This window comes from Papaver somniferum, chromosome 10 (assembly GCF_003573695.1).
Source record: "Papaver somniferum cultivar HN1 chromosome 10, ASM357369v1, whole genome shotgun sequence".
NCBI classification, from domain to species: domain Eukaryota; kingdom Viridiplantae; phylum Streptophyta; class Magnoliopsida; order Ranunculales; family Papaveraceae; genus Papaver; species Papaver somniferum.
The window spans coordinates 25,756,293-25,828,381 of NC_039367.1; the positions used below are offsets into that span (position 1 = coordinate 25,756,293).

Genomic DNA, 72,089 nt, shown 5'->3' on the forward strand with positions numbered 1-72,089 from the left:
GCGTTTCAAACTTGCTAGTGAAGGTTGTTTTCCCTTGCGCTTCTTCGATCCGATTTTACCTACAATCTCTTGTACGGGCACGATTCAAAAATTGATGTTGTTTTTTTAGTGGTAAATAAAGTTCGTTCAACTCGGACTTGTGTAGACTCAATTTCAGACTTAATAATAGAAAACAATAAAAATAAAGAAAATATATACACAAGGTTTGTCACAATGTCGAGAGATTACTGAGACTCAGGATTCCACCAAACCTCATACCATGTGGTTCAAAAATCAATTCTTAGACAATTATAGCTCTTGTTTATTGACTCTAATTCTTTGCCAGGGTAGATTTTAAAAAGATTAACTGTAAATCACTAGCATGATGCATCAAAAGCACTTAGACCAAGCATACATCATCATACGACTTCACAACTAATTAAGAAAAATCATAAAACGATTAAATTAATGCAAAAAGTCATAAAAAGAATTAAATATAATTACCACACGTATGAAATATGGCTTCCTCCGTCATCCCAGTGTTGGGGTTTAGCTCCTCATATTAATCATGATCTCAAAATATGTGTTTGTTGCTCAAAAGATGATTAAAAGAGTGAAAAGTAATAACACAGACTGTTTGCAACAGTGTATTGGTGTTGCAAAACAGCTGTTACAATGGAACTGTTACAGAAAAACTGTTGCTTTGTCGCTGATTTAAGACTGCCCTGAATAGCTTAATGTTCTTCAACTGTTAAACAACGACACTTTTCTGCGACTGTCTGCCGAGGGTCAATGTTCTTCAGCTGTTCTTCTTCTTCAACAGCAGCAGCAGCAGAAACAGAGTTTGGTAAAGCTCTGATTTCTTCTTCTCTGGCTCTCCTTAGGTTCCAAAACTCTCGACACCTCTTCTATATGACCCAATACATCTATTTATATCAAAAATACCGATTAAATCTCTCCCAAATCTTCCAAAATCTCTTTCCTTCTCTTCACGGCCAAGTTGCGATAATTTCTTGTTTTAGGATTTCTACGCGTTTCTGAGCTTTCCTTTTTATTCTAAACTCTTCCTTAGATAGATACAAATCTTTGGGAAGGTTTACAGCATTTTAATCACTCTAAAATTCCCTAAACAGGTCACACACGTGACTTTCCATATTTTCTTGTTGTGAGAAAAATCCGTCGTTTGAGCCCAATCTAATCGATTTAAACACCCATATCAGATTCCTAGACCCATAAGGAGTCTATCCTATGAAAATCAGAGGTTTAATCGACCTCAAACTCCTCCAAATCACGATTGCCAAAACTGCTCTTTAACTACACTTTTTTCCCGCCAAAACCTGATTTTTGAATGTTGAAGATGGTTGCCCCTTATCCAGAGTAGGGGTGCGATTAGCAATGCCTGGAAATGGGATGCCCCTTAGTAATTAGGTTACCCCTTATCCAAAGTGAGGGTCCGAATAGCAAATGTCCTCCCATGAACGCAAAAAACACTTTTCGAGCCAATTTCCAATCTTATTTTCCAAAAACACCTACAAAGACAAAAAAGCCAAATAAATACAAAATCGAGCACTAACAATATATACAATTGAGTTATATCAGACACAAAAATGTGTCTATCAAATACCCCCAAACCTATTATTTGCTAGTCCTCGAGCAAAAATAAAATAGAAATAAAATCCTAACTCACTGTCGCAGGCATCGTCGATTGCATTTAGCGTATGCAATAAGCCTTTAAACCCCTAGGTGTCCCTAGTGGCGGAGTGTTGTCTCCGGGGCTTACCAGAGGTATACCCACAAAACCTTTTTACTCCAGACCCTAGCTATCTACACAGAACCTTGGAAGGCACTAAAGAATCTCCTTGGTTGGCATACTTATTGACTACAGGAGGAAGTACCCTGATGTGAAATTCCAATTGTTGTACACGAGTTTGCACTCAAGCATACTAAAATTCATATGAAGTGACAGAGCTCTACTCAGATAGTCGCACTATGGACATCAATATCCGGAGTCAAAACTAATCACATGGATAGATCAAGAAGATGGATATAGAAAAACATAGATGGTTTTGATGTTTACTAGGTGAACGGTGTTTCTCATATCTGTCTGAAGGCCTCCGCCAAAATGAACCTATCCTAATGGACTGAGATACTAGTCTGACTAATATCAACACACTGGCATATACAAGGGAACCAGTGATTGATAATCCTAACTCTAGGTCAACACAACTGGCATATACAAGGGTTCCAGTGGTCGACTTTATTGAATTTATTCCAGTTGGTCTGATGGTCTGGTCTTTTTTTTCTCTTTTTTTTTCAACTTTTTTTTTTTGTATCTCAATCACTCTAATTCACCCTACATTGGTAACAACTGAATCGTGAGCCCCACCCAATCACTTAGAGAGAACATAGTTTAAAAACAAAACAAAATAAAAACAGAAGTGAAAAGGACTCAACGAGATATGGTGAAACTATCATGTTATTTCTAACACCTGAGCTCTGTGCTTTTATGAATAGACTCTTTAGATGTTGCCATCTAGTCAGATTGGTTCCTCAACTCCTACAACCAAAATGCTTCCATCCACTTAGATTGGTTAGTGCCATCCTTAATAGCATAAATTTCTAGGCTCTGGAGTTTAATTGTGCAACTAAAAAGTTTCTCCTATACCCCAAACTTAAATCTAACATTGTCCTCAATGTTCTAAAGATCAAATTAAAAGCATGAACAAGGAGAAACTGTTACCATTTGAAGCAAAAGAGATAAGGAAAGATATTACCGTGTTGCATGAGAATGGGTTACCTCCCAAGAAGTGCTAAGTTTAATGTCTTCAGCCAGACTAAGAAAGGATTAGTCACCTTATAAAATCAAAAGTAATAGCCGAAATATTGTGGGTCATCAAAACCAAATAGAGCTATCACAAGTAAAAGGAATCTGCAACATGCCAAGAAAATGAACAAATAAAGCACACCCTTGTCTAGTTTCCTGTTTAAGACAGCTACATCTAGTTGTGGTTCAGGTTCAGGATCTATAACTGGGTCCAAATAAAATATTTTCATGGGTTGCATTTCCTCATAGGTTAGATCCAAATGTTCAGGTTCTAGAGTCTGGAAAAACTCAAATAAAAACTTAGAAGCACATAATAATAACCTGAATAATTGAGGATCCTCTAAGTCAATCAGATTTGACTTACACAGCTGACCACAATGAGAGTGGTGATCTTCCTTAAACAAGTATGTCGACTCTAATCTCCTAAAGTAATTAGGTTTAGTCTCAAAACTTAATATTCGACATTTGAAAATCAAACATTCCCACATTTGGAAAAAAAAGTCAATCTGGGTATCATAGCCTGGGTAAACCACATCAACCAGAGGATGGGTTTCTAATAACTGAAATTTCTTGTGGACATCACTAGGTTCAGGAAAACGTGTATGAAGATAATCTTGTAAAATGGTTGAGGCACATATGTCAAGTCCCAAGTGAGGGATCTCTGTAAGAGCTAAAGGTAAGGCACAAGGAGAATGATAATCACCCCCAAACTTAGAGTTTTTGGTGTCTCTAGATAGACTAGCTACAATTTCCCTAATTTCTAGATCATCAGAATCCTGAAAATGGTCAATTTCTTCGTGTAGATTATACTCAGGTGATGCATCCTCACTCATATTTAAAAGTTGTACGAGTTCATCTTCTTCGTCTAAGACTAATGTTTCTAAGTCCTGGGACTCTAAAACAGTATTCTCAGAATAAACTCGTTCCTCTAAACCATTATCGACTTCGTAAACAGGAAATACTACATCGTCTAAAACGGGGGTATCTCTAATCAAATCCTCGTCCTTTTGAATAGGTGAATAATTATTAAAATTATTTGGATTCGAATTAGAAATAATATTATTATTAAGCTCAGTTGGAGTAGCAAATTCCTGATCACTATGCCTATTTATTTCAAATTCTTCATCAACACTATCCTCATCATAATCATTATAATAACATGAAAATGGTTGAACCTCATCTAAACAAGTAGTGTAACCAATTTTATCCTCGTCATCCTGTTTGCAAATAACTATCCTCATTTTCAAGGGTATTATTGGAGACACTATATTGAAAATTAAGATTATTTCGAGCAATTCTTTCGTTCGTCTCAGCTATCAGCTTGAGGGATTCCTCTAAAGAAAGTTTTCTTTCGTCATAAACTAAGTTATTCATCTCAGCTATCCTACGTGTCGACTCTTCTAATTTCCTGAGAGACTCTTCTAAAGGAGAAATATAAGAGTTTTGCTCATATGACCGGTGCGTATGTGGATAGTAATTGGGATCACCATGGTATGGACCATAATCTTCAAAAGGCTGATGTTCCCAACCACTAGTCACACTATGGTCAAAGTAGTAACGTCCATTTTGAAACTCAGTCGGATATTCGTTGTATTGGCTATTGTAATACCAGTTCGACATTCTACTGCAGGGGTGTGAGTTGTCACACAAAATAAAACCCATTGACAGGGGATTCGTGGGTGGATAGAGTCTTACCTCCCGTACCAGACGGGTGATGAACCGTTGAAGTCGACTCAGGCCACCGACTCCTATGTCAGTGTACGAACCCGAGGGGCCGAGACAGTATCATAACTGTCGTCCTTCCCTGCAAACAGTTTATATTTAATTTTTAACCCTTCCTTAGGCTTTCAAAATAATAATAATGTCCAGTCCAAAAATAAAGTCAAAAATAAAAATGTCCAAAAAGGAAAAGAAAAATTACAAAAATAAAATCCTATTTACAGTTTCTAAAAATAAACAAAATAACTATATACAAAATCTTATTCTTCACTCCTTTCAGATTCCTCTTTTCTTTCCTTCTTTAGCGATGCTTTCCTTTTATAGCAATTTTTCTTTCCTTGTAGTTTCGCTCCAAATCTGAAAAGAATCGAAAAATACCAAAATGCGTAAAAAAGAACAAAAAAATAATATAAATAAATATAAACCCAAAACAAATCTAAATACAAATCCGCGTCGGCGGCGCCAAAAATTGATGTTGTTTTTTTAGTGGTAAATAAAGTTCGTTCAACTCGGACTTGTGTAGACTCAATTTCAGACTTAATAATAGAAAACAATAAAAATAAAGAAAATATATACACAAGGTTTGTCACAATGTCGAGAGATTACTGAGACTCAGGATTCCACTAAGCCTCATACCATGTGGTTCAAAAATCAATTCTTAGACAATTATAGCTCTTGTTTATTGACTCTAATTCTTTGCCATGGTAGATTTTAAAAAGATTAACTATAAATCACTAGCATGATGCATCAAAAGCACTTAGACCAAGCATACATCATCATACGACTTCACAACTAATTAAGAAAAATCATAAAACGATTAAATTAATGCAAAAAGTCATAAAAAGAATTAAATATAATTACCACACGTATGAAATATGGCTTCCTCCGTCATCCCAGTGTTGGGGTTTAGCTCCTCATATTAATCATGATCTCAAAATATGTGTTTGTTGCTCAAAAGATGATTAAAAGAGTGAAAAGTAATAACACAGACTGTTTGCAACAGTGTATTGGTGTTGCAAAACAGCTGTTACAATGGAACTGTTACAGAAAAACTGTTGCTTTGTCGCTGATTTAAGACTGCCATGAACAGCTTAATGTTCTTCAGCTGTTAAACAGCGACGCTTTTCTGCGAGTGTCCGCCGAGGGTCAATGTTCTTCAGCTGTTCTTCTTCTTCAACAGCAGCAGCATCAGAAACATAGTTTTGTAAAGCTCTGATTTCTTCTTCTCTGGCTCTCCTTAGGTTTTTAAACTCTCGACACCTCTTCTATATGACCCAAGACATCTATTTATATCAAAAATACCGATTAAATCTCTCCCAAATCTTCCAAAATCTCTTTCCTTCTCTTCACGGCCAAGTTGCGATAATTTCTTGTTTTAGGATTTCTACGCGTTTCTGAGCTTTCCTTTTTATTCTAAACTCTTCCTTAGATAGATACAAATCTTCGGGAAGGTTTACAGCGTTTTAATCACTCTAAAATTCCCTAAAACAGGTCACACACGTGACTTTCCATATTTTCTTGTTGTGAGAAAAATCCGTCGTTTGAGCCCAATCTAATCGATTTAAACACCCATATCAGATTCCTAGACCCATAAGGAGTCTATCCTATGAAAATCAGAGGTTTAATCGACCTCAAACTCCTCCAAATCACGATTGCCAAAACTTCTCTTTAACTACACTTTTTTCCCGCCAAAACCTGATTTTTGAATGTTGAAGATGGTTGCCCCTTATCCAGAGTAGGGGTGCGATTAGCAGATGCCTGGAAATGGGATGCTCCTTAGTAATTAGGTTACCCCTTCTCCAAAGTGAGGGTCCAAATAGAAAATGTCCTCCCATGAACCCAAAAAACACTTTTCGAGCCAATTTTTCCACACATGTTTATTTCTCCAAAAACACCTACAAAGACAAAAAAATCCATAATAAATACAAAATCGCGTACTAACAATATATACAATTGAGATTATATCATACACAAAAATGTGTCTATCATATGGCGAATTGCATTTGAACCCCAGTTGGGCAAGTCATAGAGAATAGATCTTCGAGTAAACGTTGAATATTGGTCATTAACCTCATCTTCCGCATTGGCATCACCTTTTATTTCCGCTTCACGATCAACTTTCCTTTTGCGTTTCAAAATTTCTAGTGAAGGTTGTTTTCCTTTGCGCTTCTTCGATCCGATTTTACCTACAATATCTTGTATTTGTTGCCCTGTTAGTGTCCATCGAGTTGTACCGTGCTCTACCTCTCCATCGAAGTTTGTCTTGTCATAGCAATACTTATGTTTCACTGGTAGCCATCTTCGGTGTTCCCTATAGCAGATCTTCTTAGTAAATGGAAGATAATCAGCAACAGTGCCTTCTCCACAAGTAGGACACGCAAAATATCCATGAGTTACACAACCAGATAAAGTACCCAACGCTGGAAAATCGTGAATTGCTCACAACAAGAATTCACTATTGCTGAAGGAGTCAAATGCTATAACACCATCCCATAACTGCTTCAACTCATCGACCAATATTTCTAAATAAACATCAAAGTTTTTACCGGGAGCTTTAGGGCATGATATCAGCAATGTAAACAAGGATAATTCCCGCTTCATACACAACGAATGAGCTAAATTATACATACACAGAATCACAGGCCAACAACTATGTGCAAGACCGAAACACCCATTCGGATTCAAACCGTCAGTTGATATCCCAAGTGCAACATTCCTTGGTTCCTTGGAAAACTCAGGTGAAAAACTATCTGCACACCGCCAAGCTAAAGAATCGACGGGATGACGCATGACATTTATATCTGACTTTGCTCTAGAATGCCAATTCATTGCATCCGCGATCCATGGTTCAGTATAAAACCTTTTCAGCCTTGTAATCAACGAAAAATGTCTTACCGTCTTATGAGCAATAGTTGTAAGCTTCTTCTCATCATTAAAAACCTTCTTATACCTATATTCTTGACAAACATGACACTTAACCAACAATGCACAATCTTTCCAATATAAAATACATTCATTTACGCAGGCATCATATGTTATATAATCCATTCCTAGTTCTTGGATCATCTTTTTCACTTCTGGGTACTTAGATGGAAACGTATTTTCTTTAGGAAGCAACTCATTCATCAACTCTAAGATTGTTGTCATACCATTATCAAAAAACCCATACCGTGTATTTATGTGATTCAATTTGATAGAAGCATATAGTGTTTTCATTCCTTTAGGACATGAAGGATATAACGGTTCTTTTGCACGCTCGTAGACAGAATTCTTTTTTTTTTTCCTTTTCCTAGTTCCAGCATCATTATGAATCCCACTATCTATTCCAAAATTATCATCTACCCCTATAGCAGCATCGACATCCTCAACAACATCTCATAAATCATCACACACACCTATAGCAGGATCAACAGTTACATCTCCTACATTTTCTACATTCTCAGCTAAATTGGCATTATTAGTGTTATCCTCGAGTGATTGTGCTTCTACCTCTAAGTTTTCCCCATGAAAACGCCATGTCGTATACGTAGATTAAATACCATACTTAAGCAAATGAAATGAAATTTTTCTAACTGGCTCAAATCCTTTACCATTCTTACATCTAACACAGGGGCATGAATATAAGGTATTTCCACCACCATTTTGATTAACAAATTCTATAAATGACCTAACACCTTCTATGTACAGAGCAGATTTACGGGAACAATTCGTCCAGCCCTTATCAACCATAGATGACATATCTTAAAGATTGACAGTATCTATGTTAAATTAAAACATATGTACTCAACATCAATACAATCAAGAAGCATTTTCGATCAATGAAATGAATACAACCAAGCAATAGAGCTAGGTCATGAAGTTATCGTGATTTCTTTTCACTCAGAACATCAAAGCTACATGTTAAAATTCGAGTGTATAAACTCCGCCAGTTTCCATTCCATGAAGTTGATATTCCCACTTGAAGTATAACCTGTAGCTATGAATTGAATCACAATAACCTTCTAACCAATTCTATTCTGACAAATCCACTTCATTCATTTCTTGTTCTCATCAACTGATATATTACTCTTCCTAAGTTCAGTTCATACAAAGTACTTTAATTACAAGATCATACAAATTACTTAAAAGACTTCCTCAGTTCAATTCGTACAAACCTACATAACTTCCTAAGTTCATAATTTAAACAAACTAGTCCAGATGATATATTACTCTTCCTAAATCAGTTCATACAAAGTACTTTAATTACAAGATCATACATATTACTTAAAAAACTTCCTCAGTTCAGTTCATACAAACCTGCATAACTTGCTAATTTCATAATTTAAACAAACTATTCCTGGTGGTAGGGTTTCCGAAGCCCTTAGTTTAAGGACATAAACATCCACTCAACGAAGAGCGAATGAGCTACAAGTAGCTTTTCAGAATCACCACTAGGACTATTTATAATGTTCAGCAAATACCCAAATCTCGGACATGCTATTATCATCTAAAATTAAAACAACTTCACAAAAACAATATTAAAAGTACAATCAAAAAAACTGCACTACTAGTTCATAGAAACATATACCTTGTTAGTTCTTTCAAATTCAATTCTGACCACTTCTTTTATGTTCAAACTCTGATGAGCAAACTGTAATCATATAACAATAACAAACCATAAAATCAGTTAAATTCTGAAACCCTAAACTGAAAATAGATCAAAACCCCTAAAACAGCTAAACATAAATCAACAAATTAAACTTAGACCTTTTATGTTCTTCAGTTCTTCAGAGTTCTTTCTTCAAATTAGACCAGCTCCTCAACCTTGACAAACCCTAAAATGGAAAAGATAAAAATAGTGTTAGATTCACATATGAAACCTTTAAATCGAAAAGAAAGAAGAAATCTGAAATCGGAAACAATAGATTCATAGATGAAACCCTAAAATCGATCCACCAAATTGAAAAACTAAAATCGAAATCCTTAACATCGAAAAAGGATTCAGAGATGAACCCTAGAAACGATAGACTAAAAAAAACAGATTCACAGATGTAACCTGAAATCAAATACCCTAAACTCGTGAAACCCTAGAATCGATTAACTGAAATCGAAAAACTAATACTGATAAACACTTACCAGATCGAATACGAGCAACAAAAACTCTAAGATAAAAGTTAAGATCGAAACTGCTGTGAAATTTCAGTTGATATCAAGGGAAAAAAAGCATCTTGCGGGAGCAAAAAAAAGAGATGGTGAGGAAAAATGAAAATGGCTTGAGCTACCCTGAATTTTCTAAGTATAGGTAGATAAGGTTCAAGAGGTGGAAAAATAAAGCACTTATACTGACCAAACTTTGACTTGGGCATAAAAAAACGTCAAAGTGTTTCCGACCACACGCGTGCTTCGCATGCATGAACTACTCGTCGTTGCTAGTCGCAACCGAATAAGCGCTGTCACTAAATTATCAACAGAATATCTCCGTTGCGAAAAAATAACAACGGAGATTAGCAACAGAAATTTCGCAACGGCGACAGTGTTGTTGCTACTCTGGGTTGCTATATCCTAAAAATGGTGTAGTGGATGGGTACAAATTTTCTCTTGAATATTTAAGTGCATGTGCGTGAGATATAAGTGAGTATAACGTATAAAAGCCTATATGGAATTTACTGGGAAAAGTCCCAAAAAAAAATCTCCCATCATTCAAATAGAGATTAACCTTTGGTTTTAAATAAATTGACATCCATATCATAGGAGTTGTTTTTTAAATGGTTAGTTTTTCTTAAAATCTTCGTGTTATATATCTTTTTTATTTTTTTTGAAGCATTATATATCTCTTGTTGGTTTAGAACATAAATGAATTTTATTCTCATGACAAAGTTAGTGCATTTTCTCTGGTAAGGGCATGTTGCATACAACTGAAGATGCCAACTCCTCATGGGTCTGAAAAAGCGTACAACACAATATAGGCTTTATAAGAAATTACAGCTTTTGGAGAGTTGGAGATGGTACTAAGATCAGAGTTTGGTTGGATAAATGGGTGAAAGCGCTTGACCATCCTCCTCAGCAACACAGTCAGGCCGCTACAGCTGAAGATTACATCTGGGTCAGCGAGCTATTAACAGTCAAACCTTGTTCGATGTTGATACAACTAATCTCATACTTCATATAATACTTCCTAGGAGTGCACCAGACAGGTTAATATGGACTCTCACGAAGCATGAGAATTTTACTGTCAAATCTGCTTATAATAAACACCATGCTTAGTTTGGGATCAATGCAGGTTTCAACATAAGTTCAGGGTACAAGGATGAAATGGAAAGATTTTTTGGGAATCAACACTTGGCCACGGGTCAAGCACTTCTTTTGTAAATGCCTAACAGACATCCTGCCTACTAAATAAGCCTGTTAATGGATATCCGATATACGTTTCTGAATATCCGGATTTTGTTAGGTTAATTTTCGACATAATTGTTACCAGATAACTTACCAGATAATTATGCGTTATCGTAACGACACCGGTTGAGGCAGTTTCCGTTAACCTAATATCCGATATCCGATAACCTGTATACTACACAAGTAAAATCCTATACCTATACCCTTCGCAGAAAAACTCATTCACTTTCAGTCGACACAAAAGAGAAAAAAAGAGAGAAAAACTCAACTCCCCTGCTTTCAATCATCAATTCAGTGCAAACTGCAAAATCATTTTCTTCTTTATTCCAATCATGTGTGATTAAACTAGGTTTTTTCTTCTTCTATTTATTTTGAGTTAATTTTCGATCGTAAAACTCAATTTTCTATTTAGGGTTTCTGAAATTAGGTTTTTCAAAACAGATTCGTGAAATTAATCATGTCCCAAAGCGAAAGAGCATCCAATCATGTTGGTTCCTCAATCAATCCCTCAAATTCAATGGAATATCAATTACAAGAACATGCAAGTGGTCAAGTTTCATGAATTAACTCAACACATGTTGTTGTTACACCTGCGATTCGTCCCAGAGAAGAAGAAGAAATAGAGGAAGATATTGTTTTAGCCGAGGAAAAGAAAAAACTATGTTCAACAAGGTCTGGTGTATGGCTTGAATTTGAAAGTGTACTTGGAAAGAAGAAAGGACCAAATGGGAAGGAGATTGGGATAATTATAGCTGGATGAAAGCATTGTAAGAAGAGAATTAAAACACCAAGTAGCCAAGGAACCAGCCGCTTGAGGTCTCATCTAGCTACCTGCAGAGAAAGCCAGAGAATAAGCCTGGACAAGGAAAGATTACTGCAATCAAAACATGTAATGAACAACCTAAGTTATCTAATTGAAAATATGATGCAGATGCTACTAGGATACCCGTTGCCAAGATGATTGCTAAGCATGGTTATCCAATCACTATAGTTGAGCATCCATATTTTAGAAAGTTTGTTAAGTATTTGAATCCCGCTGCTAAGCTTTACACTAGGAATACAATTAGGGGATGATATCATAAAACTAACAGCTGAGTTCAAACTGCAATTACAAGAACAATTTGACACAATAACATCTAAATGTAGTTTAACAACATATATGTGGACATGTAAGCATACAAAAGATAGTTATTGTTGTGTGACAATGCATTACATAGATGATGACTGGAAACTGATTAAGAAAACAATAACATACATTTTAATGCCACCACTACATATTGGAGAAGTTCTAGCATCTGTAGTGAAATCAGTAGCTCTGGATTGGAACATAGATAATAAACTTTTTGCCGTAACTGCTGACAATGCTAGATCCAATGATGTTATGATGGTAAGTCTGAAGTCATGGCTTGATAGCAAATATTGTCTAATTCTTAATGGGGATTTGTTCCAAATGAGGTGTAGCAATCATGTATTACATTTGATTGTATTATGTGGAATGAGAATAGCTGCTCCATTTATAAATGCAATTAGAGAGTGTGTGAAATATGTCCAGTCAAGTCATACTAGAAAAGAGAGATTTTAATGTGTTATTGCCCAAGTTAAGCTTCTTAGAAGGTCTGTTGGTTTAGATGTGGATACCAGATGGAACTCCACCTTTAAGATGCTTAAGGATGCAATTGTTTGAGACAATCTTTTGTTAGGCTAGCTGATTTGGATAATGACTTCAAAATCCTACCAAATTCTCTGGAGTGGAAACAAGAAATAAATAAATATATATATATATATATATGTGAATGTTTGGAATTATTTGATGTGATTTCGACCAAATTTGCTGGGATTAAGTATCCCACGATAAATTTGTATTATAGTGGGATGCAAGAAGTTAATAAATGCATTAAGGGATGGGAATAAAGTGAGCATGAGTATATCGGAAATATGGGATTGAAAATGAGGTCAAAATTTGATAGCTATTGGAAAGAAAGTAACATGTTGATGGGCATTGGAGTTGTTTTAGATCCTAGGTATAAGGCTAGATGGGTGGAGGTTGTTTTGAAGAGAGTACATGGTGTGCCCAACTATCAAACTCACTATAACAAATTTTAAAGTTGACTCAATGCTCTTTTCTGTTCTTATGAAACCAACACTATAGCTCCAGATTATTTTGATAATGGAATGAATTCAGCTGGATTTGAGAATTCTGCAGCAACAACAACAACAAATGAATTTGGTTATGATGATTTTATGATGGAAACAATGTATTTGAGGTCCAGAAATCAGAGATAGAGTGATACTTAGGGGAACCAACCCCAAATGGTCCACCAGATTGCAAAAGGTAACAAACCCCATATTTTCTTAACCATCATTCTACTCTTCTTATTTGGGCATTCCCAAAGAGTAGCCCTAACAGAATCTGCAAAAGCCCAGTTTATACCAAAACTAGTGAAAAAATAGTTCCACAACCTAGCAGTCTCTTTGAAGTGCAAGGATAGATGCATATTAGTTTCTTGTTCTGTATTACAGAATAAGCAAATACTAGAATTGGTTCAGCAGCCTTTTCTAAAAAGTCAAGAGTGGGAGCACCATTAAAACATAAAGTATAAACTAAAAAAGAAACTTTTAGTGGGACTTTGTTGTTCCATAATTGCTTATAAGGGAAAGAAAGAAATTCATCTACATCTAAAGAAGTGTAACAAACTCACCTCCCGCGGCATCCCAGATTCTGACATCATCAGCATCTGAATCACCCAATATGGAAGAAGGATCACCAAGCAGCTGAATCAGTCTAACAACATCACCCAATTCTTGCTCTTTTAACCTATTTGATTGAAGCAGATCAGACTGGAATAACCTCTTTGATTGAAGCATCTCTTTTCCTTGACAGTTTATATAGCCTCTTAAAAGAAATCTGTAAAGGTTGATCCCCAATCCATTTATATTTCCAAAACAGTACCCAATTGCCACTGTGAATATGAAGTTTAGAGTTCTGAATCATATGATCTTTATCCTTAAGGATCCCTAGCCATAAGCTATGACCAACATATTTAACAGGAGAGTTAGGAAGAAAAGCTTCATAATTACCTTCAAACTTTTCATGGACTATTTTCCTCCACAATGCCTTCTTCTCTTCCCCATACCTCCATATCCACTTACAGTGTAGAGATTTGTTAACCAGCTTAAGCTTTTTAATACCAATACCTCCTCTCTTCTTAGGAATAACCGCTTTTGTCCAGGAAACCCAACTTCTATTCCTTCCATTACTATTTGAACCCCAAAGAAAAACTCTCATGATATTCTTCATAACAGAAACTGGCATCTGAAACATTGATAAATGATATATTGGCAAGCTGGCCAATGCACTATTAATCATTATCAGTCTCTGTCCTTTGGATAAATATCTTCTTTTCCAGGTAGACCACCTAGCTTGGATTTACTGCCTAAGGGAATTCCTAGATAGTTAATTGGAACTGAGTAAGTCCACACCCAAAATCTTCAGCACATGAATCACCATTATGATTGCTTCCAATACCCACAATTGTACCCTTTCTAAAATTTACTTTTAAACCAGCTATGAGTTCAAAAGCAAATAAAACATTTTTTAAATTGTTTACCTGTTCAACAGAGTCATCCAAGAAGATAATAATATCATCAACAAACTGTAAATGATTTACTACAGTCCCAATTGGAGCTACTTTGAATCCAGAGATCAAGCCATTTGCAGCAGCCTTATTTAACAGGAGAGAAAGAACTTCTGCAATAATAATGAAAAGAAATGGTGAGATTGGATCACCTTATCGAATACCTTTCTGATACTTTAAAATATTGGTTGCCTCCCCATTGATTAAGATAGAAAACCTTGCATAAGAGATACACCACTTAATCCAGCTTCTCCAAACATGCCCGAAACAAACTTTTCTAAAGCCAATTCGAGACAGCCCCAATTTATATTGTCAAATGCTTTCTCAAAGTCTACCTTACAAACAATTCCAGGTTTGTCTTTTTTTCTCCTTGAATCAATGAGCTCAGCAGCAATCAAGATACCATCATTAATCTGCCTATCATGAACAAAAGCACCTGATAATCAGAAATAATAGAAGGAAGAACAAGTTTGAAACTCTCATCTAGTAATTTTTAAATAATCTTATAAACACCCCCTATTAAGATAATTGGCCTGAAATTATGAAAAACAACTCTACTGCATTTAGGTATCAACTTCAGGTTAGTGCAATTAAGTCTCCAATCAAGAGAGTAAGAACTTTCAAATTCTTTGACCACAAGCATGAGATCGGTTTTGATAATTTCCCAAGTACATTTAAAGAATTCCATAGTGAACCTATCAGGGCCTGGGGCCTTATTTCTACCAAACTGCCAAATAACATTCTTTACCTCTTCCTCAGTAAAAGGTTTCTCAAGAGAGATGCTTTCTTCAATAGAGATACTAGGCATTGTAAGGTCATCAAATACGGGTCTAGAAGGATGCATTTCAGTAAACAAATTAGTATAAAAATCAGTAGCCTCTTTAGCAATCTTATTCTTGTCATAAGAAAGATCACCATCAATATTAAGGCAATTGATACTACTAACCTTGTACTTGTAAGAAGCTAATTGATGAAGATATTTAATATTCTTTTCACCATCTCTAAACCATTGATCTTTAGCTCTTTGACCCCATTTCCTAGCCATGTCAAGAGTAAGGGAGGTGTGCTTCAGTTTAGCATTTTCTCAAGAGACAACATCATCAGTTGATAGTTGATTATTTTCTTCAGCAACATCCAAAGCCTCAATAGATTCTTCCAAAGAGTTAATCTGAGTCTGCAAATTCCCTAAGGACTTTTTCCACGACTTTATAAAGAACTTTAGAGCTTGAAGTTTTTTAGCAAAGACAAAGCTAGGTTTGCCAAAAAAAATGTTAAATTAGCCCACCAAACCTTGATCCTAGCATTGAAGATTAATTTTTGGTTAAAAAAAGTGTTATATCCTAGGTGTCATGTCTTTTTAAGACCTTCATCCCTAACGTTGGATATGCTCTAATAACCTAAACATTTTTCTGAATTCACATGATCGGATATAAAAAAATAACTTGTCCTGCCATTGGATGACCTAATGGACTATCCATAGCAAGCCCCTTAAATTAAAGGGGTAACGTCAAGACCTTTTAGATTATTGGATAATATATCTTGCCGTGGTCACCCTTTTTAGTCCATATCTTGTAGACCCTCACAAAGATGTTCTCCTAAAGACCCAAGTAATTGTTGCATGGATAAGTGGCCAAGGTAAACGTTTAGAGTTTGAAAAAACTTTAAGGGTGTCTTCACCAAGCAAGACACCCAAAACCATCCATCATTGTCAATAATTAAAAAAAAATTAGTTGATGTTTTCAAAAGAAAAAGTAATCAAACATTGATCAAGAGTACATACTTCATGCCTTCGAGACCTAGTTAAAGACTCGAAATCGTACACGATGTCTATCCCATTTAATCAACTTCCACAAACTCCACCGATGGAAACCCCATAATATAAGTCCAGACTTACAACACATTTGTTTTTTCATCTATATAGGTAGAGTGTTCTATATAGAGGTTTACCTCTATATCTATATAAATATCACTATATAATCTCTCTTAAAATCATGTTTGTTTGACCACTATCTAACAACTCTATATTGTGTACCCAATTTTATATATTTCTCATTTTATCCTTATAATATTCAAAAAATCCATGAATATCCATTACAACCAAAGATGTTCAAAAATTCCAAAAGGAAAAAAATGTATTAGAAAATACAACCAAAGATGTTCACTTTTTCTGAAACGGAGCGAAAGTATAACTTTTTTCTGAAACGGGGTAAAAATATCACTTTTTCTGAAACGGATCAAAAATATCACTTTATCTGAAACGGGCGAAAGTATCACTTTATCTGAAACGGGCGAAAGTATCACTTTATCTGAAACGGGCGAAAGTATCACTTTTTCTGAAACGGAAAAAAAATCACCTTTTCTGAAACAGGGCAAAAATCACTTTTTCTGAAACGGGGCAAAAACATAACTTTTTCTGAAACAGAACGAAAATATCACTTTTTCTGAAACGGGGCAAAAATTTCACTTTTTCTGAAACATGGAAAAAATCACTTTTTCTGAAACGGAACAAAAATATCACTTTTTCTGAAACGGCGCGAAAGTATCACTTTTTCTGAAGCATGCAAAAGTATCACTTTTTCTGAAACGGGGCGAAAATATCACTTTTTCTGAAACGGCGTGAAAGTATCACTTTTTCTGAAACGGGGGAAGTATCACTTTTTCTGAAACGGGGCTAAAGTGTCACTTTTTCTGCAACGGAGCAAAATATCACTTTTTTCTGAAACAGCGCGAAAATATCCCTTTTTCTGAAACGGGCGAAAGTATCACTTTTCTTGAAACATGTAAAATTTTAGATTTTTAAATTAAGGAATTATTTTTGGACATTATAAGTTTGTTCGAGGATGTATTAGTCATTTGAAGGTTTAATAGAGGTAGAGGCTCAAAGATAACACCTCATTGGTGCTATTTGATTTCCTCTATATAGATAGAGATTTGCCTCTATCTTTATAGAGGTAGTGGAAAAACAAACACCAAATAAATGGGACCCACCACTATATAGAGGCTAATAGAGGTTAGCGTCTACATAGAGGAAAAAACAAACATGATGTTAGTAAGATGGATTAATTTTTGACATTTTATTTCTTATACACCAAAGTGATTTAAGGTGGTCGTTTTTTATGTCTAAACAATGCAAACACGATCAATCAGAAGCACTAAGAACCTGTTTGGTATAGTTTTCAAAAACAGTTTTATGTTTTTAAAAGCAGAGAAAATAGAAAATAGGAGAAAACATGTTTGGTATAGACATTTTTAGAAAATGTTTTCTACTTGTTTTCTGTTTTTGAAAACAAAAAAATGAAAACAATAAATTATTGTTTTCTGTGTTTTCTTTTTTTTCTTTTTTGTTCCTTTTTCTTCTTTTCAGAACAAAGTAAGAGATCGAGGAAATGACTGTAAGTGAGTCATGGCCAGTATCACTATCTCTTAGACGAGTCATTACATTTGATCTGATTTAGATGATTTTTCTTGTTTTTCAAAAACAGTTTTTATCCTACCAAACAATTTTTAGAAAATGAAAACAAGGAAAAAATGGTATATTTTTAAAACAGTAGAAAACTATTTTTGAAAACTGTTTTTAAAAATTGTAAAAAACAGGCTCTAACAGTTTTAGTAATCACGTTAATTTATTTTCTATCTATATTTATCAAAAATATTTTAATTACTTACGTATCTTCATTTTTAAACACACTATTTTAAGATTATCAGTAAACTAAAACAAAAGAATAGAAAATTTGTTAATTGTGATATATATCCCATGTATTTTTAGATCATAATAACAAATTAAAACAAAAGGGAAAAAATATTTAAGAGCATCTCCAACGTGGGTGTTAAAAATCTTACGTGGAAATTTTATTAAGATCCTTATTTAGGAGGATTGGCACATATAATAAATATAGGATCCATAACTAAGAGCTTCTCCAATGGTGATTGGTGATTGTGGATCTTTCATATGTGGCATCACTTTTAAGACATCCTCTAGGTATAAAATCCTAAATATCATGGGAAAATAAATTTTGTCTCAAACCCATAAAATGTTGTATCATCCTTTTACTCATTTGTAGGTATATAATTGGTTAAATTTATTTCTTTTCTTGTTTTTAATGATTTTTATTAACAAAAATGTGACTAGGATGGGAAGACATCTTCTAAGTGAATGTCTAAAACTAGAGGTTGATCTAGAGGATGTCTAACTTTTTTTTGCCACATCATCCTCACATCAATGGGTTGAAGATGATTTTTTGCAAAAAAATTGTGTATCCTATGTGGATGAAGACTTTTTTCTTCACACACATTCCATTGGAGAAGCTCTAATAAACTATCTCCAATAATATGGAGGTTTAACCCTTATAAAATCTTATGTGATGATCTTAACCGTTTAATTGTATTTGAATTAATTATTAAAAATGAAAAATATGACGTGGAGGTTATTGTGAAGGTCTAAATAAGATTTTCTTCAAAACCTTCAAAATTAGTATTTCATCCTTCCTATCTGTAGGGCCTACTGTTGGAGATGGAATTAGTTGAAATGAAGGTCTAAATATCCTACATGTCATCATTAAAAAATAAATCTTTCATTCTTTAGCTAATGGAGATGCTCTAATAAGGGGAGGATCCATTCACAAATTTATTCTCGTACAACTTAACATTTTCAACGATAATTTTTATAAACCCCAAACGATAATGGATATAAGAAAATATTACTAATATATTCTTCTTAGAAAGCTTTATTCTCGTACCAAAAATTAATGCGTTCTAGGGATTCAAATCTCACCATTTACTGCTTTAATAACTAGAAGTGGAAAATCGTTTATTTTCATTGATTGATTTTCAAATTGGTAGACGACAGTGTTATACGTTTCTAATTGTGTTGACTTTTAATATGAATGTGGGGTTCTCTAATATGAGTATATTAGTAAACACTAGCTTCGAATTCGTTATTATTTTGTATTTATAAAAAACATTCGCGTTGAAAATGTGTGATAACCTTGAGTGGATATCCCATTAAATGAATATATATTGGTTTCTTTTTAAAATGCTTTTCTCTCTCCTTCTCCATCTCTCTCACAGACAATTTCATGTGAACAAAAACTCTCTCTCCGACAACCTCTAACTGCGCATATCCGCTTCTCTTGGAGCTGATCTGAACGTTACCCGACTTTCTTTTATTTTTCAGCAAGTTATTTCATAGATTAGCTAGGTTTTTTCCATGTTTTTAGGTTTAGCTTTGGGTTTGTTCCCCCTTGCCGGCGACAATTTATCATCGTCTTTATGACGACCGTTTATATGCTTTTATAACAACTTTTATCGACTTTCATGGTCGTTCTTGGTTAGGTTTCATGGTGTTCAAGATCATCGGCGGAGAGCTCCGACGGCTTCAAGTCTCAAAGCAAATCACTCCTACCTTGGAGTATCTCTTTCTAAGGAAGAAATAAATCATCAAAAATGGTGGACTTATAATTCGAAACCATTTTTCCTTTGTTTCAATCGGTTCTTACATACATATTTCTAGTATTTTTCTGGTGTTCTTCCTCTTCTCTTACTAGAATACTTGGTTGTGTACTAGTTTTGTATGATGTTACTTTATTAATCTTGTATCTTGATGTACTGAGACTTTTTATAACCTTAACTTTGAATTATCAATGAAATCAAGAAAAGCTATTTTTATCCGGAAAAAAAAAACGAAAAAAGAAAGAAAGAAGAATATATAGGTTTATTTGACCAAGCAATAAACTTGGCTCTTTACGTACACAATCTTTCTGCTCAAAAACCAATAGACTAGGCACGTTATTGTTTTTGCATTTATAATACAAAATAAAAGGGGTTTTGAGCCTTCGATTGTTGGATAATATTTTGAAAGATAAATGTTGTATCCGACCATCCCAATCTTATCTCATAAACGAATATAAGGTTTCTAACCTCTTTTATCGTGAATGTAAATTGATTAGCAATTAATTAATGAATCTCTTTATAACTCAAGATATTAAAAAAGAATATTGAGTGCTAAAATATGAGGGGTAGAATACCTAACCATACATCATACATCTGATGAAAAAGAACGTGCGATTGGAGGATAGAGGAAAAGGATAAAAACGGGATCCTAATATCAAATCAGGGTCACCCCATATCTAAGTATTTTACCTAATACCTAATCTACCCTTCACTAATCAGGATTAGTGGTTAATTATACTTAGAAAAAATCTCAAGTATTTATTAAAAGATTAGTGTATGTTTTTATTTGTATTTGGTGAGTGAGGTGAGAGTAGAAGGAGGGAAATTTTTTTGAGAGGGAAATCATTTTGGTGAAAATGGAGGATGATTTTGAAGAGAGAATTGCTGCTAAAAGGTTGAAAATTTGATTTTTTTTTCTTTGAATCCACCATTTTTGCAGCTGAAAAAGCTCGGTGCCGGCATGGACGTGGAATGAATACCATGCCGGAAGAAGCCATATCGGCATGGTATTCATACCACGTCCATGTCGGCACCGAGCTTATCCCTCATTTTGAAATTCAAGCCCGCTATTCAGGGGGTCTGGGGGGGGGGGGGGGGGGGGGCGTAGCTCTTCCCCGTTGTGTTCGACCTACTCTGTTTTGAATTTTTTTCTGGTTTTAATCAGTCTTCCGGCACAATTAGTTAATTCTCGAGCATGCCACTACTGCTACAGGCATAGTATTTTGCTTTAATTTCTCTGCCGGCACATGATGTAAAGTATCCAGAAAACTTAATTTTTTTTTCACTTGACTACCGGCATTGATAGATTTCTATCGAGCATGCCGGCACTTAGTTACGGCATTGAATGTTAGTTACCAAGCATGCCGGCACCGTTTTCCGGCATGGTCTTCACCAATTCCGGCATGGTCTTCTTCACTTCCGGCGATGTAAAATAAAAATAAATTCCGACATAGTTTTCTTCACTACCGGCATGGTCTTCATTTATACCGTCATGATCTTCATCACTTCCGGATGTAAAAAAAAGATTGTTTTTTTTTAGGAGCCGACAGAGAAGGAGAAGAGAATTTGAAAAGGAGTGGGGAAAATTTCGAATATGAAAGGGAGTGGGGAATATTTAGGTTTCAAAGTCCCTAACGCTAAAAGAGATTAATAAGAGGTGAAGCTGGAAATGGGGGATATGATTTTGTTTTTTGATTTTAAGTTTTTTGATTTTTATTTTGAGGGAAGGGTATTTTAGTATTTTTGTACCCCAAAAACATCCCTTAGCAGACACTATTGGTTGGGGGAAGTAATTTATATCCCCCAATCGCGCGTTCACGAAAAATATCACAATAATCTTTTATAGTATTAATTGGAATAATAATTTGGTGACAAGGTGAATCTGATGGGAAATGAGACATATATATACATTATTACTTGAATGATTCGGTTGTTGGCTTTTCGAATTTCATATGACTAGTTTTATTATGTATGCGTCAACAGTATTTTGGCTTGAAACTAAATAATACCTATCCTGGAACTACACAATTAAAAGATCAAGAAAAATGATCTTACATCAGTCGTGTTTCATGTTAAAACTGAGCCGTTACGACACTGGTTGTTTCTAATCTTCTTAGATCAAAGGCTATGGTTAGTCTCCATTTGGAGACTAACTCGCCCATTTGGAGACCCATTCGTCCATATTAACGAGTATAGCCACTATGGAAAAATATAAAAGAAGGACTAGACGGGGGACCGTCCCCGGTTTAATAGTTTTTTTGAAACTTTACGGGGGACAGTCCCCGTTTAATAGTTTTTTTCAAACTTTACGGGGGACAGTCCCCCGTCTAAAATAAAAAAAAATCCAAACGGGAGACGTCCCTCGTCTGTGTAGGAAGTCGATATCAGGAGAAAATTCTCCTGGATGTCTTCATTCTTCTTCAACATTTTCATGGTTTTCCATCTTCTCCTTCACTATAATCTTCAGAAACGATAAGCAATCCGATTTCTTGCAAAAATAAATGTATCACATTGATTAACTAGTAGAGGTAAATCCTATTCTAACAAAAAAAAATCGTTTTTTGATATTAATTTCATCATCTTATTTAGGTTTTGGTTAAAAGTTACCCTAATTTGATTTTTTTTCTAAATTCTTGAAGGTGTTGAGCTAATTGGGATAATTGAGCGAATTAAAGGTATGATTCTTAGCTTAATCTTAAAGTTGAGCGAATTAATTTTGTTTACCTCTTGTTTCATTGTTTTAATTTAATTGATTTATAACTTAATTTTGATAAATGGTTAATGACACTTGTTTTAGAGTTCATATAGAGAACAATGGATTATACTATTTTGTCTTCTAAAGGTGAAGAAAATCATATATGCAACACTCTTGACATTGTAGATGGTGAACCTTCAATTAGATTTAGAGGTGGATGGAGCAATATGCATAATTTGTATGAAATTGTATGTAAAAATGAAAAATGTAAGTTGTTTGTAGACCAATGTGGATTGGGTCGATTACTTGAGATAAATATTTCGAAATATGATCAACAACTCACACACGCAATTGTTGAGCGGTTTTGGAAATCTACAACTACTTTTCATTTTCCTACATTTGAAATAGGGATCACACCCAATGACTTCTCTTGGTTGACGGGTTTAGAAGTAGGAAAAGGAGTAAAGCTAGATTATGTAAATTGGAGTGATAAGGAAAATAGAGAAACTTGCTTGGAGTATGTTGAAAACCTTTTGCCCAATTTAGCTCAACTTATTTTCGATAAAGCCGAGAAAAAGAAAGCCGCAGAAAAGAAGAAAGCACTAGAAAAGGGGAAAGGGAAAGCCAAAGCAACCGAGCAAGAAAGTGATAATGAAGAAGATATTCATGAGAATTTGGAGCCGAATGATAGTGAAGAAGAAATTGGTGAGAATGGGGAAAACATAATTCGTGGTCTTGATGTGTCCTCCTATTTGAGCAAGAGGAGTGGTGGTATCAAATGTGTAGATATGTGTGATTGGTTGAAGACATTTAAAGGAAAGAGTGTAGTGGCTATCAAACCATATTGGGATGAAATTGTTCGGGTTTTTATTTTATGGATGATTGGTCAAGTGCTTATGCCAAACAGTGTATCCACCACAAAGGTATGATGGTTATGTAACTTTGAGGAGTTGGATTTAGAAAACATAAATAGGTTTGATTGGGGATCTCCGATGTTGGCTTGTCTTTATAAATCTTTGGGCGAGGCTAGTAGCAAATTGAAGACTTTCAACGGGATGTGGATGATTTTAGAGGTATGTACATATGGCTCATTTTATATCTTAAACCCATTTAATGTTGATATTTGTGGAAAAATATTATATATTAATTTCCTCCATTTTTTTGTTTGTTTATAGCATTGGTTTTACTATTATTTCCACACTTTGTTTCCCAAAATTGATGGGAATGCACCGGTTTGGGATGATTTGTGGCCAAAAATTAAGGTGTTTAACAAGGAGAATTTAGCGGAGGTTCAAAGGGATATGGGAAGACATTCAATTACTACTGCTCGTAAGCAAATGGAGAATAGGTCAATACAAGGAACAACATGGCAGCCATGGCGAGGAAATGAGCATACTAATATGAAGTCCTAAGATATTCGCATATGTTGTCAAAGAAACGATGTGTTTTCTTGGATATTGAAGATGATCAAGGCTATAGGTACTTGGGTGAGAGATGTTCGTTTCAAGTAACCGGTGTATTAGGTATTCCGCCCCGCACACCTCCTGAACATGAAATGGTACGAATGGATCAAAGAGCATGTGAGAAGTGCAAAGGTTTGAGGACTTGTAGGGAAACCAATAGGATTGAAACTGTTGAGGAGTATGAAAGCTGGTGGTCTCAAGTTTCTGTTGGTCCATACTTTTCAAGGGTTAAGCCAACATTGGTTCGAGGCCGGAATCGTGACGACATTTCTTCATCATCTCAAGCGCAGTTTCGTGTTCCATATCCTCCTACTATGCAAACAAGTTCATATGTGTATCAAAATGAGCGAGCTCAAAATGAGAATGAGAATGTAGAGCTTGAGTATCTTCGAAGTCGGGTTGTAATCCTTGAAAATGAGAATGTAGGGATTCGAAGTTAGAATGTAGGGCTTCGAAGTGAGAATCAAATTTTACGAAGCTCCTTCAATTCACAAGAGTGTTATGCTCCAATTGTTGGGGGGTTATCTAGTCAAGTTTATCCGGATGTTGTTAATGAAACTCAAGATCCTCCTCAACCATCTAATCCATCTAATACTACTTGGAATGGACAATGGTTTACGGACTTAATGAGTTAGAGGAATTGGATACTTGCTTGATTAAAATTGAATGTCATTTTGTAGTTTTTCTTTTTAAAAGTGTATGTTATTTTGACACTTGGTTGTTAATGTTATTTTGGATTTACAAGTTATTTTGAATTGACATGTTATTTTGGTTAAGTGACATGTTGTTATACTTATTTACGTGTGAAGTTGGTTATTTTGCAAAAAATTTGTGGTCCTAATTTGTTTTAAATTTTTTACAGGTATAATGAGTGACACGGACTCGGATGAAGATTACTTTTCTAAACGCCGTAGAAGGAGACAAGCTAATGCGGCAATGGTGGTGAGGACATTAATGTGGCAACAATCAATCACTCTCATGGCTCAACGACCCGAACATATTGAAGTAAAAAGAAGACGTTATTCCATTAGGAATAGGGTTCTTCATGATGCTATTATGATGCATGATTATTTTACCGGTGGTAAACTCACTTATTCGGAAAAGAATTTTCATGACCGTCTACGTATGAAAAGAGAATTGTTTCTTAAAATTAAAGATGATTTGTGTGAAATGGACCCGGAGTGGCCTCAAGGAATAGATGCACTTGGAATCTCAGGTCATTCTCCACATATGAAAACGCTAGCTTGTCTTAGGTTACATGCTACGGGGCAATCGGCCGACTCGATAGATGATTATGTGAGAATGGGTAAACCAACTCTATATAAGTACTTGAAGAGATTCGTTAGAAACATAGTTAGGCGTTATGGCGGGGAGTACTTGCGCAACCCAAACCAAGATGATATTAATCGCATTTTAGCCGAGGATGAAGCAAGGGGTTTTCCGGGTATGCCTGGGAGTGTGGATTGCATGCATTGGCCTTGGAAGAATTGTCCTTCGTCTTGGGCGGGATATTATGCATCTTATAAAGGTGAACCGACGATAGTTTTGGAGGGGGTTGCTACTTATGATTTATGGTTCTGGCATGCATATTTTGAGAGTCCCGGATTAAATAATGATCTTAATGTACTTAACACATCTCCATTGTTCAATGGTATCTTCGATGAAAATGCTCCAAAAGTTGATTTTCAAGTAGGTGGTGGAAGATTTGATATGGTTACTACTTGGCCGATGGGATATATCCTAAGTTATCCACTATTGTGCAAGCTTATAAGAAACCAACAAACCCGAGACAAAGATGTTTTACCAAGATGCAAGAAGGGGCTCGGAAAGATGTTGAGCGTGCATTTGGTGTTCTACGAGCAAAATGGCATATAGTGAGAGGTCCGGTTGAATATTGGGATGAAGAAGACTTAAAATTCATAATGTTGGCTTGTGTGATATTGCATAACATGATAATTGAACATGAGAGGCGAGATGGGGCATGGAGAAACTTTGGGGATGAAGACTATAGGGTATACCGTGATATTTTACCTCGCGGAGCCGTTAACTATCATGAGTTAAAACATGAACCCTTGTATAATGATCTTCGACTAAGATTGACAAATCATGTTTAGGATATGTTTAGTAAGAACATGGCACCGGAATAAGCGGAGGAAGCACAATACATGGATGAACCGTAAAGAACAAGGTTCTCCATGCCCCAACTTTAGTGAAACCAATGAGAGAATGTTAAGTTATTTGAGCGTCACTCGTTTGTTTTGTATTAAAATCGACTCCCGTCTCTTCCTCCTCGACACCATCGACATGTTGGACACCATCGACACCCTCGACACCATCATCATCAACAACTTGGACCACGGGTGGTGGAGGTAGCGGGGATACTTCAACATACTTGGTGTAATCGTAACCGGGTTCATTCTTGTATAACTCGTATCACTCATCAAGGATGAAGGGTCTCCCATGTAGCTTGTGAAAGTCACACCGACCATGTATCATCTACAATGTAAACTTATCATATGTAGGGCTGAACATGGTTTAGGTTTTCCGCTGGAACCGGACCAAACCAGACCAATTAGGAAGAAACCAAACCGAACCATTTACTAATGGATTGGTTACGGTGTAGAAAGTGGAAAACCGATAGTGTTGGTTTAGGCTTGGTTTGACCTCTAAAACCGAACCAAAAACCATTGGAAAACTGATTAATTTTTAAACTTAGTTTCTACCGTCGATTTACAAGTATTAGATTCTACCCATTGATTTAGAGGATAAATAGAAACCCTAAATCTAATATTTCATTATGATACTCTCCCTCTTTCTCTTTCTCCTTCTCTCAGCCGCCTCCCTTCTCCACCCCCAACTACAGCTGCTGCTACTCGACTTTTTTCTTCCCGTCTTCCTTCTTTTTTATTTGTCAATAACTAAATTAAGATATATTATATATCTTCTTTTGATCTCTAGAATTAGAGTAAGCTTTAACTATTCTTGATATTTTATTTTATTTTATTTTTTTTGTCTGTATATTTGTGTAAACCAATACTATCGGCAACTACGATTTTTTTTATCTGTAAATTTGTGTATTTTTTTTTTTGGTTTGACATAATTATTGGTTAACCAAAAACCACTGGGAAAAATCGAAACCAACTAGAACCATTTGGAAACCGAACCAATGGTTAATGGATTGGTTTGGTTTAGAATTTTAGAAACCAATAGTACTGGTTTCGGTTTTGGTTTGGCTAGAAACCGAACCAAAACCGACCATGAACAGCCCTAATCATATGAGTATTCATTTTTACAAACATAACGAGCAATATGCACGAAACAAAAATACTTACCGTGTTCTCGGCTCCGTAAACATTTATTCGTCCTCCTCGAAATAATTTTCCAAGAACGGCGACAAATAGCTTAATGTCTTTCTTTATAACATGTATTCGGTTTTCTAAACTAGTTTTGTCTCTATCATTTGGGTTACCTTTCATTTTCTCGATAAATAATGGAATAATACGATCCCAATATTTGGTTTTTCCTTGATGCACACCAACACTACCATCACCCGTTATTGCTATATGTGCTTCACAAAGAGCTACATCTTCCTCCGTAGTAAATTTAATTTGTTGTTTCCTACGAGTTTTTTGGGTTGAAGGGGTCGGTGTTGATGAAGAAGACATGGATAAAGAGAAGAAGAGAACTTCAAAACTAAAATGGAGTAGAATGAAATTGAGTTGGAGTTGAAGTGGAATGAAGAGAAAAGAGTCTTATGGGTTGGTTTTATAGGCAGAAATGTAGCCGTTGGGGGAACAAAATTCAAATACCAAACGGGAGACAGTCTCCCGTTTTTATCTTAAAAACTCATGAAACGGGGAACAGTCACCAGTAAAGAAAAAAAATGTAAACGGAAGACTGTCCCTCGTAAAGAAGAAAATAAAAACCTTACGGGAGATTGTCTCCCGTTTGTTGTTATTTTTTCTTACGGGGGATAGTCCCCCGTCTAGTGTGAAACTCTCAATCACTCGTTCACCTGAACGAGTGTGTGGAAGAGTTTGGGATAAAAGTGGGTTGAAACCTATCCATAGGAGAGCCTAATTTGTTCAAATTAGTAGTGCACTCTTTTATTTGAAAGGATGACACTATCCATAGCTCTTGCTCTTACAAAGGAACCAAAATATACGCTTCATTACCGACCTCGCCCGGAACCCAAATCCAGTTGTACAAGGATTCTGAAGTGAATAAAGCCTATCAAAGAGTTAGATTAGAAGTAGAGAACCAAAAACGGACATTCTGCTTTGCATTTTTGTCGATAAGAAACAAAAGGTACGCGTCATTAACACGTTGGAAGGAAGGTAGGGTTAACCACGTGAATCCAGGTTATTTCCATTGGACTATGCTTCATGTGATGGTTCTCCGCAGTATTGTAAATCATAAAATAAAATTAAAATTATACTATTATTTTTCTTTGTGTATTAAGAAAATCAAATTAATTAGTCTTCACTGGCAACACTACTTCCCTTTAAAAATGGAGCAGTATGTTTACTCCAGTATGGAAACAATGGAAGAATCTATTATGGGTCGCAATATCTGTTGTTTTTTGTCCATTTTTTCCACCAAAATGTATGCAGTCCGTTATCTTGTTTTTTTGTGAAGTAAAATAATTTTGCTTTTAATTTTCGCTTCTACTTTTGATTTCTATTTCTAAAAAATCAGAAATTTTTCTGATTTTTGTATCGAAACACGTTACTCTCTCCGTTTCTGGAAAAATGTTACTTTCACTTTTTCAATTTGACATATTTTTATGCTGAAATGAAAAGAGTCAAAGTACATTTTTTTCAAGAAACGGAAATATTATCAGGTTCACCGAGATTTTATTATTAGATGGCAAAATGAAATAGTCTTACTCCCACATGGCACGCATAAATTAACTAGTAATCCACTTTGGAGCAGAGACTACCCATTCCCCATAAGATTTAGGACATTTGCTCTCATGATTACTAGTATTAAATCATTTTTTGATATCTTCTTAAAACTGCTCAAGTAAAGTCAAATAGTGTTATTCGAGAGATCTCACAACCATTCAAAATTTTCCTATGAAATACAGTAGAAATTCTATAAATTAATGTTATCGGGATTACCAAAATTTATTAATTAAGCGAGATATTAATTAACCGATAAATTATTAATTTATCATCAAATCCAGAAAAAATAAATGTATTAGATGCTAATGAATCTTGCAATTAGAGCACGGACTACCGATGTTCGTACAATTACTCTTGTAAACTGTTTTGGTCATTGTAAACTTCGATCAACAGATAACACAAGTTTGGACAATTTCGATGAACAATTAGACAGTGAACTATCACTCAAGACTTGCGAAATTTGATTGAGAAGTTGGGTTATCACAACTCAATGAATGTTGAAGATGACCTAAATTATCCGGAAGAAAATGAAGTATCACACTTGTTGACTGATGAAATAATTGAGAGTGCTATGGGAACTGGTAAAGATATGGAAGAAGACGATGAAAGTTCTACACTAGAGCCCCCTTCACGAAACGAGGCTATTAAAGCGGCAATCACATTAAATAATTTCTTGCTAAGCTATGAAAAAACAACACCAAAAATTCTTACGATGATAAAAAAAATTGGAGATGGGATTCGATGTGATATTCATTTTAGCAAAAAACAAAAAATAATTAAATCATTTTTCAAAAAGTCTTCGTAAATCGTCGATGTATTGAATATATATAATGCATTATTAATTTATATTTCACATGAGATCTACATGGGTAATAAAAAATGTATTGTCTTATAATATTAACGAATTATTAATTTGGCACGTTGTCTCCGATTCAAGGACCGGCTAAGATTATTATCTAAGAGAGTTTATTAAATAATCGAATATTAATTAAAGGAAAACCGCATCTGGGTATAACAATCTCGCATCTGGTTTTATCATTCTTACACTTATACTTACTCCACCACCACGATCCAAATGACTGCACGTTCTTCTCTAGTCACCCTCACCACCTACACTTACGGCTTATTTTAGCATTCATTAGTTGACAAAAAAAAATCAAAATTAAATCTGAAGAAGAAGAAGAAACAGAGAAAAACCAGACAGAGTTTAGTTCAGGGTTCAGAGAAGAAGAAGCAGAAGAAGAAGCAGAAGAAGAGGAATAATGGGAGTGGATTACTACAATATGCTGAAAGTGAGTAGAAATGCAAGTGATGAGAATCTAAAAAAAGCATACAGAAGACTAGCAATGAGATGGCATCCAGATAAAAACCCTAATAACAAAAAAGAAGCTGAATCTAAATTTAAACAGATCTCACAAGCTTATGATGTTCTCAGTGATCCACAGAAACGTCAGATCTATGATTTATACGGTGCTGATGCTTTGTTATCTGGTGATATTCCAGAAAATTTTAGTACAACTGGTCCTCCTCCTGCTCCGCCTTCTTCTTCTAGTAGTTCAAATCGTTATTATCATCATTCACAGCACCAGCAACATCATCCGACGGCTAATGCTGCTACTCCGCCGCCGCCGCCGCCGGCTTCTTCTTCTTCGAATCGTAATCAGAATTCAAGTTATCAACCTAGAGATCCTGATGAGATCTATAATGAGTTCTTTGGAGGACCTGATGGTAATAATAAGACAAAGAGTTCGAAGAAAGCTCCGGTGCTTGAGAATAAATTGCCCTGTAAATTGGAAGATCTTTATTTAGGAGCCAAAAGGAAAGTGAAGATTTCCAAATCTGTTTTGGATGAATCCGGGTACGTAATGCTTTGATTCTTGATACTAATTTCTATGCATTGAACTTGAAATTGACAAATTAGATCGTACATTCCATTTTGCTGTAGAGTCTATTGTTTGGTTCTTTGATTCTTGATTGTGAACTGTGGAAAGTAAATGTGAGTATGCAGCTTCCACATATATGCGTTTCATAATTTAGAATTTAGGTTTGTGAATTATGGAAGGTAAATGTGAATATGCAGCTTCGCGTATATGTATTTCATAATTTTGAATTTAGGTCTGTGAACTTTGAGCATCACCTAGAATTTGGACCAAGAGTGAGCCTGTTGTCCTTCCCAGCAATGGGACATGTTCTTGGCTTGTATCAAGATTATCACTTGCTCTGTGCCGTGGGCATGACCAATTTCTAGAAAGGGAAACAGAGGGTTTCCTTTGGATCTGCAATCTCAGAAGATAGTGTCATAATGGTTAGAATCATTAAAATTCTTTTTGCTGACATGATGACTGCTGGTTCGAATTGATAAATTGGTCTGTCCTGATAGGAATTCATAATGGAGTCTTTAGATGATCTTTTTAGTGGATGACTCTTAGTTTGAATCTTCGAATCAACATTATACATTTGGGTTTTTACTAGTTCCCAAATCTTTTTGTGGTGTGCTTGTTTGTGTTTTTACTTCCACTCTCCATATCACCCAGTTCTCCAGTTTTCCTCTATTCTTATTTTCTTTTGCTTTTGCATTTTTAGTTTTTAGCTGTGCTAGACTTAGCGACATAGCACAAATAGGTGAAGAAAGGTTAATTTGATTTACAAAGGTTTTCTTAATTTGGAATTGGTTCCTCAGTTGCTTGTTTACTGTCTCCACCCTAACATTATTTTTTTGCCAAGTGAAATTTTTTACATCTCCATAATAAGATAACGCTAGCAATGGTGGGTATCTCCATAATTAAATCATGTAGTTGCCGTTCATAGTTGGCCTTTATTTACTAGTTTTATTTATTTAGAGGTTAAAGATCCTGCTTCAGTATTGTGCGCTGAGGACCATAGGAGAAAGGGTGAAAGGATGCAAACCGGGTTGGTAAAGTACTAGATTATTGTAGTTAGTATAACCTTTGTTGACCCAGAAAACCAACTCAGCCCTGGAGATCTCAGTCCCACTCTAGATGTAAAAAGCTTCACGTGGATTAATTACAAGGTCCAAGATTGTTTGTTGTTTGTTAAGCATTGCTTGTGGAATATATACAAACATTTCGTAATTCAGAATTTAGGTTAAAAGAGCTTTGAGCATCATCACCTAGAATTTGGACCAAGAGTGAGCCCATTGTTCTTCTGCTTGTATCAAGATTATCACTTGCTCTGTGCCATGCGCATGACCAATTTCTAGAAAGGGAAATGGAGCTTCTCCAATCTCAGAATATAGTGTCATAATGGTTAGGATCTTTAAATTTCTTTTTTGCTGATATGACTACTGGTTCGAATCGATAAATTGCTCCGTCCAGATAGTAATTCAGTGTACCATAATATGGTCTTTAGATGATTTTTTAGTGAATGACTCCTAGTTCGAAACTTAATCAACATTATACATTTGGGTTTTTACTAGTAGTTAAGCCCTACTGACCAATGGTTCCCAAATCTTTCTGTGCGAGCTTGTTTTTGTTTTCCTTCCACTCTGCGTATCACTCAGTTCTCCAATTTTCTGCTATTCTTATCTTCCTCCGCTTTTGGATGCTTTGTTTTTAGCTGTTCATATTGTCATGTAATGTAAGACAACTTAAAGATAGACTTAGCGACATAGCACAAATAGGTGAAGAAAGGTTTATTTGATTTACAAAGATTTTCTTTAATTTGGTTCCTCAGTTGCTGTATATCATCTCCATCCTAAGATTTTTTTTTTTTTGCCAAGTGAAACTTCAAAAATTTTACATCTCCATCATAAAATAGCGCTAGCAATGGTGGGTATCTCCACAATTAAATCATGTAGTTGCTGTTCATAGTTGGCTTTTATTTACCAGTTTTGTTTATTTAGACATTAAAGATCCTGCTTCAGTTTAGTGCGCTGAGGACCATAGGAGAAAGAGTGAACGGATGCATAAAGCATGTTGGTAGAGTAGATTATTGTAGTTCGTATAACCTTTGTTGACCCAGAAAACCAACTCAGCCCTGGAGATCTCAGTCCCACTCTAGATGGAAAAATCCTCACATGGATGAATTACAAGGTCCAACAGTGTTTGTTAAACATTGCTTATGGAATATATACAAACTTTTTTTGTTTTTTGTTTTTGTTTTTTTGTTTTGTTTTGATCAATATATACAAAATGTTGAGCTGACTGATATATGCACTTAAGTGACTTTCTTAACAACCTTTTGAAATTCAATTATTAAAATATATATAACCTTTTTTTTTTGCAGCAAGCCAGTGATCAAGGAGGAGGTATTGACAATTGATATCACACCTGGTTGGAAGAAAGGGACGAAGATCACTTTCCCCGAGAAAGGTCATCAGGCATCTCGTGGTGTTGCTCCAGGAGATCTTACTTTCGTGATAGATGAGAGGCCGCATGCACTTTACAAGAGAGATGGGAACGATCTCTTAGTCAACCAACGGATATCATTACTTGAAGCCCTCACTGGGAAGACGCTTAGCTTCACTAGCCTAGATGGAAGAAATCTACATTATCAAGTAACAGATATTGTTAAACCTGGCTATGAGATGGTGATCCCAAATGAAGGAATGCCAATATCAAAGGAACCTGGGAAGAAAGGAAATCTAAGAGTGAAGTTTGATGTGAAGTTCCCAGCAATTCTCACACCAGAACAGAAGTCCAGTCTGAAGAGAGTATTGGCGGGATGATGATTGAGACTTGATTTTTTTTGGGAGGGCAAGACTATCAAATCATACAGTTAGTAGATGACGCAGGTGATTGCAGATGTAAATAATGTTACAAAAATCAATTGTGAATATTTAAGAACAAGGTTTTGAATTGTCGCCTCCCCTGTGGACAATTCAATTGTTTCTCTTCAATTCTTTTTGAAAGTCTTTGTTTTCACCTCCTAATCGTAATTATGAACCACCGATATTAATGTTAATTTCTAACAAGGTGGAGTTGAAGTTATATGACCAGTGTCCTATCTCTTGCAGGGTTTTCGTTTTATCTAGATATTGGGATATCTTGAGATAATCTGATTAGTTACTTGAGCTATTTCAAAAAAATTTATCTATTTTGAGCATTGCATTCCTCTTCTTCTTTTACGTCTTATCGAGATACCGGGTCTTTTAGATAATAATCTGATTAAATTACTTTATGCACTGCGCTCTTCTTCTTAGGCACCAAATGCAGAAAGGAAATGAAGTTTCAGGGACCTGAAGGCTGAAAATTGAAGGCTTAATGATTAAGTCTGCGTGTTGAAAGTTGAAGGCTTAACGATTAAGTTCGCGAACTCAATTCAACGTGAACCTAAGTAAACAATAGGCTTGGAAACTCGAAGTGAAAAGTAGTTTCTGATAACCCTTTTTTTACAATGTTCGTGAACCTAATTCTTATTTTTGGAAAGGTTTCCTAATCGGCTACGGATAAGGCCAAGTTTGTAACCTATCTCAATAGGTATTAGAGGCCATGTCAAGAATACGAACGTAGAGAGATTGAGAGAGATTTCTTGTTTTTTCTGAATCAGGTCATAGCAGCTCCCCGCCATAGCATTTGAATGCGCCTGCCGGTGGATTACCCATGTAGCAACCACCCATTTCATAGTATACTTGCACAGTCAGTTGTTTACGAATTCTAAACATAGAAATGAACTAAAAAAGGGTCATGAAAGCCCATTCACACTATCTCAGTGATTACATCAAATGAGGTGGTAGCAATTGACTTTTCGATATGCATGACGGCAAAAAATTTACAAGAGTTCACCACCTATGACATGAGCAATTTGTAAGTCTGTAGACGCATTTAATCGTATTAGCACTTCCCTTAAGATTTCCAAAAGATAGAGCCTTGTATGTTGTTAGCGTATACTTGTACCTTCAGCTTCAGTTAGGTATAGACATTCGCAGAAGATTTACACGAGGTCACAGATTTCCTAGCCCAACTTTACTAGTATTGCTTTAGTTGGGCTTTTAGAGTAGCCAATTCCTTCCCATGACCCTACAAAGAGAATAAAGATTATTTCAAGTTCTAACCATAAGAGATTACAAATCAAGGTAACAAAACAGAATATGGATGTGTAGCTCAGCAATCATGCTTCAAAAAAAAAAGGCTCGGCAATTGGTCTCTACTTCGTGGCATATAGTTGTATAATCACCTCAAAAAGCGTTTGCCTGGACGCCTCGGATCGTTTTTGATATAAGATCCAATCCAAAGACAATTCGTATTCTATGGTGTTAGGCTGCGCACAGTGTGAAGTTGATACTGCGTCTTTCTGAAAACCAGAAGAAGTCAATAAACACTGAGAACTAAAAACAATAGAATGATGAAAGAATATAAACTAAGACTGACTTAGAAGAGTGGACGGGAGAAGCCCCACCTGCTCACGATGCTTGATTCTGTCGACCGTAAGATTGCCATAATATTTTGCTGACTTTGGTAACACACTTGGGGCTTCTCGTTGAGCAATAAGGGGCCTGATATTAGCAAACCCAATAGTACATTAAGCAGTAAATTAAAATTTGCATTGTTCAATTAAAAAACAAATGCAATATTGTTTGCTCAAATTTAATTAACCAACCAATTTAAGGGTTCCCAGACTCCCGCTAAAATGGTGAAATGCAAGTAAAAGTAAAGATACCTTCCATTTGGTAGCATTAGGCACCTATCCCGCAATTGCTTAATCACCATTGCTGCCTTTTCTTCTGTTTTAAAAACCAATAAAGCTTGACCTAGAATATTAGAAGGTAACAAACAGTGAAAGGTTTGTAGATTTGAAGTAAATTTTAACACCTAGTGATATAAAACCAATCTACATATGAAGGTACATAGCACAAAATGACGTGATAAACGATAACAATTACCATTGTGAGGGCCAGTGAATTTAATTTGTTGCGACACCTTTGCTGTGCACCTTACCTTCAAATAGGTCAAGATTATTTCCTGAAATAAAACAACAAAAGAGAAATTACAAAGTAAAACAAATATCATACCAGACAACACTCTCATAAAGGATTTGCAAAAGAATATCAGAACAGAAAAAACGAAACAACGAATGTGAACAATTTTAAACAGAATTGGAAGTTCCATGCCAACCTCAATTTCTGCTGCTGAATAGGACGGATCCAAATTTTGCAGTCGAACAAGGGTTCCTTTGGAACGAGCACAGTCCATTTTGTCTTTCCATGTCTGAAAAACATGATATGCTTGATTTGGATAACTTATACAACCACATAAACACATAATGATAGCTTCACAACCTAAGTTTACAGGTGTAATGAAATAAACATTCTAGTTTACTCTTTTTGCCTTGAAAAAGCAATTTCTGTTTCAAGGAGGAGGGTATGCATATAGGATATTGGACTGTCATTGCTTGGCACAATTTTTTTCTTTTGCAATTTCAAATTACAGTCTGCGCACAGCTTTTTATCATAAAATTTAATGCAAAAGCTTAAAAAAATTAAATTAATGCTCCGAGAAAATGAAACCTAGTTTGAGAAAGGAAGTACTTACAAATTCCTTGAACCATTTGGTTTTGTCCTGGAAATATGAAGGGAGGAAATAGGAGAGCATAAGAATCAAATGAAAGGACATTCTAAAAGATTATACATTTTTGTTTGAAGAAAAGACTCAAATGAAAGGATAGCTTTTTTTCCTACAAGTAACAAATGAAAAGAGAACTTACAACTTTCTGGGCCTCCACAGTGTGACAATCGCTTTTGATCATCTTGTTTTGCTGAGGTGCTTCAGATGCTTCTTTATTTAAAAGCATGGTCCCTTTGTCATTATGATTCAATGTACTGGATATCCAATTGTGCTGTCCAACAAAATCTATGGCACCTTCTCTTCTTTCACTGTGGTCTAGTTGTTTCTCAGTAGTTATGGTAGTGGATAACCGTCGATCATGCCTTGCAGAGTCTTTTTCACGTTCTCTAATATTGTGATACTGGGCATGAGTATTTGTACCCTTGTCTTGTGCTAATTCAGGAGTAGCTCCTCTGTCCACAAATTTAGTTGGTCTCTTACTCAGAATTACTCGATCGTCTTTTCTACCCTTCTCTCCTGCTGGTTTAGGATCAGCTTCTTTACCCGCTAGCTTGGCTCTCTTACTTGGGAACTCACTACTAAAGATCCTTCGATCAATTGTCCGGTCTTGACTTGCATGAAATCCAGATAACGCTCCAGCATCCTTGCATCTAATTTTTGGCTTGGTTGAGCTACCAAGCCTTACAGTTTCCTCAAAAGAAGTACTTCGCAGTGAGCCTGAATGATATAATACACCTTGGGATTTCAGCTTAGTATCCTCTCCACCTTGAACGATTGGAGCTTGAAGGTTCTCCTTCTCAGAACCACTAGATTTGGGGTTCTCTACTTCTGCATCAGTGGAAGGATGAAAACTTACTTTCGAATAAATCTAACAGCATTCAACATCTGATCACAGAGTTTTTCAGGATTACCTTTCCGTTCTTGATCTCCACTCAGTGCTGACCACTCTTTAGAATTAAAAAAGTGCTCGACTGCCATGGATACAGGATAATCAAATTTCACAATTACAATTTTGTTTTAAAAAGCAAGAAACAGTATGGGATAGATTGCGCACCTTTAATTCCTGATATGATGTCATCTAGTTTATCTAAGAAAGTAAATTCTCTAACATCAAATGCCCGAGAGAAAACGAACTCAGCCTTTCGACGTTCTTCCTCAGAAGGTTGACGGTTTTTTATGTCCTTTGATGTGCATACCACATAGCATTTCCCAGCAATTGCTTCCTAAACAAATTCAAAGTGTATCATATCAATAAATAAGTTCAAAAACTGTAAACACATGCAAGATGGACAAAGAGAAATATAAGCTAAAGGTGCGCAATCTATCCCATACTGTTAAAAAAAAAGAAGGAGAAATATAAGCTAACAGAATTATGCGAGAGAGACCTAAACTACATAAAATATGTTGCTAACTAGTTGAGTACTACTGAACTATAGGAAACTATGTCATGATGAATGCTCTTAATCATCATCCCCACTCCTTGTTTGCTTCTCAACTTATTGCTAGTATCCATCAACTCACATTTCAATATCAGACACTTTTCGTGGTCTTGGTCCTGATTATGGTCAGTTTGTGAGAGCCTCTAAAACCAGATACAAACTTCCCACTTTCTCTCAACTTTTCCTGTTCTTCTCAATAACGAAATGCCTCTTCTTCAGTCTCAAACTAATGCTACATCAACTGTTTACTTGCTCGCCGTCAAAGTTCCACAAATTAGCATAATTATTCTTCTCAAAACCCTTATTTATCACACCGATTGATTCAACAATGACAACAATGGCAATAAAGGGCGTGGTCGTGAATTTGGATGCAGTAAGGGCAATGGATATGGGAGTTTGCAAACTTTTCATTTCAAGTAATCAAATGGAAGATGACATTTAGAAAACATACATAGCATGCAAAACATTCCATTTGGCAAACAAATGCTAGGGTACTAGCTCTTATTTTAGTTGAAAGTAGTTATTGTCCGAAAGTGATAACAATGCCATAGAGAAACAATGCCTCTAATTCCATAACAGGATATAAAGAGAAACGATTCACAAAGCGAGAAAATAACAACATATACAGTGAAGAGAAAGAGAATTGTTACCACGGGATTGATATTGGCGACGCCTCTACCTTCTCCTGATGCTAAAAAGATCTCATGCACAAGGAAAGCAACCTGTCTTTCTCTAAGCCAATTCTCTACTTGGCTAGGTCTAAAAAACCACACAGTCTTCACCTTCCTCTGATTGTTTGGAGAATCCATAATTTTGACGATCTTTCCAATGTGGTTCTCCTTAGACTCGTCTTCATTCTGCAAATAGACACAATCATACAAACAGTACTCTACCTTATCAAGCATAAACGATTCGTACAATTGGATACCCTCCCGTGTTTTCCCTTTGAGTTTACCCCACTTAAAATCCAACGTATTCCCAGTATTATCAATCTCTTCTCCTTCAGAACGTAACATTGTTCGCAAAATCTCGATTCAAGAACCTATACCAACCTAAAATTCACAAAAATCAAAGTTAGGTGTAACAAATCAAAATCATAAACACAAAAATCCCCCAATAAAACCATAGAAATGAAGCAAAAATAATCTGTCAATACTCAATGGTTCTGATTCATTTCACCAACAGATAAAACAGTAGAAATCGAAGTACTAGAGAAAAACTAAGTTTCTGCTTAAAAATAAAAAAAAATCCGAGTACTCACGTCCGGCGAAAAATCAAAAATCCGAGTCAAAAACAGAGCAAATAATAAAGAATCAAACTAAGTTTCTGCTTCAAAAACACCACCAAAACCTAAAACCAAGTAGTGGAGAAGAAAACAAGTACTGATGATTAAAGAACTAGAGAGCTTACTTAGTCTGTAGAGCAAGTTCGTTGATGGAGATTGGAGAAGTTTCTTTCACTGGAAAATGAGTATGCCTAGGAGAAAACCTGTGAAGATGATGATAATGGCGCTACTGTGCGGAGGGAAGAGGAGAAGCTGCTTTTTCAGAAGTTCAGAAGGTGTATTTTATTGTTTTTGTTGGTATTAGGAAGAAGATGATCAAAAATGGCAAAACTATTTTCATTCGAAACTATCCGAATGTTTATTTTATTCGAAAATAACTGAAAGCGGTACACTATGCTAACTTGCGCGTTTTCTAATATGCGCAGTAGGTGATGTGACTGAAGACTTACTGACACGGATGCGACGTGATTAGTTGGCCGATAGACGGACGGACGGACTCCTAGGTGATAAGGCCTTTAAAACCGAAAATGCTATAGGTGGGAGTCGTGGGACAAAACTGCTTCAAAACTGCCGTCAGCTTTATTTCCGCCCTTGTCTAGTGTCTACTGAGCAGTGAGTTGAGTACGAACGTTGGCATTGCCATTGCCATTGCCATTAGAGATTAGGCCCTACCGAAGGTTCCATTAATAAGTACATCGAGTTTGGACTTTTCCAATTGAAATTCTCTACGTGAGCAGAATTTGTAGCTAGTCTAACTTGGTTAACTGCAGTTGTGTTATGATCTCTAGTGACTGTGATCAGATAGCTCATGACAAAAGAAACTTAAAAATTTCCATCCCTTGTTTGGTGGAATCCCATACTAAATCTTTCTTGAACTTTCTTTACTATATTGTTCTTTTATTGCTTTCAGGATTGTATCATCTTTGGCATTTAAATCAATGTTGGTCCTTTGCAACTCTTTGGCCTAGCTTATTTGCTAATTCTTCTCCTCTCCCAGCTCTGTTAACTCACTGTCTTTATAGCTTCTTGCTCCCACACAAATTTCTGAACATGGCATAGTAATTGGAGCATACTTAGTATAAGAGTAAAAATTAGCATTTCCTTCCATGTTAGGAGAGATCATGGAGTTGATGTTAATAGTTATTCCAAATTTCTGTTTATAAGCTCTGACAAGTCTGTCTAAGTTATTTTGATCATCACTCTGGTAGTAGAGATTGTTCACGATACGACTTTGGTTATACATGACTTTGTTGAAGGAGTAACGATGTTGTGTGCTCATGTTGGCAGTAGTAACTGTAGAATGTGGTATTTTCTGGAAGACCAATTCACGTCTAGCTTTCTAGATAAACCAATGATAGCACATGTGGAAATCCAGTCACTGTTATGATTCTGAGGATGAAACCAAGAGTTGAGCCATTCAGAGAAGTTGGTAGCTTCTCCAAAGACATGATGTTGTTGACCAAAGAGATTTATCCATACAACATAAGCATAGGTACATGAGATTTAAGTGTGGGTTATATCCTCTGTAGTATTGTTGCATAAGATGCAGGTGGGATCAATATAGCTAAGAATACTGACAGTTTTAGCACTGGTAGGAAGAATTCCATGAGCACACTTCCATATGATCATTTGAATGGATGAGGATGTGTCCTGTTTCCATATCTCTATCCAAGTTCAGTTGTGAATATCCATATCTTTATACTTGGAATTCTCAGTTGTCTAGAAATTCTAAACATAAAAATAACGGTCATCAAAAAAACATTCACACTATTTGAGGTCTGAAACCGACAAAAGCTTGGTGTTACTATTTGAGCTATTCACAAGTCGCTTTTCATAATGGTGATTCTCTATTTTTGTTATAGACGGATAATGATTATTCATTTTCGAAAGAAAAATGGAGAATAATTATTTTTTATTCCTAAAAATGGATTGTTCATCCATTTTGTATTTTATTTACACTTAAATCTAAGTTACAAGGTTTTTATACATAAACCCCACGTAATTTTAATTACATGTTAATAGATAAACCCAAGTAAATCCTAAGTTACACGGTTTTCAAGCTAAAATGAATGATTATCCATTTTTCATTTTTAAAAACAGACAACCATTGTTCGTTCGCTTTCCACGATGATTCCTAATTAATAGCAAACATGAACGCAAAAGGGCGCTTTTGGTCATGGTTTTTGAAGCATGGAAGAGGCAGAGAAGATCGATAAGATCCACTCTTAGGCTCTAGAAATTCGGGCTTCGACTGGCCTGCTTTATTAATAAAATTTTGATTTAGTACAACCAAAATAAGATTAAATCATCTTGAATATGGTTAAACAAGATGCATGATTAAAAAAATACTTTAATCTTTCATGCCATCTCGAGGAAAGTTAAGAAGGAACGAATTGTTATTGGAGAGAATAATATTTTCTCTCCATAGATCAAATCTTTGTTATACATGCATTTTGAGTCTGAACCCTTTTCACTTCATTGACAAAATTTTGTGTTATCTAAACAAGAAAAAAAGAAAAAATTTAATTAACTGAGTCAAACAACATAATTTGGTCAACTAGATATCTTGCATCATGTATTTTATTGCTTTCAATAACTCAAATTTGTCTACCAACAACATATCAATAAAAATAGTATATGACTCGTGTAAACCTTCCTCAAGGAACAACTCTATAACATAAAAAATGCTAACAATACTACTGAGAAAGGTTAGGTTGAGTTCGATATTATTTTATATTTTCATAAAGCACTTTGAAAACATAATTTTAAAATTTACATTCTAGTATTTGGTAAAGTTTTTATAAAGTGTGTTTTTTATACAAAACATCTCCAAAGTTTACCCAACTTATAAAAGTTGGGGAAAAGAAGCTTTCAAAAGCTTGAATAGAAAAAGATACGGCGCACCCTATTTTCAAGTCTTATTTTCCTTTTCTATGCTTATGTTATTTTATAAATAATAGTTACATATTTATATTATCACATTTTTTTTGAAGCATGATACTTATTAAGATTAAATTGAAATTACACAAAGGTATGTTTTACCTGTAGTTGAATCGAAATGACTGTTTTCAATTATCCATATTTTATTCTTTAATGATTATTATTTTTTATTTTTAAACTATGTTTATATAACACTTCACGAATCTTTTTTAAATTTATCAATAATAAAAATAAGTGCAAATATTAAGTAAATATTTAATTTGAGTTTGATTTTTTGTTGGAAATTGTATCTATAATGAATGTGGTTAAGAAAAATAATATTTTTTAATAATAATAATAATAATTAATAAATTTATTTATTTATCTATTTAACAGTAAAAAAAATTAATTATTTTTAAACCCAATAAAATATAATAAAACTATTTTCACTGGTATACATGTCTATTCTTTGTCATTTCCAACAACGACAATAGTTGAATCTGATATTTTCCAAACACTTTGTTTTTGAAGCATGATATTATTAGATAACTAAATAGCTATTGTATTGGGGGTAAGATATACCCGAAAAGTCAACAATTACAATTGGATCGGCAAGTCTATATTCTTCAGTAATAAGATAGTGGTGTAGAGATTGATCAGCCTTCTCCTTATTAGGATTGTGTCGGGGGGAAATATTGGAACTGATGAGGTTGTATAGGGACCGTAGGTTTTCGACGAATGCTTTCCACAAGAAAAACTGTGTTTTTGATGGGCATCGTTGTGCCCTAAGGAACTTGGTTGTTGGTGGATAATTTCAATGTAATTGATCTGAGATGCTAGTCAGGATCTTGTAACAAGATGCCGAGGAGACTTTCCCATACATTACCCGTCCATCTTCTATTTTTTCTACTTGATCCATAATGATACTTTTGACTTGTGTCTTTAGCTTTAGGAGTGCTAACATAAACTGGAGCAAAGTGCGGAAGTAAAAGAGAGGTCTGAAATAACTATTTAGACCATGCCTAAGAACTATCATAATACCCATTAGACTTGTGCTTTATAAATATAACACTTACAGAACAACTATGCACGAAATAGAACTACAGTACCTATTAAAGTCGTTCTTTAAAGTAAACTAGAAATATAGAAAGACGTTGCACTAATATTAGGACTCGGAATCGATTGCAACTAACGGAAAATACAACGACACAATATAAACTTATAAATCTAAACTTAGAAATGTCCTATAGGATCAGTAAATTGAAATATAGTCTATCAGCGCTAAATCGTGATGTAAGAACTCGAAAAATTCAAAGCTCCATATAAGGATCATGATTTGAAATTGACGGTGACTCGACTTGTTTCTCTTGATGTTGAGAAAAACTGACCTTAGGTAGTAGTGATTGAACTTACTACTAAAAAAACTTATAATTTGAACAATAGTTCCCATATACTGCATTCATAGTCATCTTCATATAACTTACTTTGCATTCCACCAATCTTGGATTTACACAAATTGTGGACATTGACTAGCAAAAGGATATAGCTCTACTCCCTAAAGTATGGATTAGTCTTCTTAAAGTATGGTTCAAAGACAAAGTTGTAACTTATTTATAAAAGTTCCTAAAGCATACGCATGATGCAGACCCCTCTATTAACTCTTGATTCTTCTCTAGGTACTTTTATCCTTCGTTGTGACAACCAATCATACCAAATACAACAACACACATAGAAAGGCTCACAAATTAACCACTATGAGACCTCTAAAATGATAAATGATAAATGATAAATCAAGACAACTATTAATGAGCTTTAACTTTATATGTATTTAACCAAACATCCAACTATTTTTTCTTTTTACACAATACAACTGAACAACATATAGCAATAATTTAAATTTTTATGATTTGTTATCATAAATTATCTATTTTCAATTATTTTTTCCCATGAAATCCTTTTTTTAGTTCTTTTATTATAAGAAAAAAAGTGTTATGTTATGTAGTACTTGAACTTCTTGGCAATACCTCTACTTAGCATCAGAAATAATGGACTAGTTGGTATATTTAGAATGAGTACACGATCTACTATTTTGAAGTCTAAATCTGGAGAATGTTATTATTGAAAGAAACGTACTAATGTTGTAACCGGTGAAGCGAGAGACGCATCCCATAGAGTATAAGAGCTTCTATAAGGACCCAAATCCAGAACTTGCAATTGAGAGCAATTCCGAGAGATGTTAACCAAATGTTTCATGAATTATGCCAATGTGCTAGACATAAAAATATAAATGGTTGGTGGCATGAATATACATCTCTATATATGTTGTATTATGTGAAAAAACCTTAATTTAAATGAGGATTAACAAATGTTAACCGTAAAAAAGTGTTGGGTAGAATATTACCAATATACCCTCACTCGGCATTTCTATGTAGCGTATAACATCCAAAATGCCACTATAAAATGAAAAGCTCATTTACCATATTCCAGGGAATTTGTTCTGATCCAGTCTCTCTAGAGTCTAGACACAAAGAAAATAACAAAAACCCTGAAATCGATGTATACAAAGAAGAATCATGGATCGTAGAAGACCGAGTAAGGATTCTCTTTCTATGGAATTCATTCCCGGTTCTTTATTATTGTTTATTGATTCTATTTTTGATTAATTTATAGTGATTCCCAAATGTATTCCCAAATATAACAAGGATTCTTATTTAATACCCTGATTCTATCTGGCTTTCTTTAATTTTTCTGTTTTTTTTAAGGGGGACACAAGTGTTTCGTGAAAAAATGTCTAGCACCTGACTTTACTGATTTTAGGGAATTGGAAACTCACATTGATTCTCACCATGAGGAAGAGATGATGGCCATAGAAAATTTTGATGTGCCTTTATTCGATGCTTTCAGTAGAAGAAATGAGTCAAAATATGGGAAGAACATCATTTGGCCGTCATCTTTCTCGGCCAAAGAAACTATGGTGCTAGTTTTTTTACTATATTTTCTTGAGTGTCAGTATAACTTGTTTGAGTGCTTTTAAAATCTTAGTTTTATTTTACGCATGCCTTTCTCGGCCAAAGAAACTATGGTGCTAGTTTTTTTACTATATTTTCTTGAGTGTCAGTATAACTTGTTTGAGTGCTTTTAAAATCTTAGTTTTATTTTACGCATGCCTTACTATTATCTGACTATTACCCGGGCTCAACTTTTCATTTTGGTATATTGTTTTTTTATTCGTGTTTTTTCAACATAAAGCTTGTTTATTCAACAATAAATAATGCACAAGTTAACTTTTACATTTTCAACAATAGTCAAATGATGTTCTTGGAGAATAATATTCTAGCATGTTTTTACTTGTTTTTCTAATAAACTAATTTTGTATAAGCAACTAATTTGATAGCTTACATCTTTTTGAAGCAATTGTACGTCAATATACAAATTTTTAAAGCAGTTGTTCTAAAGTCTTATTCAAACCTGATCCATAACTCATTCATGTATCTACTAATAGCTACAACAATGAAATTTAAATATATAACTTTTACATATAATCACACTTTATATTATTTGTGCGAGTAAGAGAAAATCGAACTGAATTTAATGCGCTTTGTACTTAGTCAAGCTTATACTATTTTCGGTATTGTAAAACTTGGTTGAATATAATATTATAAGAAAATCCTAATTTTAACGGAATTCAATTTATATGCATATTTCATTAAGTGGATGGTTAATGGCAATACTTGGTTTTAAAAGGTTATAACAATTGAAAGCTAATGACCCGACTAAAGTCAAAGGATGGACGAATTAAAGTCAAAGCTTGTGACTTATGACTAAGGATAAGAAAATTTCCAAGTGCATTAACATTCATAAAACCTATTTGTTATTTTAGTTATTGTATTACTCTCATCTATAAAACTTTTATCATTTTAAGGTGGTAAAACGAAATCCCTTTTTGTTTCTTGTTTCTCAATTACTAACGGGTAATCTCTCAATGTCACTCTAACATTTCATGATTACGTTATCGTCAATTTTAATATCATACTATTTATTATCTTTTGTTATTCAATACTTAGTAAATTTTGATGTATGAAATCTTATGTTTTCATTTGTATTGTTGCCCTATTTTCTTGATTGTTTTACGAGTGCTCTTGTGCTCATTGCATCATAAATTTGTGGTTATGAGTTAGATTTCACAATGTCTCTAAAGTCGAGTGAGTCTTAGTGTCTTGGAAATTTAATTGATTACGTGTTTTTATGTGGTGTGCTTTCCAAATTGAATCATAAAATTATTATTATCATGAAAATAGAAAAACATCATGTTAAACTTTTTCGGGATAATATTTAGTATCAATGACATCAATTTTGGATTTGTTGGGTTATTTGTTTTTGTTTTTGCTTATTGGAGGATTTTATATGGAACGCACAATTGGGAGATCATAACTAATTGGGGGATAGAAGAAAAAGACAAAAACTGGATCCAAATATCAAATCAGGGTCACCCCTTATCTAAGTATTTTATATAATTCCTAATATACCCCTCACTAATCGGGTTTACTGGTTAATTAAAATTAGTAAAATCTTAAGATTTTTGATAAATGATTAGTGTATATTTTTATTTGAATTTGGGTAAGTGAGGTGAGAGTATAAGGAGGGAAAAAATATTTGAGAGGGAACTTTTTTTGGTGAAAATGGAGGATGATTATGAAGAGAGAATTGCTGCTGCTGAATCTTTAGCTCAACTACAACAACAAGTATATCTTGAATCTTAAGCTAATGATAACAATTCATAATTGGAATTGTATGATGAACCAACACCCTTATATCATGATTTTTATGAGCATGAAGTGTTTCGTGAAGAACCAACCCAAGAAAGTAAACAATTTCAACATACAATCACTCACAATACTCAGGTACAGGTGGTAGTGTGTTGAAAATTTGAATTTTTCCTTTGAAATCGCCATTTTTTTCTCTAAAAAAGCTTTGTGCCGGCATAGAAGAAGGATGAATACCATCCCGGCACCTCAAATACCGGCATGGTATTCATACTATTTCTATGCCGGCTCTTAATATCCCCCATTTTGAAATAAATGCCGGATTTGTTTTGAACCAAAAAATCCATGCCGGCGCGTATTTAACTTTTTACCTACCACGAAATATTCTGCGGAATATTCTACCGGCATGGTTCACTCCTAACTTTACCATGTCGGTACCACATGAAAAGCATCCAGGAGTTAGTTATTTTGGAATTTAAATACCCTCATGGTTTCTAAATTACTGATCAATCCGGTAGTAGGTTCTGGCTTGGAACCTTATGTAACGAGAATGCCGACACCTCTGCTTCCGGCATTAATTTCCAAGAAAATACAATGCTGGTATTTTTTCAAATTTGATCATCGGTTTAGGTGCAGTACGAGAACACCAAAACATTACTCGGGAATGCCGGCACTAAGTTCCGGCGTTGCCTCTTTAGATATTTCAATGTCGGGAGTCAAGTCGAGCGTGCCAGAACTATAATCCGGCATGGTAATTTAATGTTATTTGGAACTTATTTAATTTTCTTTCATTCGTTCCTTAAGATTGTGACATATATCGATCCAACAAATTCCAAACCGCTTGGTCCGGATACGTACGAATACTATAAAATGCCCCTGGTGTGTTACGAAACAATACTTTTCACCTAGTTTTTTTAACTTTACGTGGAGATTGTTCACAAAGAACCTTATACTCTACCGTGTTTGTCCTTATGCAGGGAATAACAGATAAAATGAAGTAATTGCTTGGGCTAAAGAGACGGCTCTTAAGCATATGTGTGTTTTGGTGAGGAATACCCAAGGTTCAAACAATCGTTTTGAGATGGCTTGCGAGAGAAGTGAGTTATACAAGGAGAAGAATAGCCACAAGAGAAAGGGTTATACCAATGTGGAATGATACATATAAGAATTATGGAACATGTGAACAATATACATAAGAACATAAGATTAAAAACAAAATCACCTGGAGTAGAGTGAAATTCCCGACAAATTGGTTTGTAACCGCCTTAGAGGCACTTATCATCTCCGCCATCAAATGTGCCATTGACACGATGCCCCAATAATAGGTAAAGACCTCTTCCAAAGGATCCAAGTATTGAAGCAACTTTGCACTAACCCTGTTGCCACTAGCGTCATGGAATACCCTAGTTCCAAAAATGAATAACAGGTACGCAGTGGCTGTATAACGAATCTGTGTGGGGTCCCATCCATCCTTCAAACTTCTTTCCTGCGTGTTTTCAAACTTCTCCTTAAGCCACTTCAGCTTGATGGTCTTTGTCATACTATTCTTAGATACATAGAAGCTTTCCACGAAAGTTTTGTAGTCCCAACCGAACAACTTGTTAGTAAGAGCATTTCCAAGATAAGATCCTGCAATATTTTCTGATGATATATTTTCTACAGAAGTAATGTGCATTTACTGATTATAGATTTTTTGTAACACCCCGTGTTTTTAGCATGGCGCATGCTAAAAGATGCGCCATGGCCTGAGATGAAGCTTCATCCAAAGCTTCTGTTGCATAGGAAAAGGAACATTGGCCCTTGGCCAATGTGTTGACAATGTTCAGCCAACATGGATGGACATCGGGTTGGCAGTGGACGGACAACATGACTGGACATCGGGTTGGAAGTGGACAACCAACATGGCTGAGCATCAGGTTGCCAGTGGACGACCAACATGGTTGAACATCGGAGTTGGCACTGGCAGTGAACAATCATCTTGGCTGGTTATTCAGAAATAAATATGCAACGACCATGAATAGTAAAAATGGGGAGTTGATGAATGATTTTTGGTCCCCCAATTTAAGTTGTAAAAATGTCAAGTTAACATATATAGGGAGGGGTACTTGGTTGAAGGTGCATATACGGAGCATGCACCAAGTGAGATGGCCTTAGAGATGTACAAACATCATGGCTAGACATTGGAGTGGCCTATGGGCCAAAGACGGAAGTACAGCCATCACGTCCCTTCACGGGACCTGGCTCAGGAAATGTTCAGCCGTCATTGTCGGACGTTAGAACTGGCATGTGAGCCAGAATTGAATGTACAACCATTACGGCCGTACATCGCTGTTGGCCAAGGTGGTGAGGTGCAGCCATCACGGCCTGCGGAGTTGATGAATGATTTTTGATTCCAAAATCAAAGTTGTAAAAATGTCTTTTAAACATATATAGGGAGGGGTAGTTGGATGAAGGTACATATGCGAGCCATGTACCAAGTAAGCTTCATAGCTTATCCGGAAGAGTATAAATGATGCCCTAGGCTCATTTATAGTTGCATAGCATCTCGAAGAGGGAATTTTATGCTTAGGCATCGTTATGCCATATTGCGGACCAAACATGCATCACTTGGATGTATTTTGACAGAACGACCTATACGGACTAGGCCATTACCTTTGTTGTCTGGCCACGGCCTCGCAAATGATTTGGTTTAAGTTCCTGTCCCTTCGTGGATGAACTACGGTCTGTGCTTGATCCCTTTAGAGTAGGGAAGAGTACTAGGAAGCCGCAATGAGTTGCAGCATTGCCGGTCCAGCATTTTGTCTCTCATATCATCTAATTGTGAGATGATTGCGACATTCTGGTCTCTCATATCATCTGGCTCGGTAGCTCGACGCAAGAGATGATTGTGGCCAAACTTGATGAAGCAAGTTGAGTTCCATTAACTGGATGCTCATACTTCCTATCAAGGCGTTCGACATAGGATAAAAACCCGAGTGTCGTAATTTAGATCAAGAGGAGTCCATTTTGATGGGAAACGACCCAAAGATCAAGACATGTTGATCTATAAATCCACATGGTCACCAGAATTTAGCCAAATTTCATCGTTTAGGGCCTCAAAAGGCCGTTTTAGGAAATTTGTTATCTTCTTAATAAACCCTTTACGGATCAATGGTGAGTTGGAACGGTGTGGAAGATAAATTGGATGCATCATGATCCACGGGCATGCTTGCAAAGGCGAATGAACGTGCATTTTCCTAGATTTAAGGTCCGGATCGTAGCTTCATCATGGCGCATCGGGGAGATTACGGCCTGCGGGGCAACACGCCAAAGGAGTAATTTTCCGGTCCGTCAGGTTTTTCTATTGGGATTTCGGTCAATATTTGGACAGTGCATTTCCAGAAGTTATGAAAACCTATTTTGTGTTTATTGCATATCTTGGAGAATATTCGATTTTGGAAATTCCTTGGTGTCCAAACTTCCTTGTTTATAAATATTGAAGTTTGCATTTCTAGCAAACTAATCCTCAGAGCCAGCAAAACTACCTCAGTTGTGTTGTTACTGGTGGAGCCGCCTATCGGAGAGGAGAGTACCCTAATTAGGAGAAATGTCTTACGGTCGCTTGGTTTAAAGACTTCTTTGGGATTGAGAAGCTCTATTAGTACCGTTGGTGGGAAACTAGATAATTTCAGTTTATTTTAGTTTTAAATTGATTTGATTGACTAGCAGTGGTTGAAATTTGATTGCACCTAGTTTTTTTATGCTTGAGAATCTTCTCTTTTGATATAAGATTCACTCAAACTAGATCGAAGTTTCGACAGGGATCTTTAGACTGTTTGTAGATCTAAAGACATTTTGTGATAATCCAACGTTAACAGACTTCATTCTATGTGTAATTGATCACAATATATTCAAGTTGATTGTGTGCATGTGTTTATTGAAGAACAAAGAATATTTGAAGACAAGAAGATTTTTGGGTTCATTATCTTTGGTGTGCACAATACTTGTTTCGGCTGGAAAGGGATCCAACTATAATCGGTTTATCTTTGTGATAGATTGGATTGATTAGTTGAGTAGATCAGCATCAATACACTTCTTTGTGATTAATAGTATTGATAACATAGTCTAACAATTACTTCGGAAGTTGTTGAGAGATTGATCCAAAATGATATTTGTTGAGAGATGGATAATATTTGTAATTCCTCCAAAATGATTGCACTGCTTTCATTCATAATTAGGGTTTCAATTTATCGGTTAATTAAAGGATCATTTCTTTTAAAATAAGTTTTCCTGAATCATCTCAAGGGAAAAGTACCGAGTAAACCCAAACCCTCACAAAATCATTACCCATTAATTCGAAACCAGAAAAAAATTAAACCCTGCAAGAGATATCTCATATCTTTCAAAAATACTGAAGAGGGGAATATGTAAGGGAGAAGATCATCGAGCGGCGGCACCTTCTTTCAAGAGAAACCGGCTTCAACCTTCACCTGACGATATCCATGTAAGGAATTTTTCGTCCCCTTCATGGATCCAAGAAGCAATGAACTTGAAGTTAACATACGTAACATTCCAAGGTTGCATCCATTTCTTCATGGCGTGTTTCCCAGTTCGTGGCAGCTTCTATATACCCAGCCGGCATTCCACAGACACCCACGCTTCTACATACTCATTCGGCATGGCACAGACGCCCAAGAGTATGTAATTTGCAAGGGAAAATCAAATAGAAGGTTGGTCAAATCCTTAACCGTTATTATTAATAATTCCCTTGTTTTGAGTTGTTGTTGCCGACGCCGGCATGTTGAGATATTATTGTGGAAGTGGTCATGGGGAGAGAACATGACATGCCTACCAACACTATTAGTGTGCCTTCTTCCCATTTTCACTCTTTGTGTAATGTGTTTTCCCATATCCCGAATCGCTCCAGAAGAATGGGAAGAACTTGTTTTTCGCAATCAAGGGGTTTTGGATTCTTTTTCAGTCAGGAGATTTCGTTCATTCACCCAATTAAAAGATTTAAAATTATCAAAGCAGCATAATGAAATAATATTACTTGGTGAAGCCCTGGATCCGGTCACATAAAATAAAACCCTTGAAGTATCAAAACATCTACAAGCTATGAAAAGATTGTTCTTCTAAGAAAGGAAATAACAAAGTGGGAAATCTAGTTATCAATGTCAACGCCAAGGGTAGTGGCGCCTCCACTGGAGTCCTTTCCAACATCCGTTGCAAGGTCCCCTCCGACAGCCGCTGCAATGTCCTCTCCAGCAGCTGCAACATTCTCTCCAACAACCGCTTCAACATCCACTCCAGAAGACATTTCAACCTCATTCTCGTAAGCTGCACCGACATCCTTTTCAGAAACTTCCCCAACAGCCTCTTGAGGATGCGCTGGTTCGTCCACATCAGAGTCGATGATTATGATACCTTTATGAATAGGGTAATCATGCTTATTCCTATCTGGAGGTCGCTTATGCACAACCCTCCGTCATTTCAGTCGAGCCGAGAACCTTTCAACCCTGACACACGGTTGAGATGCTTCGTCACGTTGAGATGCTTCATCACGTCTTCACTTATCCTCCATGTCAACTGAAGCCAGGAAAGCTTGGACACGCCCTCGAACAATGCGTAAATATGTGAGAGGCATACTCTGTATGGCCCGTCCAGCTTCGCGAAACAGAGGATCAATTTTATTTAATAACTCCTCGAACGCAGAAACCCTGGGTTTGTCAACTTCAAAGCTCTCCTCCGGAGAATTATAAGAATAATCATCACCAGAAGTTCCCATTATATACTGCAGAGAAGCATTATGTTTATATCAACAACCTATGTGGTAAAAAGAAAAAACAAAAAGGAAACTGCAAAGAGGATATGAAGCAATACCTGAAAAGAAGATGAATGCAATTCTGTGGTGATCGATATGAAAGGAAAGGCTCAATTGCCCCTTTTTATATTCCACAAATTGATAAGACCCGGGAAAAGAAAAGACTCTTTACCTGACGAATATAAAGGCTCCAAATACGGGATATTAAATGGTTAGATGCTTATCTATCTGGAGACAATTGACACGCCTAGGCTGCTGACGGCGAGAAGCTTGCTGCTACAGAAAAAGGCACGAAGATGGACGGTCAATAAAACAAGGAAAAGTGGAAGGGAGATTCCTTTTTACACGAATGACGCCTTTAGAATTTGAGTGAAAGAGGAATTCCTTCTTGGACCCTACATGAAGATGGGAAGCTTAGCCTACAACGCCGATATTGTATGGCCAAATTAAGGGACGAAGACCATCAGCCGGAGGAAGACAGTGGGGCCTGCGACGCCAACATTCCATAGCACCAATGCACCGTGGCCAAACTAGCAGCGTGTCAGTATGAAAATCACCAGTTGCTCAGGCCTGCAATGCTCCATTGCCGAACTAGCAGCGCGCCAGTACGAAGATCACCAGCTCATACTTATTACCACGGTCAATCAAACTTTTCCTGGTAACCTCTACATGTATTGCCTTTTCGATTTTGGTCCTCGTATGTCACCATCTAGTGCTTACCCCACAACAATGTCACTGTTACGTGCTAAGCAAGGGATTTAATGTTGATGGTGGTTTTTAGTTTAGGGGTAACATTGTAAAACCCTGTATATAATGTATCGTCATTCTGCAAAGATACAAAGCCATTTTAAGTAATGAGTGCTCAGCATTTTTACTTACACATGTATTGAGCAATTCAATATATTCACATGAAATTTATACAGAATGGTGCATGTGGCAACAATCCCAAATATTTTGTAAATTTCAACATCCTGCCTGTATTATTCACTAAAGTAGGGATCACTGAATACTTTCCCGTGCTCTGTTCCCCGGCTGAACCCATAATACTGATATGACATGACAATTAGTGTTCACTCGCAGATGATTAGCATGAATTTCCCGAAGTATCAAGATTAAGGTCTGCATAAAAGTACTCAGTCGGAAAGCATGCTGCTCTCTGACAAATAAAACTTAAAGAGCTCTGGGTCAACACGCAGAACTCACCGAATTTAATCAATTTTGTGATAATTCTCGAGATTCAAATATTAACCTAATTAATTTGCAAAAATTAGGTTTTTGCGCCCTGCGCAATATCTCTGACCCTGCTGGTCGAAACTAAACCTAGGCAAGCTAGGAAATTGATCCGCCATGGACTAGTAGGAGCAAAATCCTACCAAAATCAGAAAACAAAAAATAAAAGAGGAGTCGCAGAAAATATGAACAACAACAAGAGGAGGCGTGGCCGCGCCACGCAGCCGTCCAAACCGGCCTAGCAGGCGCTACCTGAAGATGGCCACGCCCCATGCTGCTTGCCGGTCCTCTTTCCTATCGACCAATCAAGTCGCTCTAAATGTGTCACACGTACTTGGAATATGGCCAGGCCCATACTTTCCAGTCCTCTTTCCCATCGACCAATCAGATTGCTCTAAATGCGCCACATGCACTCGGGATGTGGCCACGCCCCATTCTCGTTGTCCCGCTTTCCTATCGACCAATCAGGTAGCTCTAAACCCGCCACACGCATTAAAAAGGAGAAAACCGCACCAAATGGCCTCCATGACAATTAACTAATCAATTCGCCAAAACGCGCTAACATGTTAATCGGCAGGCCATGTCATTCCGCGGCAGCAACATGCCATTCTACGACAACAACATGCCAACGTGCCATAACAGCGCAACTGCGTGCTAACCTACTTTTCATTCGTGGACAACGCCATAACAAACTCCAATCAGGGTATTCTGATCAGAATATGACTCTTGTTTTAATGACATTAGTCGAAACCCTAATTCCTAGTCGTGGCCTAAATTATTCCACTTTGGCCCCACAACACGCCACAAGCCATGTGGGACCCTGAAAATCCTAAAAATGGTGCCGTGTTATGGCCACCCATGTCCATCCCCGCGTCATGGTCGTTCCCACATCATGGCCTTTCCATGATTTCTTTAATGTGGCCACGACATTATTTTCCAAAATGCCACCATAGCGGCCACACAGCCGCACGCGCTAATTAGGTTTTTTACATGCCAACCCCTAATTTGGATAGGGCCGATATGCCGACCTATGCCAAAAAATGCCGTCTAAGGCATTAAATTTGATAGGCAACTAGAGCCAATATTGTTGAATCATATTTAGGCCTAATGCCAATATGCCAAGATATAGTGGTCGTGGCTATGCCAGGCGCCATTACGCCGCTGCGCCACTATTCCCCTGACAGGCGCCCTTATGCCACTATGCCACTGGCTACACCACTATGCCACTGGCAGGCGCCGCTACGCCACTATGCCATTGGCAGGTGCCAACGAAATTTGGCCATAATCAACGGCCGCCCCCTTCCATAAATTGTAATCTCGACCATCCAACTTCGCCACATGATTAATAGGCCTAGGTTAAATCTTAGGTACACATGCCATTCCTTGCGGAAAGACTCACGATTTAGCCTGCCACACATGATTATCTGCCTCCTTACTAGCGGTTTGATCATAATAACTAAGTCTTGCACACAAGACCCACTCAGCAATCTGCTGCGCATTTTCCACGAAAATACTCGAGACATCAAACATGTCATAAAATGGGGGGATGTTCATCAGGGTACTGGTATGGAGGTTTACAGCGTGTGGCGTGCAACGCACCCATTACGAGAAAGTGTCAGGAAAGGGCAGACTTTTAACGAGCAGTAAGTGAGTAGTGGGTGTAAAGCTGACCAGTTTTCCCTCGTGATGGAAACATGATGGTCACCACTTTTTACACGAATCCATTTCTCCACTACATAACCGTCTACATTTCCTACGAGATCAGGTCGCTTCATCATGACTTGTATAAATAGGTTCTTGACTTATTTCGACAAAAAACAAGTGTTAACAACACAGTATCCAGAAAAACATAAAAGAACTGATAGCTTACATTCCGCAAGCCAGTTCCATATTTTGATACAAGTTATAAAATAGCCACACCTTCATAGTTAACCATTCTGATATCAACACCTTCTTCGCTTCCCTCCCTAAGATCAACCCTTCTCCTTCATTTTGTGACTGAAGCAAGACTGGAACCGCCATTTCTTGGTTTAAGCCAGGATTGTACAGATTGATCTCTCGATTCTGAATTACTCCCGTGCAGTGCATTTGTTAAGGGATTAGATTCGTTTTTCGGAGGCACACCCAAATTTACCAAAACCAGCAGAAACAATTTTTACCCAAAAACAATTATGATCAACTAATTTGATCATGTCTCTATACTAGAGTAGTATATACAATATGTACAGCTTCGCATGTTATGTTTTCAATATAGCACGACTTGAAAGATATGTTAGGAATTGAAATAATTCAAGTCAATATTACTAACCTCAAGAGGAAGGATGATGTTGTCGTTGTAGTCGTTTTTTCTTCACTTTCTTCAGGTTTTCCGAGTAATATTTGTACGTCTCAACATTCCTAAACTTTCTAGTATAACCTAAACGAAGTTGACTCTAGTACATAATCAAGTGATTCTTAAATCAGATTTTGGCACTAAAATGTGACAACCAAACTTGACATACCAATGCTTGTTGGGTTAAACCGATCTATGCTCTAACAATCTCCCCCTTTGTCAATTTTAGTGACAAAACTCCTATTACATATGGATAAACATACTACACTTGATTCTGAGATTCAATAGCACAGTAACCTACATGTATTCAATAATAAATGCCGATGTTGACATATGAATAACAAAAGTTTTTACCCCCCCTAAAGGCAAGCTAGGTAAATATTCAATCCAAACATCTTTGTTATTCCCTTTTTCATTCACATAAGGTTGGATTTATTTTTCCTTAGTGAATACAACAATATGATATGTTTCTCCCCCTTAGTCAATGCATAAATCTTTCGTTAGATATAACGTTTAAGCACCAAATGTCCTCTCCTTAGTGATTGTGAGTCATTTGTTTACTCCATACATTTCTCCCCCTTTTTGTCACAAAATGACAAAGGTACGAGCAAATAAAGGACAAACGAAAGGATCTTACTAATCTAAAAGACTTGTAACAGCCTATAAAAGTAAGAACGTAGGTTTCACATACCATTTTAGACAACCAATATTAAAACTGTAACTGCAAAAGAAATTTAGTTTTAATATGTTATGAAGGAAACAATTTCCCGAATCAATTTTCCCTACTAGACTAACAAATTGACTAAGAAACTTAATTCTCTTCTTTGACCAATTGTGTATGTACAATCTCTTACTTTGATAAGACCAAAATAAAGATCATAATTAACTCTATTTCTCTCATCAGGCTCTAATTATTCAGACAATAACTTAGACCTTTCCTTTAGACAAGAAAAACATTAGGTTAGTTAACTAGTTTTTTTTGTCAAGGAATTCAGTTAGACTTGAATAACCGAATCCTACGATTTGATAAGTCTAACTAAGATCAGAATAACTCAGCTTCTATTATTCGGAATCCATTTGGACTAAAAGAATGATCTCGTATTTTGTTAATCCATAAACAATACATACGAACCAAAATAAATTGACTTGCACAATTATTTTCTTAACCGAAAGCAATTGAAATAAAATACATCGCCGCAATTGCACCGAATTTCGTTAAGCAAAAACATTTGATACCAAACAATAAAAAACATACCACTCATAAGTCAAATAAATTGATACAAACCGATAATGATTGAATCATATAAAGCAATCCATACACGAAACTGTTTTAAACATAACCTTTGCATACAATGTCCGAATTCAATGATTTTTGGATCGTCTTAACCGTAAAGTCAATATAAACACATATTTTACCTGTAGATATCTACACTATGAACCTAAAATTATCAGTTCTATCAAAATCTCAAATATAGATAGAGAAGGTACGACTATAGAATAATAGTCATATAATAAATAAGAGGTCATGTGCTCAGTTTTCGTGCTTTATCACCTTTGAAAAGATTGAGCACAAAGGTGAGAATGCACATTTCAATACAACTAGGTTGTTTTGAGTTGAGTTTTGTCTTGTTTGTCACAGGTGACTGAGACAGACTCATCATTCTTGACCTCTTGCTAAGTTTGTTTTCTCTTGTTCCATATCTTATTTTCATTATTTGACTTGTGATGAAGAGCGTCATTATCACAACATTCACCAGTACAAGATACTTTAGACAAGATGACTTCTTTCATTAGTCTAAGAAGACTCTTATAAACATTACCAATATTTATCAGCAAACAGTCATTCTTGTGACTAAGTTTTGGTCCCTCTTTGGCTATGGAGGACTTCGTGACCCTTTTATAGATGGGTATCACAGGAGTGGATTTCTCCTTTATACTATTAAGACCATTGATCTTTTAGATACTTTGCAAAACATCTTTTCTCCAATTTGGAACATCAAATCTTATCTTAGAATTTACAAAGTCACCTCTCTTTTTATATAAATTGCATCTTGCATCTTACGAACTTTGCATCCCCATTGCAAGTGTCCTTTATTACCACAATAATAACAATGCTTAGTAACATAATGAATATGAGTTTAAATGCTAACTTTTTGTGGATCCACTAGCCTTGGAGCTCGACGATTTTTCTTTTTCTTTTTCTTCTTCTTCATCTTCTTCTTTTTCTTCTTTTTCTTATCTTTGTTCAACGTTCTTGCTTTCTTGATATTAGCAAAAATGCTTTCTTTGGTTGCTGCTGGTTGAACACAATGCTTAGGCTTCACAAGATTTTCTTCTTTACAGGAATTAAGAACATTTTTGTCATAAGTGGAAGCCTCTGGTCGAAAAAAATTTGTAGCTTTGACAAATTTTACCTCTTTGCCAATATTTGAAACATATGTTCCCTTATAGACCAATCCTCGTGTATCACGATGATTTTTACTTACTTCTAACATTGAGGTTAATTTGTTTGAGCTACAATTGAACTTTTTCAACTCCTCTTCCAATGTCTTGATTTTACTAAGAGCACCAATAAGATCATCCTCAAGGTTTTTTCCTCGTGAGAGATATTCACCTTCTTTCTCCTCAAAGCTCTTTTGTTGAGAGTTAATCCTTGCATCAGATTCACCAACTTTCTCTTCCAACAAATGTAACTTTCAAGAGCAATATCACGATCTTTCTCTAAAAATTCCGCTCGAGATAGACTAGCACTTACTTTGTCCTCAAGATTCGGTGTATGTTGAGAATCATTTTTATTTGCGGAAATTGTTAAGCCTTTCTTTCAGAGAATGAAACTCTAATAAGGCTTCCCTTTTTAGAGAATCAAATTAAGCCTTCTAGGAGGCAAGATCAATAACAAGTTGAGAATTCTTATATTGAAGACAATATATATTGTCACGAAGTTCTCCTTCTCTTTCTAATGCATGAATTAGTTCAGTTGAATGTGAAGGAAAATTTTCCCTTAATTCCTTTAGTTGCAATGTTTTGTATTCAGGGAATCAATGTATCTCTCATTATCGATAGGAGTATTAGAATATGATTCGTTGATTGTGAATACGTGGCTTCACTTAACCTCTTTTTAAGAACATTCATACTTATTCTTGGAAGAGCAAGTAGAACTTGACGAAGAATCCCCTTTTAAACATTTCTAGAAATCAAAACTTCCAAAGTCTTGTGATACATTAACTGAGTCCTTTATAGGATTTCCAATACCTTTCTTTAGACTCGTTTCTTATAGGTTGGATCGTACTAAACACAGATTGTTATATCTTTCGTGTTTGCCTGCTCTGATACCAATTGAAAAGACGAGGGTACCCAAATACAGCACAATCTTTTGATTTTAATCTATAAGTCCTTTACCGAATGCGATCATCTATGGACTGAGTCGAGACAATATAATAATTCATATCACGCTTTATGTGATTTTCTATGATACAGATCGAGACAATACGATAACAAGATAACTTGTGTGATTGACTATGGATGCAAGATCGATAGAATACAACAACGATGTGTGTTACTTGATAATGGATTCGGTACAGCCGAATTTTATAGGATAAATATGAAGTTCACTGGATTAACGCACAAGTGCAATTTATTTTAAATTATATAAACAAATATAATTGCAGGAAACAAAATTAAATGGCACACAAGATTTTGTTAACAAGGAAAACTGCAAGTGAACCTCGGGACCTTATACGTAATTGAATACTCTCAGAATTAAACCGTTATACAAAATATAATACCAGCTTCGTATGGTTGAGACCAAATAGACTCCCGGAGCTACTTAGTTCCCTTAGTATCACTATGTTCCCGGACACACGTGAATCACAATATTTCTTTAGATCGTATTCCAAACAATATATGATTCAAAGATGTTTGGTATCAACTCTATTCAAACTTGTGATATGAGTTTGATAAAGTCTCTTCTGTTTACTCAATTAAATTCTTTTGTCGGGTATATATCAATCTATCCAATAACCACCGAAATATTTAAGTTTAGATTCTCACTCAATTAATATAGCGAAACTATAGAGAGTGACGATCTTCCACAACTAGACAATCAATATGATTCTAGTTGGATCCAAGATGATCAAGGTTTGTGTAATAAAGATTCACAAGATACGAAAACTAATAAGAAATCTTAATTGTCTTCAAATCTTCTTTAATCTTCTAAGTACCAACACAACAAACACATAAATCTCTTGTGATAAATCACGCATAGAACGGAGTCTATTAATAATGGATTATCACAAGATGTCTTTAGATCTACAAACAGTTCTATAGATCACGTCGATACTTTGATCTAGTTTGAGTGACCCTTATATCAAAAGAGAAGGCTCTCAAGAATAATCTAACTAGGTGCAATCAAAGTTACAACAACCGTTAGTCAATCAAATCAATAATCGTAAACTAAAATAAACACACAATATATAGTTTTCCCACCAACGGTACTCATAGAGCTTCTTGATCCCATGGAAGTCTTTAAACGAGTGGTCGTAAGAGATTTCATCTAATTAGGGTGCTTTCCTCTGCGAATAGACGGCTCCACCGGAAACAACAAGAAATGAAGTTTACGTTGCTCTTAGGATAGTTTGTTATAAATGCAAACTTTGGTATTTATATACCAAGGTTGTTTGGACATCAAGGAATTTCCAAATCCGAAATACTCTTAAGATATGCAATTGTTGATGGTGGTTTTTAGCTTAGGGTTAAAATCATAAAACCTTACATCTGACATGACGTCACTAGGACCACTAGCGCATTTATTGAATCATTCAACACGCCCACGTAAGAATTACCAGGGTACCTTTTTTTTACATATATATGTGTCATGTTCCACGGTATAACCCTTAGTATTGACCGACATCACCTTCGTACACCAAACCCTAAATTCTTACACCACCATGCCAATGACAAACCATGCCAGCCACGTCTCCACGCCAAGGAATGCCAAACATGCCAGCCGCACCACCGTGCCAATGGAAAACCATGCCAGCCACGTCTCCGCGCCAATGGAAAACCATGCCAGCCACGTCTCCGCACCAAGGCATGCCAACCATGCCAGCCGCATGTGCCAATGGCATGCCGTGCCAGACACATCTCCGTGCTAAGGCATGCAAACCATTCCATACGCACCACCGTGCCAATGGCAAACCATACCAGTAATGTCTCCGCGCCAAAGCATGCCAACCACGCCAGCTGCGCCGCCGTGACAGCCACATCTCCGCGCCAAGTCATGCCAACAATGCCAGCCGCACCACCGTGACAATGGCAAACCATGCCAGGTACGTCTCCGCGCCAAAGCATGCCAACCAAGCCAGCCGCGCCACCGTGCCAATGGCAAGCCGTGCCAGCCACATCTCCGCGCCAAGGCATGCCAACCATGCCAGCCGTACCACCGTGCCAATGGAAAACCATGCCAGCCACGTTTCCGCGCCAAGGCATGCCAACCATGCCAGCCGCACCATCGTGCCAATGGCAAACCATGCCAGCCACGTCTCCGCGCCAAAGAATGCCAACCATGCCAGCCGCGCCACCGTGCTAATGGCAAACCATGCCAGCCAAGTCTCCGTGCCAAGGCATGCCAACCATGCCAGCCGCATCACATGTGCCAATGGCATGCCGGGCCAGCCACACCTCCGCGCCAAGGCATTCCAACCATGCCAGCCGCGCCACCGTGCAAATGGAAAACCATGCCAGCCACGATTCCATGCAAAAGCCATGCAGACCCCGCTTCATGCCGCTGGCTGCCAAAAAGAAGGGTTCCAACAATCAACGACCACCCTTCCATCTGATATGCAGATCTTATCCGTCCAAGGTCGCCAACCAACGCATGGTAACCTTTGTCCCAACGCAAAAACCCTAGTTTTTGCTACGCCTAAACCGCGCCAAGGCATGCCGTGCCAGCCACCTTACCGCGCCTAAACCATACCATGTCGGCCTTCCCTTTAGGACTGCCAAAACGAAGGCGTGCGACAATCAACGGCTTCCCTTCCATCTTAGATGCAAATCTTAACCGTCCAAGGTCACCAACCAACGCATGATAACCTTTGTCCCAACGCCAAAACCCTAGTTTTGGCAACGCCTAAACCGCGCCAAGGCATGCCGACCATGCCACATGTGCCAATGACATGCCTTGCCAGCCACCTTGTCGGGCCTAAACCATACCATGCGGGCCTTCCCCTCACGGCTTCCAAAACGAGGGCGTGCGACAATCAATGGCCACCCTTCCATCTTAGATGCAAATCTTAGCCGTCTAAGGTCGCCAGCCAACGTATGGTAACCTTTGGCCCAATGCCAAAACCCTAGTTTTAGCCACGCCTAAACCGCGCCAAGGCATGCCGACCATGCCACATGTGCCAATGGCATGTCGTGCCAGCTACCTTGCCACGCCTAAACCATACCATGTCAGCCTTCCCTTTACGGCTGCCAAAATGAAAGCGTGCGACAATCAAAGGCCACCCTTCCATCTTAGATGCAAATCCTAACCGTCCAAGGTCACCAACCAAAACCTTTGGCCCAACGCCAAAACCCTAGTTTTGGCCACGCCTAAACCGCGCCAAGGCATGCCGACCATGCCACATGTACCAATGGCATGCCGTACCAGCCATCTAGCCGCGCCTAAACCATACCATGCTGGCCTTCCCCTCACGGCTGCCAAAACGAAGGCGTGCGACAATCAATGGCCACTCTTCCATCTTAGATGAAAATCTTAACCGTCCAAGGTCACCAACCAAAACCTTTGGCCCAACGCCAAAACCCTAGTTTTGTCCACGCCTAAACCGTGCCAAGGCGTGCCGACCATGCCACATGTGCCAATGGCATGCCGTGCCAGCCACCTTGCCGCGCCTAAACCATACCATGTCGGCCTTCCCCTCACGGCTGCCAAAACGAAGGCGTGCGACAATCAACGACCACCCTTCCATCTTAGATGCAAATCTTAGCCATCCAAGGTCACCAACCAACGCATGGTGACCTTTGTCCCAACGCAAAAACCCTAGTTTTGGCCACGCCTAAACCGCGCCAAGGCATGTTAACCATGCCACATGTGCCAATGGTATGTCGTGCCAGCCACCTTGCTGCGCCTAAACCATACCATGCCGGCCTTCCCTTCACGGCTTCCAAAACGAAGGCTTGCAACAATCGACAACCACATTTCCATCTAAGACGTAGATCTTAGCCGTCCAAGGTTACCAGCTAACACAGGGCAACCTTTTGGCTCGACACCAAGCCCTAGTTTTGGTCGCGCCCAAACAATGCCAAAACCCTAGATTTTGGCCACGCCTAAACTAGGCCATATTAAAAGCCATGTCGGCCATGATTTCATGCCACCGGCTACCAAACGAAGGGTTGCAATAATCAACGGCTACCCTTCCTCTCAAGATGCAAAATCTCGACCGTCGAAGGTCACCACCGAGCCGGCAAGTCTCCCAAGATCAACTTGCCAAATAACAGCAACATGCTACATGTTTTCCACGAAAACACTCGAGACATCAACACATGTCACAAACTGGGGGATGCTCATTGGGTATTGGTTTGGCGGTTTACAGCGTGCGGCGTACACTACGCCCGTTACAAGATAGTGTCATACGGATGAGGCGGCTAGTAAATACATGGAGTAATGGTAAAACGCTTTCTTTTATGGAACATCAATTCCAGGCATTACCGGTTACCACCTCCTCCTATTTACTCATACTTTTTCCATTTCTTACGAGACCAGAGTACGTTTCACTTCGACTTGTATAAATAGGTCTTACCTATTTCCACCGAACAACAAGTTCTGGTCAGGAGCATACAACACGCATAAAATGTTTGCTAGATTTCCCATCTGTTAGCTTTTCACTTTCTGATGCAAGTCAAAAAACAACTACTCTTCTAGGATCAACTATTCTGGTCTCAACACTCTCTACGCTTCCCTCCCCAAAACCAACCCTTCTCCTCCTCTTTGTGACCGAAGCAAGTCTGGAACGACCATTTCTTGGTTTATGCCTGATTTGTACAGATTGATCTCTTTAATCTAAAGTACTCCCTTGTAGTACATTGTTTAGGGTTTAGACTCGTTTCTCACCCACACACCCGAAATTACCGAAATCAGCAGAAGCCGTTTTCACCCTCAAACAATTGGCGACCACAGTGGGAGATTGATCTTTCGGTTACAACGTCAACTTTCAATCCTCGGTCTCATATTTCGACCCAGACGTCAGGACGGTAGAATCCAAACGACCCGCCCAGGGATCGACGACTCAGTTACCAGACGACCCGGTTACCAGTCATGACACGACAAGGGATGACTGGGGACTTTCACAGTCACGGCGGTGCTTCCCAAAAAACTCGATCTTACACCCAGGAGATTCCTTTTCATTAGAAGGTCCAAAAAACCGAGTAAGTCTTGCTAGAAAAAATACATGGTCTACTACTTCAAATCTTCACAGGGGAGATAAAAAACCGATAGCCATATTTTCCCGTGTTTCATGCTTTCTACTATCGCACAACATTCACAACTCCATGACTTCCCTAGGGTACTCATGTCACTTATATATTCATAACCAAAAACATCAATATTCTAAAATAGTTCATTCCAAATAATAATCCAAAACACTCAGGGGTAATACTTGTCTATCAACCCAAAAATCCAGAAAATCAAAACCATAAACCAAGCGTTTTGTTTGCCTTTCCCAAAAAAAAAAAACAGTCACCTACCCGTACGTGCCTACTTTGCATAATAATGATTACCCGTCACTATTCATGAGGTAGCCGACGTTACTACGGTGATATTCGAAGAGGAATTGTTTATGACGAAGTGTTTCTACAAGTTTATGAAAGGAATACCAACGGCTAGGGTTTACACCAGTTCAGAAGAACAATATTTCTACAGGTTTATGGAAGGCATACCTATGGCTAGGGTTTTCATCAACACAAGAAAACAAGAAAACAAATTGAAAGAGAAACGCTGGAGTACATAGCTGGAATATGCTTTCCCACTTTATTGCTACCGTGCTAACGCTAACACCAGGACGTGAGAACAAATATACGAGATAAAAAAGAGATCCAACCCCTTTCATACGCATAACACTTTTAGAATTTGAATAAGGAAATGATTTTCTATTTGAGCTACGTATGGAAAGAGGCAACTGGTCCCGCAAGAACAAGTCCGCGCCACGCCAAGCCAGCGCGGTGCCAAGCCAACAGTCCGCGCCATGCCCAGCCGACAGTCCGCGCCATACCAAATCCAAGCCAGCGTCCACGCCAAGCCAGCGTCCACGCCAAGCCAGCGCCCATTCCAAGCCGATACAACGCTAACAACTTGCATCTTTCCAGCACCAGCAGCTTGCATCCTTCCAGCGCTAACAACTTGCGTCTTTACAGCGCCAACAACTTGCGTCCTTTCCAGCGCTAACAACTAGCATCTTTCCAGCGCCAGCAGCTTGCATCCTTCCAGCGCTAACAACTTGCATCTTTACAGCAGCTTGCATCTTTCCAGCGCCAGCAACTTGCATCCTTCCAGCGTTGCTCTTGAACGCCCATTAGAAGGGAATCAACAATCTAATTTCATTACACGAAAAGATCAGGAACGACTTCTCCAAAACCGAAGAAAAGAAAAATCAGCAACCCCTCTGAGTTCACAAAGACTCTTTTCCCTGTCAAGAGATGCATGATTTCTGGGGAGTTCGCCCGCAAAATCGTGCAGTCTATGATGAAACATTTATGTGAGATTCTATATTTCCCCAAGGCGCAACCTCAAGGCATATTTGCAGCCCTCAACCGCACTGCATCAGGGAAGAAGCTGTTTCCAACCAGAGAAGTCGTTCCCAAACCCCAACCTCTCCTGGAAAGCACGATTGATAGATGGAACTGAGGACTCCTAACAATTGTTCGCTTGAAGGGTGTCCAGTTTGATAGCACACTGAGTAACGCAGCCGCTCCGCTTCAACATCCTCCAGCAGCGATTCTCCTTCAATGAACACTCCGACAGCCGCTCCGCTTCAACGCTCGCTCCAGCAGTCGCTCCGTTTCAGCGTTCTCTCCATAAGCTTCTCCAGGATCCGAAGATGAGGCTTCAGTGTTCGGATTCTTAAGTTTCAACATCTTCTCCAAAATCTGAAGCTGCTTCAACAACGCTTCTTCCTGCAAAGGGTCGTACCACCACGCTCCCCATGTCAAGGATCATGATCACAACCAACCAATCTTCGTAGTCATGGACAGTTTTTTTCGCTTACGCATCCAGCCAATCCTTTTACTTCCACGGATGCCCGTACAACTCCAGCCAATATTTTTACTTCCGCGGATGCCCATACAATTCCAGCCAACCTACTTTGTTACCACGAAAATGTAATATCTTCTGATTACATCTGTTACCAAGAATTGTTGTCGCTCATTTGTTGATACCATCCAGAGCTTCACCATAACAAAAATCACTACAAAGATGTAAACATGTAAACCATACTTGAGTACTGAGGATATACACCGACTCCCTTCACTGTCAAAGCTCAGAAGACACAATCAACCAAAAGGCCATAGCCGCAACAAGGTCATCTACTCTTTAAGGGTGCAGCGCAAGAATATCACCACCTCTCTGTCTAGAAGACGCCTTCAACACTTTACGAGGCCGCGGAGGATCCCAAGCCTGCTCAGAGGAAAACAACTTCAGAAACTGAAGAAAAATGTGACTGGGGACTTGTCTTCGCAGTCCATCGAAGACCATCAAAGACTCATGAGATAACTCCAGAGACGCGACTGAAACATTTTCTTGAAGAAACAGAGGGAGCCATGATAAACAACATAACTCTCTCATTCCTACATCTTCGCTATCCAGAATATTTCGTCCATCCGATATCCTGAGCATCCCAGCGTCACATCCAGAAGAGTACGATAAGCTTGTATCAAATCACGTGGACGTGGATTCAAGGCGATGGAATGAAAATAGGATACATGGGGACTACCAGCATGAGACGCTTTCACTCCCCTCAACAAGGTTATTTCTGATTTCAACATCATCACTGTCGAAGTTTCACGAGCCGCAGGAATTTCTCAACACGAAGCCGTATATTTACACCGAAGTCTTCAAGAGCACACCACAAAGATACATTCACATATTCATCCATGCCATCAGATCAAATAGAAGTATAACTGGGGACTTCTTACCACATCTCATTCCATACGATAGTCCAAGATTCAGAAGATGGTTAGAAGGACGTCGCTTGGAAAAAAGTCCTGGAAGACTTGATAGCAACACATCGGCAACGGAACGTCTCCCTATTTCATCCGGGGGCGCCAGAAGTTTTCGACCATACAAGCATTCAGAACACTTCATCATCACGATCAGAAGGTTCAGGCACTGAACAACCCAAAACCGAGGATGAACCGACACCGCAACCATAATCTCCAAGATTAATCCTGACATGATCTTTGACGATCATATATTCCATCCATCCGTCCCAAGAATGCAATGGAGTTTGGTAAATTTTGGAATCCACTGGAGAGACACTGCAGACGAAAGCGCGGATACAAACGAGCAACACAAAACAAAAGAAGGTCAATACCTCTTTTCATACGGACGGAGTTTCTAGAGTTTTGCATAGAATAAAGTTCCCTTCTTGCTCCATGAACGGGAACAGATGACTCGGCGCGACTATGCTACCCCGGGCCCGCAACATCTCTCTTGAATTCTTTCTGAGTTTCACTGTCGGGCCGTTTTCACCTCCTAAACAAGCTCAAAACCTAAATATTCCCACATAAGGAGATAGAAATTCTTTTCTGGTCAGATGGAGGGGCGTACCGTCAAAATCCGAGTTCATACGAGAATTCTACAACGATTTTAGTAAGGAGCGCTAATTAGGGTTTCGACATCCCAAACCCTGATTTCGGAAAAGTTGCCAGGCGCCATCACTACCATTTGATAATCGAAGTTCCAGCGTCATCACCATCGTTTGGTAGCCGAAGTTCTGAAACCAGTTTACACCATTCTGCGGACTGAAGACAGTTCCAGCATTCCAAGCCGACCAACGCCTGCGGCTCCCATTCCAAGCCAAAAATCTACATCTCACCACTTCACGGTCTAGCCAGCAACACCACAAGTAGAATCTATGCAAGGCCGCCAACACGAGAATCACGAACTCTCCTTACCTCTCGAAAAAGGTTAGTCGGGTCTTCTTGACCATCTTTTCACGACTTGTCATTTCGATTTTGTCCTTGCATGTCACCATCTTATGCTTACCTCGCAACAATGCTCTTGTTTCGAGCTAAGCAGGGGACTTAATGTTGATGGTGGTTTTTAGCTTAGGGTTAAAATCGTAAAACCTTACATCTGACAAGACGTCACTAGGACCACTAGCGCATTTATTGAATCATTCAACACGCCTACGTAAGGATTACCAGGGTACCATTTTTTTACATATATATGTGTCATGTTCCACGGTAGAATCCTTAGTATTGACCGACATCACCTTCGTACACCAAACCCTAAATTCTTACACCACCATGCAAGACACGTCTCCGCACCAAGGCATGCCAACCATGCCAGCCGCACCACCGTGCCAATGGAAAACCATGTCAGCCACGTCTCCGTGCCAAGGCATGCCAACCATGCCAGTCGCATGTGCCAATGGCATGCCGTGCCAGCCACATCTCCGCGCCAAGGCATGCCAACCATGCCAGCCGCACCACCGTGCCAATGAGAAACCATGCCAGCCACGTCTCCGCGCCAAAGCATGCCAACCATGCCAGCCGTGCCAGCCACATCTCTGCGCTAAGTCATGCCAACCATGCCAGCCGCGCCACCGTGGCAATGGCAAACCATGCCATCCACGATTCCATGCCAAAGCCATGCCGACCCCGCTACATGCCGCTGGCTGCCAAAACGAAGGGTTGCAACAATCAACGACCACCCTTCCATCTGAGATGCAGATCTTAGCCGTCCAAGGTCGCCAGCCAACGCATGATAATCTTTGGCTCAATGCCAAAACTCTAGTTTTGGCCACGCCTAAACCTCGCCAAGGCATGTCGTGCCAGCCACCTTTCCGCGCCTAAACCATACCATGCCGGCCTTCCCTTTACGGCTGCCAAAACGAAGGCGTGCGACAAGCAACGGCCACCCTTCCATCTTAGATGCAAATCTTAGCCGTCCAAGGATGCCAACCAATGCATGGTAACCTTTGGCCCAACGCCAAAACCCTAGTTTTGGCCACGCCTAAACCGCGCCAAGGCATGCCGACCATGCCACATGTTCCAATGGCATGCCGTGCCAGCCACCTTGCCGCGCCTAAACCATACCATGCCGGCCTTCCCTTTACGGCTTCCAAGACGAAGGCGTGCGGCGATGAACGACCACCCTTCCATCTTAGATGCAAATCTTAACCGTCCAAGGTCACCAACCAACGCATGGTAACCTTTGGCACAACGCAAAAACCCTAGTTTTGGCCACGCCTAAACCGCGCCAAGGCATGCCGACCATGCCACATGTGACAATGGCATGACGTGCCAGCCACCTTGCCGCGCCTAAACCATACCATGTCGGCCTTCCTTTTACGGCTGCCAAAACGAAGGCGTGCGACAATCAACGACCACCCTTCCATCTTAGATTCAAGTCTTAACCGTCCAAGGTCACCAACCAACGCATGGTAACCTTTGTCCCAATGTCAAAACCCTAGTTTTGGCCACGCCTAAACCACGCCAAGGCATGCGAACCATGCTACATGTGCCAATGGCATGCCGTGCCAGCCACCTTGCCGCGCCTAAACCATACCATGCGGTCCTTCCCCTCGCGGCTGCCAAAACGAAGGTGTGCGAAATTAATAGCCACCTTTCCATCTTAGATGCAAATCTTAGCCATCCAAGGTCGCCATCCAACGCATGGTAACCTTTGGCCCGACGCCTAAACCGCGCCAGGGCATGCCGACCATGCCACATGTGCCAAAATGGCATGCCATGCCAGCCACCTTGCCACGCCTAATCCATACCATGACAGCCTTCCCTTTACGGCTGCCAAAACGAAGGCGTGCGACAATCAACGACCATCCTTCTATCTTAGATGCAAATCTTAACCGTCCAAGGTCACAAACCAACGCATGGTAACCTTTGGCCCAACGCCAAAACCCTAGGTTTGGCCACACCTAAACCGCGCCAAGGCATGCCGTGCCATCCACCTTGCCACGCCTAAACCATACCATGCGGGCCTTCCTCTCACGGCTGCCAAAACGAAGGCCTGCGACAATCAATGGCCACCCTTCCATCTTAGATGCAAATATTAACCGTCCAAGGTCACCAACCAACGCATGGTAACCTTTGGCCCAATGCCAAAACCCTAGTTTTGGCCACGCCTAAGCCGTGCCAAGGCATGCCGACCATGCCACATGTGCCAATGGCATGCCGTGCCAGCCACCTTGTTGCGCCTAAACCATACCATGTCGGCCTTCCCTTCACGGCTTCCAAAACGAAGGCTTGCAACAATCGACGGCCACATTTCCATCTAAGACGCAGATCTTAGCCGTCCAAGGTTACCAGCTAACGCAGGGAAACCTTTTGGCTCGCCGCCAAGCCCTAGTTTTGGTCGCGCCTAAACAATTCCAAAACCCTAGATTTTGGCCACACCTAAACTAGGCCATATTAAAAGCCATACCGGCCATGCTTTCATGCCACTGTCTACCAAACGAAGGGTTGCAATAATCAACGACTACCCTTCCTCTCAAGATGCAAAATCTCGATCGTCGAAGGTCACCACCGAGCCGGCAAGTATCCCAAGCTCAACTTGCCAAATAACAACAACATGCTACATGTTTTCCATGAAAACACTCGAGACATAAACACATGTCACAAACTGGGGGATGCTCATTGGGTATTGGTTTGGCGATTTACAGCGTGCGGCGTATACTACGCCCGTTACAAGACAGTGTCATAAGGATGAGGCGGTTAGTAAATACAGGGAGTAATGGTAAAACGTTTTATTTTATGTAACATCAATTCCAGGCGTTACCGGTTACCACCTCCTCCCATTTACTCACCCGTTTTCCATTTCTTAAGAGACCAGAGTACGTTTCACTTTGACTTGTATAAATAGGTCTTACCCATTTCCACCGAATAACAAGTTCTGGTCAGGAGCATACAACACTCAGAAAACGTTTGCTATCATTTCCATATGTTAGCTTCCCACTTTCTGATGCAAGTCAAAAAACAACTACTCTTCCAGGATCAACTATTGTGGTCTCAACACTCTCTTCGCTTCCCTCCCCAAAACCAACCCTTCTCCTCCTCTTTGTTACCGAAGAAAATATGGAACGACCTCCCTTGCAGTACATTGTTTAGGGTTTAGACTCGTTTCTCACCCACACACTCGAAATTACTGAAATCAGCAGAAGCCGTTTTCACCCTCAAACAACAATGAAAAGCAAAATTCGGTTTTCATAATCCCAGTAAATGTTTGTCCAATATTTCCGAAATCTCTCAATAAAAAATCTATAATTAGTAAATGCACATTACTAATTTTTATTTTCTATAGATATGCTTTAATTGCTGGTAATTAAAATATATAAAATAAAATATCTTAATTAAAATATCTTCAATTTATTTCGACTAAGGATCACCTTGAGTATCAAGGAATATCTTTGAACAATAAATGATAAGAGTGAATGCTCATGTTCATAGTATGTTGCCACATTTTCAATACAAATCCTTATTTCATATTTACAATGGATTTGTATTCTTGGAATCGGTTCCACC

At 37.8% G+C, this 72,089-nt stretch overlaps 3 protein-coding genes across 4 annotated transcripts in view; 1 reads left to right on the plus strand and 2 right to left on the minus strand.

The window, feature by feature from the left end:
* The window catches only part of LOC113315423, an 8,461-nt gene extending 201 nt beyond the window's left edge, over positions 1 to 8,260 (minus strand). Inside the window, exons 1-5 of the mRNA XM_026563699.1 lie at positions 8,113 to 8,260; positions 7,918 to 8,013; positions 7,069 to 7,866; positions 6,493 to 6,942; positions 1 to 59 (exon numbers count right to left, since the gene is read on the minus strand). The exon at positions 1 to 59 is cut by the window's left edge and continues 201 nt beyond it. Coding sequence (XP_026419484.1) covers positions 1 to 59; positions 6,493 to 6,942; positions 7,069 to 7,866; positions 7,918 to 8,013; positions 8,113 to 8,260 — 1,551 coding nt within the window. The remainder of the gene's footprint in view (positions 60 to 6,492; positions 6,943 to 7,068; positions 7,867 to 7,917; positions 8,014 to 8,112) is intronic.
* Positions 8,261 to 30,113: 21,853 nt separating this feature from the next.
* LOC113318093 (dnaJ homolog subfamily B member 1-like) lies at positions 30,114 to 33,965 on the plus strand. Its single transcript, XM_026566217.1, has 2 exons — positions 30,114 to 30,900; positions 33,288 to 33,965. Exons 1-2 carry the CDS (start codon positions 30,305 to 30,307, stop codon positions 33,727 to 33,729), a joined length of 1,038 nt encoding a protein of 345 aa, XP_026422002.1. The 5' UTR covers positions 30,114 to 30,304; the 3' UTR covers positions 33,730 to 33,965.
* Positions 33,966 to 34,688: 723 nt separating this feature from the next.
* On the minus strand, positions 34,689 to 39,590 carry LOC113318092 (protein ANTI-SILENCING 1-like). 2 transcript variants are annotated; one of them, XM_026566216.1, is made up of 12 exons: positions 39,415 to 39,590; positions 38,655 to 39,056; positions 37,620 to 37,788; positions 37,477 to 37,536; positions 36,705 to 37,390; positions 36,533 to 36,559; positions 36,116 to 36,208; positions 35,884 to 35,962; positions 35,661 to 35,751; positions 35,400 to 35,496; positions 35,178 to 35,294; positions 34,689 to 35,020 (listed from the first exon to the last, which is right to left on the minus strand). In XM_026566216.1, the coding sequence occupies exons 2-12, from the start codon at positions 39,018 to 39,020 to the stop codon at positions 34,970 to 34,972; spliced, it is 1,836 nt and encodes a 611-aa protein (XP_026422001.1). In that variant the 5' UTR covers positions 39,021 to 39,056; positions 39,415 to 39,590; the 3' UTR covers positions 34,689 to 34,969. The 2 variants fall into 2 exon arrangements, with proteins under 2 accessions (XP_026422001.1, XP_026422000.1); XM_026566215.1 differs by having other exon boundaries at positions 36,705 to 37,393.
* Between the last annotated feature and the right edge of the window lie 32,499 nt (positions 39,591 to 72,089).

Coding starts and splice junctions, on each gene's coding strand:
- LOC113318093 (XM_026566217.1), top strand. CDS start 30,305: ATGGGAGTGGATTACTACAATATGCTGAAAGTGAGTAGAAATGCAAGT. Junction 30,901..33,287: donor TCTGTTTTGGATGAATCCGG/GTACGTAATGCT, acceptor TTTTTTTTGCAG/CAAGCCAGTGATCAAGGAGG.
- LOC113318092 (XM_026566215.1), bottom strand. CDS start 39,020: ATGTTACGTTCTGAAGGAGAAGAGATTGATAATACTGGGAATACGTTG. Junction 37,537..37,619: donor CATCATATCAGGAATTAAAG/GTGCGCAATCTA, acceptor TATCCATGGCAG/TCGAGCACTTTTTTAATTCT. Junction 36,209..36,532: donor CCAAATGGTTCAAGGAATTT/GTAAGTACTTCC, acceptor CATGTTTTTCAG/ACATGGAAAGACAAAATGGA.